This window comes from Poecile atricapillus, chromosome 1, assembly GCF_030490865.1.
Source record: "Poecile atricapillus isolate bPoeAtr1 chromosome 1, bPoeAtr1.hap1, whole genome shotgun sequence".
Classification (NCBI taxonomy): domain Eukaryota; kingdom Metazoa; phylum Chordata; class Aves; order Passeriformes; family Paridae; genus Poecile; species Poecile atricapillus.
The window spans coordinates 63,024,098-63,085,045 of record NC_081249.1 but is presented as its reverse complement, the minus strand read 5'-3'; the positions used below and the strand labels follow the sequence as shown (position 1 = coordinate 63,085,045).

The window sequence follows — 60,948 nt, the reverse complement described above, 5'->3', positions numbered from 1 at the left end:
GAGAGGCGAGCTGTGTTTGCAAGCGTGGGGTGCCTGTGAGGTTACACCGCTCCCTCCGGGGCGAGCCGGGACGCGGGGGCCGGACTCTTGCCGGGGAGCACGGTCCTGATGGGACTTTGGGACAGGGACGCCGTCAGCGTAGAAGCTGTCATATCGATGGCCCTGGACACTCCATTGTCCAGACTGAACAATATAAATCTTACTTTTTTTTTTTTTTTTTTTTTAAAAAAAAAAAAAAAAGGGTATAGACTTAAGTGGCGAGGACAAAATTTAAATTTCACACATCGTATGCTTTCCCCAGCGTTACAAGTGTAATGTTATAAGGTTAGCAACTTGTTGCAATATGCCATTGGGCTGGGGAAAAGCGTCTGTGGGGTTTACTCAGCCTGTGAAAATATTGAAGCAGTACTTACCCACTGCAAAGTCAATAAAACTGTGTCACACTAAAACCAACAAAAAGTGCTTTTACAAATTGATATTTGTCAAGAATTGTCTGCCGGAATGCAGCAGTGTAAAAATTACCACCAAAACACCAGCATCTACTTGCTGCAAAATTCAAGTAACCACGAATCCCTGTTTAATAGTACACACAGTTTTTAATGTGTTAATGCTTTGGGTTTCTTCAAAGCATATTACTTTTTGAAGTCTGGGTGTTTCTATTTGTGCAGAAAATAGACTGAGAAGCTTTGAGCTCCTACTGTTACAAAAGTTAAAAGGAAACAAAGTTGAGCTGCTAAGTCGGCAGTCTGGAATGAGTCAATAGTATCTCCTTTGTCCTGCTAGCTTTCTCTGCTGCGGTGTATCTTTGCTCTATTTCCTCTGCAAAAGCAAATGAGCGTTTCTACCCTCAGCATATTTAATAGACTTAATAGAACTCCTAGCTTCTAAATATTCTAAACTACCAGTAATATTACAATGTGTCTGCCTTTCCCAGCTGTATACAACAGTTATGATACCATCAATGACAGTATGCTCACTTCTTTAACCACAGAGATACTTCCACATTTTCCATAATCTATAATTAATAGAGCAAATTATTCTTGCTTTGTTGTAGTAAGCCTTCATAAGGGAACAAATATGCCTTTTTAAAGTACTCCATTATCTCTTGGGTTTTTGGTTGGTTTTGGGTTTTTTTGTTCTTAAGGAATAAAAAAAGAAAAAAAGAAAAAAGAAAAAAAAAGACTTGCTGGAGACATGAAGGAGATGTAAATAAGTCCCCTCTTCATTTACTTGGGGATTCCCTGGGAGTCTCAGAGGGCAAGGAGGTAACATAGCTGGCTTTTACAACAGGATGACAGGTCCTGACACAGGGTCACAGAGAATCTATGCTTGGCTAGCCCTGTGCTCCAGTTTTGTTTAGCTGGTAGCTAGTCCCTTGAGGGATCAATGTCAATTTAAGCATGCTAACTTCTACAAGCAATGGGCTGGCCAGTGACCGAGAGCTGTGACTGGCTCCTCCAAGGCTCCCTACTTCTGCTGCACTTGGAGCTCGAGTGCTGCCAGGCTGCTTCTGTGGCTCTGCAGCTTGTCACAGAGAGAATCAAAGTGGCAACGGTACAAAGCAAGCTCCAACACTGCCTGTTCTCTGAAAACCAAAGGTGGCTAGATGTATTAGGTGGATAGGAAAAGCAGTTTGGGTAGGGACATGGCTTCATGACTAAGGCACAGAAACTGGAGCCAACTCCCATCAACATGAGCTGAGTTTCTGTGTACCCCAACCCACTTTGCCCTTAAATTCTGGCCTTGAATTTGCATTAGTAGTTCCACAGATCTGTCACACTCCCAGAGATAATAAACAAATGTCAATTCAATATCCCACACATAAAAGTATTAGATATCAACCTACTTTCTCTTTTAAGATATGTATATCTTAAATCTATCAATCAGGGAACAAGGTGTATGTGTCTGTGTGTATATGCACACACACAAACATACCTCCTCACACTGATAGTCCTTTCCGGTTTAACTTTCAAAACCCATTGGAGATTAGAGTTGGGCTAGTAGAGTTCAAAGAAGAGTGAATTTGTATTAACTCACCAGTGTTGAAACTTGCATTTTAGCATGTAGAGTATGTAGTTTTTATTCAGTTTTATGTTACAGTATGAAGGCTTTTTAAGTCTGCAAGATCATAAATTTTTGTGTTTATAAAAATAAGGCTTGTTTGTTGTTAATTTATCTAACTCTGCTTTTCTTTTGATGTTTGAAGTACATAAAGAAGTAATTTAGCACGTGATTAGCTGAATGACCCTTCCTTTCCTTTTTTCACACTTGAAAAAGATTATCAGTTGACTACTGCTGTATTACTGTATATGTGACCAGTCTGTCTGTACTGTTTGATGTCTAATACTTTTTAATATCTTTTATTCTTCTTGTAGTCTTATTCTGTATATCAGATCCCAGGTCTTTTTTATTTTTTAAATGCAGCCCTATAATTCCTAATGATAACAAGCAGTTTTCTCTGATCACCATAAAGGCCTATGCTATGGATTTCTATAGCTTTCGTTTAAAACTCTAGACACATTTCCATCTTTTCATTTGTGGAGGGTGTTACTAACTTACATTTGGAAATTTCACTGATTCAGACAGCACAGTCTTCCTGGTTATGCCAGCAGGCAGTTCCAGTGTTTCAGCTTTTGCACAGTAGCACTTTAACAAGCAGCAGCCATGCATAACTAACAAGACTGCAAGTCCAGTTACTGCTTTTTAGAAGCCTCTACCCAGCTCTTATGTTGTCCAAAATGTCCATTTTATGTTGTTGCAGCCATATGACAGTACTACTAACAGCAGGAAAGTGCAGTAGTTATTTACAATGGATAAGATACAGGGTGAGAAAACAAAAGTTCTAAAAAATGGAGCCTGAGGCACAGGAAGAAAGAACAGCTCCAGCTATCCTTTTATAGTAACTGGTGTTTTATGGAAAGTGGTTAAGAAAGGAAAACTCTCTCTTCCTTCCAGCAGTTAGCCAGTGGTGGCATGGTACTTCTAACTGAAAACTGATAACATTCTTGGATAAACCCTTATGCAGGTTTCATTTCTAGTATCTGGAAACAAGCAGTATTGTTTTCCTCAGCTCCTTCTCTTGGACCTACTTTTAGATTCTGGGTCTTACCCTCTAACTATATTGATGGATATCTAATAGAACAGTTTTCAAGTTTGGCATTAATGTTTGATAAAAAAGTAACATATTCTTATGAATATTTTAAATTGCTGTAGTAGTTTTCATTAGAATTTTTTACATGTACAGTTAGCATTCTGAATACAACATATGAATGGATGATATTAGCTACTCAGGGCATCACTTCAAAACATGGACATAATGTCTACACAAGATACACCTAGCAAAGACCAAAAAAAGTGTTCTTAGCATGGATTACAGGTACAAATGAATACTTTGATGAATGGAAACTAGGAATGCAGTAGTTCACCAGATGAGAAATATGCCTTTAGACTCCACAAAGAAGTGAAAAATAAATACGCTGAAAACTAGGCAACACTAGCTGGAAAAACAGATTGTTGAGACCACTGTGCTTTTTAGGGACTCTTAGTATCCTCATTTCTGTCTGAATATTTTATTTGCATGAACATCCTTTTTTATAAAACAATAAATTTCACAAAGATTCCACTGTACAACAGTGTACTGATTGGCTGTCGCAACTACTGACTGAATATTAATTTCAGTAGTCTTTCTGAGTTAAATCTATAAACTCTTATACCTGGATAACTTTTAAAACCCTACACACAAGTGAAACTCTGAGCAAAACGATTTCCTGATTTACACATTGTCCATCCCTGTTTTTAAAGATTTGGTTAGTAATTTACATTAGTTTGTCAATTTTACTTTTATTAGTTAGATAAAGAAAAATTAGATGGTCTCTTTTGTTTTGAAGTCTATTTCATCTTGGTTTTATTGTATTAAGGAGAGCGATAAACACTCTTGGCTAAGTGGAAGGAGCTCCACATTAGTGCAATCACTTTGGTTTCATAACTCCTACAGATTTTTACCTCTTACAAGCAATGATTTACATACCATTGAGGGAAAATGAAAATGAGGGGGAAGCTCATTATGACACTGCAAAGTGTACTTAGCTTCTCCTAACACGGACTAGATTAAACCTGGCCTATGTCACAAGAAATGTGAAGAGTGGGAGCAAAGGGTCCTTTCTCATAATAGTCCTGCACAATTAATGCCCTCTTTGCTCAATAGGGAAAACCAGACCCAAAATAAGGAGGAGAAGGATATGGACTCCTATTCTTTCACCTTCACTCCCCACACCCACCCTCTGAGCTGTAAAGAAAGGATCAGGTTGCACTATTTTAAAAGCTGGTGCAGTACGCACACTTCCTCACTACATTGGCAAACACTGGGAGAAAATCTCTCTCAGAGCTCACTGCAGGAGTTTCTACTGCTTCATAACATCTTTTACTCAGGACTGTGATTTTTCAACAGAGCTGAGTCTTCAATAAAGTGATGAAAACTTCTCCCATAAACATACAATATTTTTAGGGACATATACAAATAACGGTATTACTGAAATAACTTACCTTTGACACATGGCTTTGAAAGCTTCACACTTGATGCAAATCATAAAAATCAAACTATCACAACAGCTCAGCACTACAGGCAAAGTAGACCTGTAAATAAATATAAAGAGAAGTTAAGCAACTTGCCATAATTTCCTGAATATGTTTAAATAAACAGGATTGATTTACACATTAAAGAATATAATTGCTCTGTCTTTCATCCTATCGTCTGAGCACAGATTTCTGGTTACTGTTCCTATAGAAACTTCAAGTTAAATCAAACTGCTGATGTTAAATCTATATCAGGGTGAAAGATGGATGGTGCTTTGTCCAAAGTTTGGAATGGAAGTCTAAACAAGGGCCATAATCCTTGACTCAGAATTTCACCAATGGCTTTTCCATTCTAAGATAGGGACAGTTAAAACTGTCCTGCATCTCACTGAATCTAAGAGATAAAATAATGGTTACAGGATGTGCCAATGCTACACATACCAGGGTTATACAAGTCTAAAATAATGTAAGATCTGAAATATTCTGTTTACCTGTACATTTGTCTTTATCAAAGTATAAAACTCACAGTTCCCTAGGCAAGGTGCCTAGTTAGCAATGCCTAACGGATGTCAAGAAGCTAATCCAACCATGAAGATCTCTCTTAAGAGGAGTTCCTATTCCATATCATATCTCAAAAGAAACCCAAAATTACAGTGATTGATATTCTCACCGGTCGTCCACTCTCTCCACATTAGATATGAAGACCTGACTGGGAAAGGGCACTAAAAGCCTCATATCTCACCCAGGGATCCTCCTGCAGGAACTGTGGAAGGAAGCCATAAACCACCTCCTGTTGGAACAGGGCAAGTTTCGCACTGGGAGAAAGAATCTGCACAAAGCACTGCATAAATGCTGGGCTGAGCCAGTGGCACTCAGAGGCTAGAAGAGCTGTATCAATCTGTCAAGTGGCCTAGCAGTGAGAAGGAATAAACCCTGTTTAGTCCTGCCTCAGCCACTATTACCTGAGCTCTGAGAGTTTTAAAGGAACAAAATCGCATTCCAGGCTTAAAAGAAGCTTGAGGGCTATAGATAAAAAGCTGTATACTACATCTAGGTACTACAGCTGTAGTTGTTAATAATACACAATTTCAACATACAGGCTGGGAGGTATTTCATTTGAAAGCAAGAATGAAAATAATAACAGGTTTCATTGTATGGCAACAAATTTACAAGTAATAGCAAAACTGTCTTTTTCTTATGCATAAGAGTCATCATTCTAGAGGGAGACCCTGCTGAAAATACACAAGAGGCACATGAAAATGGAAGAAAAGATAAGAAGCTTAATGAAAGATGCTGATCTGGATGACAGAAGTCTTCATCAAACAAGAAAGCAGTCTCCTACTTACTTTCTGATGCTGTGTAAATGAGTGAATCAAAGCCCACACATTCTCTTGCAAATCATGTCACAAGGATTCCACATCTCTATGCCCCTGAGGTCATGAGTGACCATGTACTGACCCCTGACAGACTCCTGCTGCCTTTCCTTTAATACACCTCCCTAACCACTTGAGCCCCTATGACATATACATTGCATGCTTCCTACCCTGCCTTTCTTTTACTTTAGCAATCTATAGCCCACAAAAATTTCCTATAATCTTGTGTGTTTCTCTACAACCTTTCTTGTACTGAGAAGTTTCTCAATACTTCAGCAGATGTATTAGGGAATAAGGAAAAACATAAAAAGATAAGATTATTTCAGGGAGAGACGCAGCAAGTTTTCAGAAAAAGGAATACTGTATTTTAAATAAAATAAGATTGTTTTCAACTGAAAGAGGCTCACACTTATATTACCAGTAAAACTTCTCCTGAAAGGGGAGGAAACAGTAACTAAAGACAGTAGTTCAAAAGGAAGTTCTGTTGCAGTACAGACCAAAAAAATTAACTCCTTTTTACCGAGTATAAAATATGTAATTAATGCTGAACTTCTGCATATGCCTTAAATACTGGGCTGTGAGAGTGGATTGCTCTTTAATGTGTCCAACAGGCTTAATGCTGAAACCCATACAGAGAAATAATTATGACAATAGCATTCACCAAACACAAGACCGAGATATTCTTTCATTGAAACTCCTCCAGCTCTAACAAAGAGCCAGCATTCAAAAAAAAACCAAAAAAAAAAAAACAAAAAAAAAAAACAACCCAGCATTCCAAAGACTACTGTAGATGTTTGCCATACTGGATATAGACTGATTCTTGAGTTAAAGACAGACATCTGCTAGCCAAAAGGAGTAACTCGAACAAAGAAGCGACTTTCAAACCTCTAGTTTGAACTTATCTATGTTTTCACACATCAGTAGGTTCAGTGGAGTTAGAAATATCCAGTATGTGTAATGAAAACAATCTCTATCAGCGGATACAGCATGAACATGATAACGTATGTTTTCCAAGCCTAGAGCAATTGTCAAGCAATTACTGTTTGTCAAGACAACACGCTTGATAGTCAGGGTCACCTAACCCCAGGTCATCTCCTTCTGCCTTACCGTGAGGCAGGTCTCAGTAACTCAGCTGCCCAGACTTCTTTAATTTGCTCTGAAGCCAAGTTGCAGATGCAGGTTTCCCTGGCTGTGCGCAGCCAGAGAGCCGAGGGAGGCGGTGGTGACAAGGGCTCAGCTCCCGCACCGCGATGGCTCAAACTGGCAACAGATGCTGGGGTTTTGTTCCGAGGGAAGGAGGGCCCGGCGGGTCAGAGGGGACTCCTGACAACTGGTTATTAACCACGGCTTTCTAAAGCACTTGCAAGGCCCATATTGTGTTTGTTTAGGACCCAGAACTACAAGTGCATGTTATCAGCAGACTGGGTGAATTGGTTTGTGTCTCTGAGTTCAATTACCAATTCTAGCTACCTTTTAAAACAAAAAATAGAATAGTCTTGTCTTACACAGTCTGTTTTGGTCCAGTTTTATATTTCCTTTTTTTTTTCCTTTCATTTTAGAGAATCTTATTCAATTAAATATATCCTCTTTATAAAATATTATTCTTTTTGCTATCTAGATTTCATGCCTGCACAGTTTCATTAAATCACCTATATAAGGAACTTCTTATTCTTAATTTTTGTACCTTATTATAGAAAATTTAATGGCTTCTCTTTACCATGACTTTGTCTTCCAATTATAACTTATTAAAAGTGTGTATGTAGATGGAGAATGAAATTAAATTAAAATGTAGCAAAAGAACCCTTAATTTTTTCATGGTTAAATTAAATAGCTATAACTGCACACAACATGTAAGAAAAAGACTTATCAGAACATGCTGTTTGAAAACTGATTTATTCAACAAGGATGAATCACTGCTAGTTGGTGAACTCAAGTGATTGTTTCAGACCTTCAAGACTGTAAAACTAGTACATCTTATAATTTTACAGATTCATGGACCTAATGAGAAAAAATGAAATTACCCGCTTTTTCATCTCCCAGTGGATTTTTCAATTTTGAACATACTAGTTGTTAATTTAAAGTAGATGAGTACATTAAGAGAGAAAAAGAAAAGCTATCAGAAGCTGGTTCCACATTCTGCATGTTATAATTCCAAATGCTCTGCCAGTGACTTACACCCCTTCAGTGGTTTGACTTTATCTAAAACTTTGGCATAAAAAATTGTTCGGCATGGTATTTTTATTGTGTTATTTTAAAATACTACAGTAAATTTAACCTTAATACTGGCTGCCCTAATTTCATAATTAATTTTAAATGGTCTTATTAAAAAATAAACTTTTAATTTAAAGACAGCATACATAGAGAACTCATTAAACACATTAATTGTCCCAGGAGGCCACACAAGTAACAGAAAATGTGATTTCCCGCCTTTCTCTCATAGCCATTTAGACTATAGTATGTTCAAACCGGCATGGGTCCCTATTGTGTCTGCTGGTGTACATACAAAGTTAAAGAGACAGAGCCCTGGCACAGAGGTTTGCCTTCATTTCCTCAATACCTGAGGCATTAGAAGTAAGAAGCCAAGCAGGATAGGCTTTTTCTTTAATGCACTGGCTGTTCAGGTGCAGATTTACCAGCAGGAGGAGGGAAACGGTGAAAGGATGCTATAAAGAGCTCCAGGTCATTCCTTGTTCCTCCGCCCAGTCTTCTCCTCTTCAAACTATAGCTGCACCTATGCCTATCTACTGAAAACTGGACAGACTTCAGGCTAACCAGGGAAATGAATGCAAGAATTCACCATCTTAATCTCTGCTAAAAATAAGAGACTTCCCATTAAATTTCCTTGTCCTTGCAAAGTGACTTAGAAGGATGAGCCTTCTGTCAGGACAATTTCCCAAGTTTAAAGGGAAAGGAAAGTTATTTCTGAGAATTTTCTATAGTTGTGATCCCGGCTTGCTGCATTTTGGAATATGACTTACAGATTTGGTATCATAGATCTGTGGATCTGATCTATTCACTTAAGACAGATCAGAATGAAATTCCTCTTCCTCCTAAATTACTGTGATGGAAACAACACCATCCCATGGATTTTCTATTATTTTTCTTGCTCTTTTCTTTGTCAGGCTCAAAGATTCCCTCTCTGTAATAAAGAGAATCTGAAAGCCAGTATAAGGAACAAGTCACTACTCAGAATTACAATGGTAGCAACAAGTTTCTAGAGAGAGAAAGATGAATAAAGTTTGATTTAATGAAGGGCAAGATTAGTGAGAAAAGAGGAGAGGTAGAGGCATTTCATTAACATATGATATAAAACCTTTGAAATACTACAGACTGGGAAGTTAGCAAAGTTGAAAGTGCAGTAAAAAGAATAAGAATGACTAAGGTTGACTCTAGTTGATTAAATTTAAAGAGAGGAAAGTCCTTAAGTATTTTGTTTCATTTTTGCAAAGACTGTGAGTAGGTCATGATTCATAAACAAACTTTGTTTTAAGAATGCTAGAGAGGTCAGATTGGTTCAGGCCAGGCTTGGCCCTTTTACCCATCTCCAACAGCTGACAAAAGCCAATTCTTATCCAAATACTCCCTCAGTGAACAGCAGGACCAGGACAAGCACATTTGATAATGCCCATGCACTCCAGCTTCCAACTTTGTTTTAGCTTGGAGGGTTTCCTGAACCTGATGTGGTTTGTCCAGTCAGTGACCTTCACTAGATCTCTCTTCCAGGGCCTTGTGCAGTCTCTCCCTTGATTGTTGCAAACTTCATTAATCTACACTGTCTTTAGTGAAGAAATGTTGTGAGTATAATACCCATGAACATATAAAGGAATATAATTTATTGTATTATTTACTTTGAACAGGCCTGTTGCTGTCCTCTGATGCACCTTTATTTTTCTTTATTTTGATAGAGAAGGTGAAAAGTTGATCCCTGTCCATCCTTTTTGTTTGTGAGTTTAAAACATTTATTGCTGTTTTGAAAACACAAATTTTGCTGTTTATTAGAGAGGTGCTGTAGTTACAGTCTCTGAAGAAGACTGCATTGCCCCAAGGCTGGAAATCTATTTCTTCTTAGCTCTGCCAATCAGCTACCAGTCTGCCTGCTATCTGTGGCAGATGCTGAAGTTGCTATTGCAAAGAAGTCCTTCCAAGTCCCGTGGAACTGGAAGCCTAGATGAGCACATTCTGAGAGAGCCATTCTTTTCCACTGTTAGGGAAGATGCATTAGAGGAAAAGATGCAGTCATGCATATTGTGCTCTTAAACCCTGCTGGTCTTTCTTCAAGCAGAATCTAAAAGAATCATAGGGAGTGGAAATAAAGAGGATAAAATTTGCCAATCCACAGAAATCAGCCCCGTTCCAAGAAAATTACTTGCTAATAACTAAAGCTCAAGGAATCAATGTAAACTTTATCTAAAATCTGAAGCAGAAAACTGGAGCTAAAGTAGTTCAAGACTCCTCTAAAGGAGGAGGACATTGTTTCTAGAGTAGACCTTAACTTGGGCAAAGTTAACAACATAATGAAAACCACTGAAGCTCATGAAGGTTTCCTATTGTTTCAGTAGGAGATTCTTAACTCATGCAGCATTCTTCCATTTTCCATCATTCCATTTTCCCTGCCATGTGTTTTACAAGACACACAAATATTTTTCAGGCAGACAGGAAAGCACAGTTTCCATTAATAAAAAATTATGCAGACAGGTAAGACAGGTCTCCAAAAGCCTTTCTTAAGTCTTACTACAAGTTACGGTGTATTATGTCACTGTGCAGAAGCAGCTATTGCAGAAAAATTTAGTTTTAGAGAAATTACATAAACTCCACTTAGTGTCAAAATTATTGAAGAGTCCTGTACTATTGAAGTAGAAGAGGCTAAGGGAGACTGACCATGCCAGGATACTCAAACAGAAAGTCTTTTCATTCAGGTTTGTGAATAACTCTAGTTAAAGTGACTCTGACACAAAATGATGTGTACTGTTGCTAAATAATTTCTGTCAGCAGATTTCACTTAGGCAACACCCCGTCTATCAGCTATAATCATACTGGGTTTGGCTGCAGGATCTGATTATTATTTCAGAAGTGTATGTTTGGCTAAGCAAGTTAAGAGAATGTACTAAAAGTTTTGTAAGACACAAAGAAAGATTTTTAAAAAGGCACACAAAGCCCATGTTATAAACAGGTTGTCAGGAGCTCGCAGCATCCCTCTAGCTAGGACACTTATTTGTATGTTATGAACAAGCACACATTTAGAAGTCTCCACTTGAAAAATGTGACTCTGGAAGACAGGTCAGTGCTACTGACTCCCTGCTATGATAGCTAGATACACTGAAGGTTAGAAAGGCTCTAGCCTCTAATGTTATCAGCTCTAAGACCAAATATTTCCTAGTTCTGACTGGTCAGCTTAGAGCTGTATGTCACATAAAAGATCCTGAGGATGGTCTTGCACCTCACTGACTTGTTAACAAAAACATATGATTAATTATCATGTTAACTATTGGCACTTGGTTGAGAAGTCCCTGAAAAACAAACCCAAATTTATTTATTGTTCAAGGCAGAGACTACTGACTGAAATATTTATATGGACAGCAGGCATCTCCTGAACATCACAAAGATTTTGAATGTGAGCAAACCCCTGTGTCTGAATAGATCTGTCTGTACCCCAGACCCTTGGTATTTCGAGGTACGAAGGTGACACTGTAATGAGTATCGTTCGTTCAAAGTTTAATGAGGACTCCTTTGTGTACCCCAGACACCTGATGCAGCAAGTGCCAGGTCATTGCAAGGCTTTCAGAATGTAGCTGAAGTACAAAATGTTTTGGGAGAGACTACAAATGCTGAGAGGTTTTTACTGATCTTGAAAGATGACCTAGAGGCTGATTTAATTGACCTGTTGCTGTCTACAATCTCTCCTCTGGGAAGTAAAAGGCTCTTGATAATATGATGTATAACAGTAAAACCACAACAAAATGTTTTAAATTGATGTTGTTTCTGTAAGTCTGAGAATTGTTGATGATATAGTTTTAGATCTGTGTGAACTGAATCGATCTGTTGTGGTACTACACCTCAATCCTTTATCTTGTGAAGCAGGCTGTGCTGATGGCTACTTTTTCTGGGAGGAGGTAGGGCGAACACCAAGTCAACAGAAAATTTCTGTTTGGTTCACAACACAGACTCAAGGGTAGCACTCTGTAATATAATCCAGAGCTCCTGTGAGGAATATAATGCCTTTTCTTTGCTGCATGGATCCCTATGTAAAAATAGACATCTTGCAGGCTGGTAGTTCAAAATCCCTGAGGATTAGTGATTGGTCAGGAGATTATGGATACTACTTCAATCTGAATTTGAAATAGCAAATGAAATTGTGGAGACAATGATAGTTGACAGTGAACTGCTAGCCCCCTCACCCTTCCTGTAGAGACAGAAGGCTCTGTCTGATTTGGAATGGTACGTTTGCTTCTGCAATCAGTTGTAGAAGGCTCCCTGTTTCTGGTGTTTATTGTTTCTAATAAGCTGGACAACTTGTTAGAGAATGAGAGAGAAAAGCCACGAGGCCAACAAGTCACTCAGCATTATGTTTGACACCATGCTGAAATACAAAGACAATCACTATTATTGGGGCTATAAATACATAAGGCACTTAACACAAAGACAGCCACTATCCAGGTCCCTGCAGAAAGTATGCAAGTAATAAAATTAGTCTTTTCAGGACCTGAACTTTAAAATACATGAACCAGAGACTTGCCATATTGCTGAGGAATATTTTATCCCTTCTACATGCATGGGCAGCAACCTGTAGTGAGTCACACTCCTCTTGCCTCCATCAGACTTCCCTGCCAATGCAAGTGGATCCTGCTAATGGATATGTCCCAGAAGATCAGAATCCCAGCTTTTAGGACACTGAACAAGAGACAATATTTTAAATCATAACTACTGCTTTACTTGTAGAATTTAGATATAAACTGATCTCTGTTTAAGGGAAATCTCCCCTCTCACCCTCCCTTCCCTGCTCTATGTTTCATCTCAGAAAGGGGAAAAGTTACTATGGGATATGTTGCTCTCCAAAGAATCACTTATCCATATACAAAGACCTATATCTAGTATGTTGACTCAAATTGTATTTTGCTAATGATCATTAGGGAACTTCATTTGTTGTATGAAATCAATTATACTATCACAATTAAAGTTAAGTAAATCACACAGTACATGTGCTGTATGATTTCCATTTCTGTGGTATGATGGAAATAATTAAATCATCCATGTTTTTATTCACGTGGTTATTTAATGCCCTGAGGTCAGTAGACATGAGGGTGCTTCAAGTATCTGCTGATACCATTTAATAGACCTTTTCATTCAAATAATCTGTCCTTGCACTCATGGGGCACATGCACACCAGCAATGGAACACATCTACACAACCACTCAAAGAAGCATCCAAGAGCATCCCAGAAAAGTTATTCACATTCTTTGTAAAAACTGGGCAATAAAAGTAATTGTCTGTGTTTTGGCCAACATAGATGGAAAACTGGGCTATGTAAATTAACACACACACAAACTGAATTAATAAAGTAACTACCTCTTTATGCTGTTGCTGTACCTCACAGTACTAGTCTGGAAAGCCCTAAACTGCATAGAAATGTAATTTCTAGTTCTCCAAATATATTTCTTAATTCTGACATTTTCTTATTTATTTCTCAAAACTGGCCAAAAAACATTAACACTCCTGAATATTAACACTTTCCAACCTATATCTTTCTGATTTACAGTTTGTACTCCTTCAATGAGTCCAACTGCAGTTATGTTAAATAAGGGGATTACATTACATTATTAAATCTGCTAAAACAGAATAACGCAGAATGACTGTACACCATGTTCTACCAATTCTACCTCCAATCATACATTCTTCTGCCAACTTAAAAAAATGTTACATCATTCCAGTTTCCTTGTATGTGGCTGTTTACCTCATTTAATCAAACAGCATATATTTTTTCTTCCCAACCATCCTTTAATTATTCTGGACATGCTTATTTAATCTGTAAGTAATATTTTCAAAATTATTAAATTATAATTTCATTAACACCTTTCAAAATGGGGGTTAGATCCATCTATATATTATTAACTGTATATGTTGCTGAGTACCATACTATTGAAAATATATACAGTCATTTTGCTGGGGATTGATTTCTGCAGTAGTTGTGCTGGGCCTCATGCAGGAAAACTAAATTTCTCATCCTAATAAATCTCCTCTGGTCACAGAAATACTTTCTTTAGTCAGCTTTTTCTCTTTTTTTAACTGTTCAATAAAATATTACATAGGAAAGCTAAAAAAATATTGTTTGCATTTGCAACTTCAAACTTAAAAGTGAATGTTGCATTACAAAAATTCTTAAATTAATATGCATGTTGAGAAGCAAGTTCTCACAAGTAAAACCAGACAACTGTAGGTTTCAATTGTAAGTAAAATGAGCTTTAGTATTTTTTCCTTAACTTGTTTAATTGATTAAGGCATCTTGCTATTTAAAACCATTATTCTCTCTTCAGGAAACACCTTGGATCAGAAATTACTTTTCTGACTTACATGAGAAGTCAAGTGACACAAGTTTCAGATGCCTTTTAAAAGCAGTATTCACTTCTATCCAGGAATTATATTTTCCTATCCATGTAAAAAACTGTAAGTTAAGCATTCTAAAGTTATTTGCTAGACATGTGACTCTAAAAACTCTACCTACACTGTTTTTCTTCTATATAAACTATATTAATATGAAGATGCAGTGTCATCTGAGTCATATTTTTGAATAATTCTATTCAAGCTGACAACAATCTTTCTTCAAACCCGCTTGTTATCATAAAGGTTTTAAGACTTTGGTGGTCTCTTTCTAAGTTAATTCTAAAATAGCATAAATAGCATAAGCAGATACCTCCTACTTCAAAAAGAAACAACAAAAAACACCAACCAACAAACCATAAACCAAAGCTAGGAAAATTTAAATGGTTCAGGTGCAGTATTAAACAAAAAAAGACATACTGGAAATCCTTTGGTTCCTTATCAAGATAACAAGATACAAAGAGCCACAAAAGTGAAGAGGTGTTACTTTTCTTTTTTCCTCTCTGAGGTGTTAACTGAGTGAAAGGTATTTGCTTCTCTGTACAATACTCACATTTTTAATACAGCTGCTTCTAATAATTGAAACTTTTCTAACCCAATTTGAGTGAATAAGGTAGAATAAAATGTCCATTTGCAAATGTTCACAGCCTTTCCTGTTGCAGACCCAAAACAAGAAAAACCACTGGAAGATGAACACTTTAATTTGAAAACTTTAATTACCATTTGATATAAGCACTTAAGTCCTCAAGTGTCTAACAGAGTACAACAGAGTAACAGTTAATAATACTTTTCTCATCATCCTTCAAGTTGAATTTCTAAGAGAGAACAGATATGCTAGCCAGTATTCTGAATAGACTGAATTCTGTCAGTATTCTGAATAGTCAAATGATCTTCATTCCTTCAATATTCTTGTTCTTATGTTACATATTTTATGCTCTAACAAAAGCATATACATGGATTATTCTCATTTTAATCAAGGCCATGGATGTCGGTAACATGAACCGTACATTTTCTGTATTGTTTTTGAGCACAGGAAAATGAAATAACTTGAGGTTTGGAGCAGAAATACAAGTGATACTTTCTAATATCACTAACTAATTTCACTTTAGGGTTCCATTATCACAGCATAGATACTAGGTTTCATTTTTATTACTAACAGACTTTATTTACCACTGTAAAAATAGCCTGTTAACCACAGAAAGTAAAATTCACCATCAAAGTTCTGGTTTTGTTTAGGAATCAGACTTTTTCAGATATTCTGTCAAGCAGTAAACCCTTGTTATCTATATGTGACTTAAAGGGAACTACATGTGTTTTGAATTCGGAATATTTCCCTGTAATACCTACAAAGCTATATATACCTGAAAAGCATGTGCTAGAGAGAATTAGAAGACAAGAAAAAAGGGCACTGGCAATGCTGAAGTCAGCTTGCTGACCAGAGAACCAAGCAGTGCAAGCGGAATAATAGCACTGCTTGCATGAATAGGTAACATGCTTTACCCTTATTGTCGATCTGTAAATAGAAATTATATATAAATAAACTTTAAAATTAAAGAAGTGAAAATTAAAATACACAAAGGCATGCAAAACTCAAGAATACATCTATTAGGAAAACAAAAAATAAACCTGCATTCATGCAGATTTATCATGTTTTCAGACTATACAATTTTACCTCCATAGTCCAAATTTATTTTTCAAGTTACAACTTAATGTTCTGGGTTATCTATGTGTGGAGCCAACAATTATGGAAGAAAATAGATGTAAGAGCATTATTATGACAGAAACATTTTTTCTAATCTGTTCTAAATTGTCAGTGAGGAAGATGCTGCAGCATCACCAGATGACTTGGTTCCAGTTTTTAACTGTCCTTGTACTTAAAAGGATTTTCCAAATATGTAGCCTTTTTGACTGTAAATTAAGAAAATTTTTTCTTTCCCTTCTGCAACTGCGTACAAAAGACCATTGGTGACCAAGTTCTTCACAATGATCTTCAGATGTCCTACTATTTTTCCCAGTCTTCTCTAGACTAAACAAATACAACTTTTTTGAAATATGCCTTACAAATCTTGTTTTCCAAAAACCTTTTTGCTTTTGTGTTCTCCTAGGGATTCCCCTTCACCTGAAAATTGAAATAATTTTCGGTTTTTAGACTTTATTTTAACACAGAGATCAAATAATTTTATTCACTGATTTTTATTCTGGACATTTGGCATGTATGTTCTTTGATTTTGCTTCATCTGTAAAACTAGGTAGTATCCATGTTACTTGAAATTTTATGGAACTGTAGAGCAGTAGGCCCCACAGACCCTTGAAACAAAATACACCTCTACATCTCTTTAGTAACTCTGGGAATCAGTAATGACAATTTTCTTTGAAAATTAAGTAAGTCACTTTTTCTTATTTTTTTCTTTTACTTCAAAAAAACTGATACACCAGGGATTTTATATATCTTCTTTGTTTTACATGTAATAGCTAAAACAAGAATCATAATATTCTTAATAAATAAGCAGACAGATGGATGGACAGACAGGCATAAATCCAGTTTTTCTTTGAGAATCAAGCATAAGAGAAAGGAAATTTGACTCAGCCCATGTCTCTGTCTATTGTCTCAAAATAGGAAATGTCTGCTGAAACAGTCAGAAGGATGTTGTTGGTTGAAGTACACTAGGAATCTCTTTTTGATGATTACACAACTACTAGTTTGTGGTAAAAATGTATCACATTTTACATTATTTTCAATGAGTTTTGCCATAATGAAGAAGAAATATTGTGGACCAAGAAAAGTAAACCAAAAGATTTAAGATAGTAACAGATCAATTCTGCAGCAACTATCTGTATTCACATTTATTCCCTTTAGAGAATCCAGTCTCTACGTTTTTTTAACCACAGGTAGTTTATCCCAGGAACCTTCAAATTATTTCCTTAGAAAGAAGGTGGCAGGGGGGAGGAGGGGGAGAAGAAGTGATAAACTGCAGAGCAGTTTATGACATTTAGCCCAGATTTTCCATTTCTTTGCTCTACTTCACTTGTGCAGACTATGCAACTATACCATAATCACATATGAAAGCTCTTCTCAGAAGTGGTTTCTACAGTTTGGTTTTGCTTTTTATTATTCATATAGCTTACTCATAGGGTACTTTCATAATGAATTTCTTAAATGTAGTAGTTGTTCTTTGTAATCTAGCTAATCTATCAATGAGCAAAATGTCCCTGATACCTAGGTGTGCTCTCAACAGGCTAAATGAGTAAGTAGGCTGAAGGACTCCTCGCAGCAGTACACTCCTGCTCAGAGCCACCCAATCTTGATCTCCAGAAAAGACTCTGCCCTTCAGCCAAACTTCTGAATGCAGTTATCTCCTCCTTCCCGTACTTCAGTTCAGCTTCCAGCAGCTCCTAAAAACTGTCCCCCCATTTCCTCAGGAAACATAGACAGGCAATCCTTTAACAAGTTATTAAGCAGGAGTGATGGGCATGGAGTGTAATCACAATGAAGAGAGAAGCAGTCTATGAACACTTATCTAGCATACCTGTCCTATCTGCCATAAGATTTTTCAGAATCTCTTTTTGCAGAAGTCTTGAAGCAATTCCTTTCCTCAAAACAGGAACTACCAGTTCTGGCAGTTCAGACATTAGGTTTAGCATATATAATGTACTCCAGAGAGAAGTGGATAATTTCAAGTATTTTGTTTGGCTGTTTCATGTAATTTTCTAAAACTATACTTAAGGGCATCACAGTATTATAATTTTATATCATTCACCTGCATTTCCAAAATACAAGGTCATTATGAGAAAGAAAACTTCTTTTTATTTAGCTAGGTGTGTAATATGTACAACACATTTGCTTTATGTTATTCTCTATGTGCATCTAATTCCAGTTTCTTACATTCTTAATTGATATTCTCTCCCTTCTTTTAAGGTAGTTTCTAGTATTGGCAAAACCATGATCCTACTGATGAAAAGCAATCCAAATATACAGATTCACACATTCATACCACAGAAGGGTTTTTTCGTAATGCAGTTCCCTACTGTGTTGCATATCCAGTCAATGGCAATATGGTAAAGCCAGAATAGCCGGTTTGTTCTCCTAGAAGAGCTGCCTGCACTTCTGCAGAACAGCTTCTCCAAATGCTAAACCTACAGGCAAATTTACGCTGAATCGTTGTTGTGATGGTCTGTTTTCTTACCAGTGTTCCATTAGGAACAACTTCATATTAAAAACTGTTTCCAAATCCCTGCTCCTAATCTTACTTCTCAAACTCTGGGCTATTTTCCTTTGATCTATAGCATCCTACAATTTGCCCAATTTCTTTCATTTATGTACTTTATATCCTCAGCACTCACCAGAGTAGCTGACCACTTTCAGAATCTGAAATTATTTCCTCTTTTTACCTCTAAGTGACTTAAAAGACCATGCTCAACTGGATGCTAATTGATCATGTTCCAGCATTGTCTGATGTGCCATATTGTCCTTTCCTTTTTTATTTTCTGTCTTTAGACTTAAGCTGTTAATCCCAGGTCACAAAGTAGTCTATGAAAGTAATTTCATTTTCCCCTTTTTGTGCAGTTTTTCCTGCACATAGTTTTCTACAACCTGTAATATTAGAAATTATCATGGAAATAACTGGCGACCTCACAGGTCAAAAAGTGACCTGGAACCTAATGGTAATTATATCACATACTGAACACCTGTCCAAGTAATACAGAGATTGAGCTCATTCCAAGACATAACTGCATATTGGGGGTTTTTGTTGAAAACCATATAAATATTCAGTAGAGCCCTTATCCCATCTTGTGCATGATGAGGTGACTATTTTACATTGAAGCATGCCCACTTCAGCATGAGGTCATTCTCAAAAGTCTCAGAATAAAACACCACAAGCATATTTCAGGCTTTTATCCTATAAGGTTGATGGGACCCAAACTGCACTTTAATAATGAACTAAATCTATTTACCTACATGGTCCCGTGCTGAGTTCTTTATTGTAACCTTGCTTATCTTGAAAAGAATATTCAGTCATCTATCTGGCTTTCAAGTTTCCATGTTAAAATACTTCCACATCAGGTAAGTACTGTTTTCCCTTCTGTTGTCCTCTGACTTTCTTAAATTGCCAGTTTTTCAGATTTTCTATCTTCCATTTTAATTGTCATATATCCAAAAGTAATACATTAATTGACGTTTCTAGTCAAGAAATAGTAGTCTGTAAGATTACTGGTTTTCATGCCATTGCCTTTTTTGATTAGAGCAAGCTAGTACAGTTGTAATTACTGCCAACTGGATGTAGTTCCTAAGGTTACATCTGTGTTACTGAGCTAAAGAGGGCTTAGGCACGTACTTGAGCTCTACCATGTGATAATCCACACCCTTTAACTCTTAGCCTGCTCTTTGGTGGCTAAGAGTTTATTGGCCGAGGCCAATAAGCACTCAGGTAAAATACTGCAGGATTTGAGGAGCAGCATGGGTTAGAGAATCTTCTAATAGGCAGTACAAATGAGGCTACCCTGGGCCAGGAGAGAAGGTGGGTTAGCCAGGCAAATGCGAGCTGTAGTTTGCTACTGGCTCTTGACTGGGTTGTGGTGCATTTTCATTTCTATGTGACCTAAGAAATCAAATGCAGCCAAAACCTGGTAAAGAGACACCTTCATATGATGCTAGTCCCAAACTTGATCAGAGGATGGGAGCTGTTGGTATGAGAGAAGGACAGATCAGCATTAGGCAGACTGTGACTTCCCGAGGGCAGGCAAATTCTCAGCCTGTGGGTAATAATGGATCTTGGCTGCCTTGTGCTACCTCCAGTGAGCAAAACAGGGGTACAGAATCTGGAACCCTTCGTATTTTCAGATCTTTTCTATATTTTTTTCTGTATTCTCAATTGCCACTTTTGTTTGCTGTTTCTTCAACTATCTTTTCAAATTAATTATGAGATTCGTAGACAGTGGTCCTAAGACTTTCTTTTATTCAGTATTATTCTATGGGGGAAAAAAAAAAAATTGAACTGCTCAAGGAACTTGAAAAAAATCTACTTTCTTGGTTTCCTTTAAGATTTTCACATACTTTCAGAATATATTAGCAAAATTATACTAATTAAGTGGATAATTAGGTTTTTTAGATAGCATCACATGGTCTGAGAGCTCTTTCTGTTCTTTCTTTGCATGATGGCAAGATTAAAATTCTCCTTTCCAGTTCCGTTTCCTTTTCTCCAACTTCATACTTCACTAAACATTTTTTTACAGTGGAATCTCTCTTATTCTATTGCAATGTTACTCTGAACCAGCTTTTTGCTATTACTCTTCAAACTCATTATTTTTCTGTCAATGATTTTCACAGTATGTTTACACTTTTTCTGGTCTTTTTATTAAACCAGAAGTATTGCATGGTCATAAAGTCTTAATTTTAGACCTAGTATCTCCTTTTTTTCCTGATCACTATCAGATCCAGTACTGCATTAACTCTCATTACTTCTTCCAGTTGTTTTAAGTACTATACAAAAATCTTGTAACCTATTTTGAAGCACCTCTTTCATGTAACTCAAATTCCTTTCTTACAGCTTGCCATACATTTCCATATATATATATCAATATATGTATACGTATAACATGAATATAATATGTATATATATATATGACAGTCATGGAGAGCCTCATAAACCTAGAGAAAGTCAAATGAACCAAACCTTCAATAAAATCTTCATGGATTTTGTTTCTTCCATTTTCATTTGTGAAATTACTTCTCTGTCTGCCAGCCATCTGATCTGCAGAATCTGCAAGCAGGGTGGTTGTTTTATAAATTATGTTTCCCTCACTTTTTATTCCTTATATAGCTACAGATAGTTTTATTCTATTTATGTCTTAGCCAGTCCTGTTTCTAATGCAATCAAAGAACAATTCTTGGAATTTGTAGTGGCATTGCATCTCTCAAGACCACCTGTACCAAAGCTATATTTATGAAGAGAAAGACCTCTTTTTCATTATTATTTCCTGCAGGACTTTATAGATTAAGTATGTTTTCACATCTCAATGTTGCAATTCACTCAACTTTATTCTTCTCTGGCAAATGTTTCCCTATGGTTACACTTATTCATTTGCTGAAATATCTTTCTTCTTTTGTTAGTATTTCCAGCTACGCTTTTCTTACTGTTCCTAATAGATTTAAAAATAAAGACATTTTAACTGATTTTCTAAACTGAGATTTTATCACTCAAAAATTGCAAATCAAAAATACACAAATTTGAGTGTAAAAATAATTTTATCATCAAACTGCAAGTCTGAATTTTAGATTAGTAGTACTATCAAAAAAGCAATAGTTTTGTAACTTAAGCTACACCAATACAGTACTCTCAAAACTAGTTTTCTAAAACTGTGCTAAGTCAGTTTGATGTACTTCCTTCTAACAATAATATGCCATTGTTAGAATTGTATTATTTTTCATGATGAGCAAAGCCTTAGCCCATAACAACTCTGCTGTAAAATGAATACAAGTATTAAGTTACAGATTATTTCAGGATCTGTATTGCCTTATACTGTTAATAGAAAAGACAAATCTTCAGCAGCCAGTAGTGACTTAACTGTATGCTGTCAATGTGCATCATTTGAGGATATACTGCAGAAAGCCCCATCAGGTTTTACATGGTTTTCAATATGATTTTGTTTTCTATGGATAATTTTCATATCGTTTTTCTTCATAAACATAGTCGCAGTTGATGCAACATAATTTGAGTAAAAAACTTACTGCTTCTACTGTTCAACACAAACTCCTCATTGGTGTAACTGTTTTAGAAATTCTGAATTTCCTCTGCTTTCTCATCATTGTCTGTAATGTCATCCTCATGCTCAGTACACACATCTGGAAAAGATAGCTTTGTTAATGGCCTCAAAATTATGCAAAGTCCTGCAGGTAACTACACTACTTAAAAACTTTTAGGCACCAGAAATTACATTCTCACTCACTCAATCGTTTTCTAGTATATTACTATTATTAGTGCCATTATTATTGCCAATTATTGTAGGTATCAGAAGAGGCTACAGAATAATATTTTACGCACATAAAGCAAAAGTTCTGAACATCACTGTTTATGTTTTATCACAGCATTCCTTTTACTGCAATCCAGATAATTTAGATTATCTAAAGAATATTTAGTATACCTAAGAAAATATGTAGGTATCTATCTCATAAAAAAACATTAACTATCATTAAGTATTTCTGCTACAGCTGAGCATGATTTTCAAAGATTCTGATTTTATACAACCTTTTACTTGTCTTTTTCAAAAAATTCAATCTTCTTATATTGCTATCAATACAAAGCACTCTTTCCAATAGCATTTTTCTTTATATGCAAACAAATCTGAAAACGTTTGCCATACCATTTATGAACACAGCATGGTTTCATTCAGATGCTCTTTTTAAGTTAGCATTCCTATATTGAACAAGTACCATAAGTCTTTATTTTTACAGGAATGTTCATCTCTGTCTATAGTTACTATTCCATTGATGTAGAAAGCAAGGTACTTTGATCCTCTGAAGGCACATGTATCATAAAAAAACCTAAAATGCTGTCATGAATTGTTAAGTTTCTTCTCTGCTTTACTGGAAGTCCTAAAATAACAGATCCATCCAGCATTTAGAAGTACATATATTCTTGAGTATATATGTTGATGCTCAAAGCAATATTCTAGGCAAATGGATGCAAACATATGAGAAAAAAGGGGTCAGTATTGGACCAAAAGAATTAGGAGAGAGACCAGTGTAGAAAGGAACCACAAACATAGGTTAACAAAAGGAACCAAAAAAAAGGGAGAAGACAGAACTCAAGAGAAGGAGAGATCTCTAACAGGTATAACCAAGAAAATATTACCAAAGGGAGAAAGAAAATAATTTGACCTTTTAATAATTACTGAACAGAAAAAGAAACTTCATCTTTTAGTAAGTCGGACTTTACCAGTACACAGCTTTGTAAGTCTACCCCACTTTTTGCAAGTGAGCCATGTAGGACTCATTTGTTAAAATAAAGACTAATGCTATATTTTATTAAACTTTTATGTCTTTAATATGGATTTTATACTCTTCACATTTCATTTTACATTTCTACAAACATCTTGAAGTTACAATTACATTGGGAAACCAATACATTTTATATGAAGGCAGAAGAACAATATTTTTTGACAACTCAAACCATAAAAAAATTCATGAGTGCCATATTCTTCTTTTTTCTATGTCTTCATTACAGTACTATCAGTCAAGAAGATACTGGTATCAGCATCAAAGGAAGGGTCAGAAATCTTCCACATCAGAAGTTAGGACAATACTTTCAACATGGAAAGCAGGATTGTCAGAGAGGTAGCAAGTGAAAAGCTTCAGAAAGTATGGCGGCTGCAAAAAGTCAGAAAAGAAAAAAAAAACACAAACAAGGAAAGATAAGATAACAAGATTGGAAAGGACAGGAAAAAACAATACACAGGAAATGGCAACAGCAACAATCGTGTTTATTCATACTAGAAACAGTACAAGAACACTGACAGAAAAGGTGAGGAATAAGGCAGCCATTCTTAAAGAGGTCTAAAGAAAATATCTACTATGGCATGAAATGCTCAGTTATTTCTCAGTGAAGGTGACAGGTCACTTCACTTTTATCTGGAATTAGTTCAGACCAGGATTCCTCTGAAGTCAGCAAACTAAAATGGGTACCTCCAGAGGGCGATTCATCCCATCCTAAGGTCTGAATCCTAGACTCAGAATCACATATTTGAAATGTAATTAATTTTGTGAAGTTCAGTAGGTATTTATGAAGCTAGCATCTTATCTTTGGAATGAATATTTATGGATAACATCTGGATTAAAATAATAAGTGATTCAGCATATTTTCAACTTCCTTTAATCTGAACAAAGAAAATGTACTAATGACTTTCATCTGCACAGAACATGAAATAGGTTTGTGCTGCATAATATTTTTTACTACTGAACAGTACTTGTGTGCACTACACTGAGCACAAAAATGAAGCCTGACCCAAATAGAAGGAAATTTGCCTTTCTGTTAGAACTAACTATGCACTACTAGGCTTTAAGTTTATCTGCTGTAAATAAAAATTTAAGATTAACATCAATAGGATTCTCTATTCCAAACTTTAAGAAACAATTCATTAAATATCATACTTAACTGATACTTAAAATGGCACAGCTGGTATTTCTGTAATTTGTTACTAAATACAGTAAATGCTGCTGTGGAAAAATGCTGAAATACATTGTCATGGTCATGGACACATTTTATAATGGTTATTTTAAACGAACTATAATTAAATAAAACAGTCATGGGTGAAGGGCTGCTTTTAAAGTTGGTATACAGCCCAATCTGTGCAGGAAAGTTCAGTGTGGAACTGGTCTGTGGAAACAACCTCTTCATATCACCTTCACCGGCTTGCCAGCCCAGAAGCAAATCCAAGACTGTGTGCTTACAGAACGGCAGTACCAAAGCATAAATAATCAGAGAAAGGGATGGAAAAGTGAGCTTTTCTCCTGGGCAGTGATCTGGGGGCTGGAAGACACCAAAGGACAAAAGTGCTCACCATTAGCACTTCCTTGTCAATGTGGAAAGTCTGAGAGACATAGTCCTGGGACTGGAGTGGTCTTCCAGTAATGACTATTTCAGAATACAGTCATCTTAATATTGCCTATTACATGAGGACAACACACAGTTGCCAGTTACAATGAAATTAAAAAGACATCTTTAAAATTTAAATAGACTTGGAATGGGAATTTGCACTGAACAATTTACATGATCTAAACCATTCTAGAACCATGCAACATGAAATAGTGTAACATCAATGCAAAACAACATAATGGCAAAGGCTTAACTATAAAATAGACCAAAAAGTCTCTTATTTAGAACTTCTAAAAGTTTTGTCTGCATTTAATTTCATTTTCCTTTTAGAATGAACATGAAGAATACAGTTATGTTAGTTTTTCTGTATTCCTATCTTTACTGGGTGCCTTTAAAAACTGTTGCCCAGTGACAGACATGGCACAGGAATGGGAACCCTATCACATAGCAATTTATAGCATAGTTCTTATGCTGACCTATCTCTATCAGCAGAAATTAATACACTACATTCCAAAAAGTAGATGTTACCATTCCAAAATTAATTGTGAACTGGCACCATAAGGCCTCTCCCTGCCCCACCCATTTTCACTCTCTGTCCCTTTTAGAGGGGATGTTACTCTGCCATACATCAGCTCAGGGCTCAGTTACACTGAAGTGTTGCTAAGGTGAACGGTTAAAATGTTTTATGCGTACCCCTGAGTGAAGGTATGAAAATGGGAGATCCTTATCTCTGTAGTTAAAAGGTTTTTTTCCATGGTAATTCATGAAGACCAGTTATAGTCACTGTATGAATATTTGTTAATTGCTCAGTTTAAAAAGTATGGGATTTCCCTAAACAGATACTCTTGCTATAATACTAAATATACTTATCATGCAGAAACTAAGCACATCCATGAACAAATTATGAAATGAAACTTTTTATTTACAATTTCCTAATTTATTTTATTCTATTACAGCTTATGGATGAAATCCACGCTGATGTCTAACCTGTAATGAGTGCCAATGTAAGTAATCCATTGTTCTACAGCTAAATTTGATTGTGAAGTGGTTGACTTTGCCTAGTCCTGCTGAGTAACAGTTAATGCAGTTTCTATTTTCAATTTCAGTACTATTACAATTAGGTTTTACACAGAAATTCTGACATTCTCAACTGTTATTGCATGCCTGCTTGTGCCTTTTCCCAAATGCTAGCGACTAGAATTAACAGAAATATGTATTTTAAAAATGGTTTTGATTTTTCCATGTCTAATCGTGGGTTTTTTAAGAGCTAACTTGGGAAGACAAACATTGGGGTAGTCATCATTTCAGCGGAATAATGAATTTTGTGGTTCAGGTTGGCCCAGAAAGTCAATTGCAAGCCTTCCTTAGAAGTGCTGGTGCTAAAATAAAAATGCACAGTGAGTAAAATACAGCTCAGAACAGCAGTTGGAAAGCTGAAGTCTCACTCTGTTTTCCATGCAAGCACAAAGCATAACATATCTGACCACTATATAAAAAATACTACTGGAAATACTCACCTGACTCCTCTCTTTCATCCTATTATTTCTCCTATGCTCATTAAGTTTTTTTATATCTTTCCTTCTGTAAAGGAGAATAATTTCCTTCTCCGCATTTCAGTTTCTTCCTTTGCTTTTTCCTACTCACCTGCACAGTTTCTGAAATTTCAGAATTTAAAAGAGCTACAGATCCAATCCTGGGGTTAAATACCAAGTTCTAAAAGCTTTAGCATGGCTGAAGATCAGTGACTTAAATTTTAATTGTTTTTGTTCTCTTATTTCCAGCAAAGATATAAAAACACTAGAATAAAGTTCAGCAATGAATCTATTTAGATAACTGTAACCTTAGAATGAGATCGCCATCCTGTAAAGAGCCATGCTCATACAGCAAAACATAATGATTTTTATAAATTTGAACTATACCATTATCTCTGATAACTTATTTTCATGTTTAGCTGCTATGAGAAGGGCATGTCCACTTCTCTCCTTTAGTAGCCATTCTAAATTCTGCACACAATGCTTCAACAAATGAAATTATTCATATCTTTGAATATTTTTAACCACCTTATATTTAGGAGATGAAAATAGTGAGAGCTAAGACTAGCATATTGTACACAAATATACGTATTTTCTATCCTGTAACAATTCATAAACAACATTTATTATCTGCATCCATGGCATACATTTTTAAACGCCAGGTCTTGCAAACATAAAATCCATCTGTATAGCATTTTTTAAAGTAGCTTAACAGCCATAATATCAAATGTTGCTTCACACATAGTATCAACATTTGATGTTTCATTGACACAGTAACAGGAAGCCAGCTGAGTGTAAGTTACTTTGTAGAAGATAGTGACAGAACTTCAAGGGTGCACTTCTCAGGAATCATGAACTCGGGCAGTCTTTAAAGATAAAATTACATATGACAAACAATAAAAGTAAAGCAAATTTTTAGGGACCGGTGTTGACTAACTAAAATAATGATCTTTATATCCAGTATAGAAATCTGACCAAGGGAGAAACACAATAGTTTCCTTTGAAAATAATGTACCCTCTTAGAAAAAAAAACCAAACCAACCAACACCCCAAAAGTATGCTTTTTTTTTACTATTGTTATGGTGATCTTGGTACATAATCTATTTGTATAGTCATGTGCTGACAGGATTATTCATTACTAAGTTCCAAACTTAAGCAGAAACCATGTATCTCATTAGCTAAGTTTAGTCACAGACATAAGTATGCAATCATAATCAATACTGAGAAGGAAAACTGTTAAATAAAAGCTTAAGACTTATGAAAATATCTGTTCCAAAAAAATCCCACTGCATTTAAAAAAATGCCTTTCATTTAAGGGGACATCCTATGACATTGATTTCAGTCTTTCTGCAGACTCTTTATTCTTCATTAACAGCTTTTTAGGGATCTGCAAAGTAATAATTAAGAAAAGCAATCCCGCTGTCCATAAACTTCAGTTTAGCACCAGTAGGTGCAATAATCCACTGGATTAATTTACTTTTAGAAAGATCATAGATCACAGGAAAATGCAAATCAAAGAGACCAGGCTTTAGAAATCCAAGACTTTTTATCCACTTTTTGAAAAGTAAGACAAACATTATCTAAAAGTCATAACTCATCATGTGGAAAAAACTCCATCATGTTCTTATGAGTGCTACAGGAAGGGGGAAAGGAATAAATGAAATAAAATCTACACTCAGCAGATTTCAAACAATGGGACCTGTCCCACTTGGAGAAGATGCCAAGTGTGCATTGTAAAGGAGAAGCATTACTACCGTGCAGCCAGCTTTTCACAGCATCTCATTTGAATCCTTTCGTATTCACTGGTGAAGCCAGGCAGCCAGCACTGTGTTCAGTCTGGGGCTCCCTCGCTACAAGAAGGACAAGGAGGTTCTGGAGCATCAGAGAAGGGCAACGGAGCTGGGGAAAGATCTGGATCTTGAGTCCTACAAGGAGCAGCTGAGGGAGCTGAGGTTGTTCAGCCTGGAGAAAAGGAGGCTCAGGGGGACTTTATCTCTTTCTACAGCTGTCTGAAAGGAGGGAGGGGCCAGGTGGGGGTCAGTCTCTTCTCCCAGGTAACCAGTCACAGAACAAAAGGAAATGGCCTCAAGTTGTTCCAGAGAAGGTTTAGATTGGATATTAGGAAACATTTCTTCACTGAGGGGGTCGTTAAGCACTAGAACAGGCTATCCAGGGCATTTAAAAGACACAGCACTAAAGGACACAGTTTAGTGGTGGACTTTTATTGATAGGTTCATAGTAACTTGATGATCTTAAGGGCCTTTTCCAATCTAAATTATTCTATTCCGTGATTTATTTGTCTGTCTGCATCTGCAGTGTAGAACTCCACAGACAGGAGGCTGAAGAAAGTATAGTGAGACAGAAGACAAGCTTTAGATGTAAAGGATTTATAGGACCATTTGTGCCTTTGCATGTAATTGCTCCTGGTGAAAGCAGGAAAGTAGGTTTTTCACTTAAAAGGGTCATGTGCAGAAGGGTCATAGAGAAGAAGATGAGGTTCCAGACGACAGGTAAAGGTGTAACTAGAACAAGTGTGGTGCGAGCTAGAGTCAGACAGAGAGCTGTAGCCATGTTCTCTAGTAAAAGTAATTTTCAACTGACCCAAGTGTATTCATTCAACTGTGATCTTTCCAACTCTTATTGAAACTCCTTCTCTGATACCTATCCCAAATTTTTCATTCATGTGTGTTTATCCTCAGACCTAACCATACACCCCATCACTGCTTCTATATCCATATGCCTTGCCTGGACTCATAAATCCCACTGTCTTGTCACTCACAGGTAAACTCAGGAAACCACCTTTTTCCACAGTGTAGCAGAAGTCACTCTCTCCTTCCTTAAAAGTTGCTTTCTGATACAAAGCAAAGATTCAATCTCATATTCAGCTTATTCAAAGCCTGACCAAAGACAACATCAGAATCATGTAAGCTAGCAATAGGTATTTAGCAAGATAATATAAAAACAAGCATAACTCCCTTCATTTCCACATTTGTATCAAAAGACATGAGTAAGAAAAATGGAACACAAAAAGGTTAAACAGAGCACCTGTTAACTTGCTTTACCCTTTAAAAAAACAACTGTCAGTATTTGTTTCTAGTATTTTGTTTAAATTTCATAAAACACATTATAGTGATTTTAGATCAGAAATATTATTATTTAAGATAAATATATTTGTATCACTTGAATACAGCTTATAGTCTGGTGTACCTCAAATTTGACAACACCACAATTCCTAACAAAAATGTGCTCAGAAGGTTGGAAAAGCAAACATCTCTACAAATTACCTATGGATGTGCTTGTATGGTACTCAGGACAATGAGAAGTAAACTATCAAGGGCAACTAAAAGCACTAATAATAAAAATATTTTATGATTCTGGAAAATTTTCAATACTAAGAAAAAAGTAATAAGAGACATGAAATGAGGACAAATAAACTTTTTACAATGTAAAATTATCATTCAGGAAAATAAATTTAAAGAAGTTGGTCAAATACAACTGGGATTTCTGAAAAGGTAACAAACAGGTAATAAGACATGTTAATAATTGTAAGGAATTTGTACGCCTGATAATAATGACAGAATGGAAAATCCTAAACTCTCTTTTTCTGGCAATGAGAAATCAGGTTTTAATTCAAAGAAGGATATATATTGTAATCTAGAGGAGCTGACAAGTTTATTTTTGTCAGATGAGGACCCAAGACTTGAAAAATCATACTTATCGGAAAACTAAATCTACTAGTAAGGAATATATATGAAAAGTAGGACTAGTGAAGAATTTTTTGAATACTCAAGGACAATGCAAGAACCCCATATTTCTGTTTCTGGGGAAGATGTGATGGGAACAGGAGGATGAATGCTGCCAGACTGCTCTTCCTGACTCCTTTCTGGGAGCTCTTGCTGTTGCTTCTTATGGAGAGGCACACAACTTACCTAAAACTGAGAAGGGAGTGCTCTCTACTTTTTCATACACTCCAGAACATTGGTTCCCACTTAGTTTTGAGAAACAGATCATTATCAGCTCTCAGCGATTTTCAAAAGCCACCACACACCCATCTGATAAAACTTTTAATTGGAAACACTATTTAAAGCACTGTTATGTTTTAGCCAAACACATGTTCAATTCACCCTAGCCTTGGAGTCCACCAGGGATTTGAAGACAACAGCTTGGAAACCATTCCAGCTGTTGCAAAGGTACAATGATATCTTCTACTCCATCCCTCCCTCCAGACCTTCTGGTTGCTGCATGAAACATTTCTGCTTCTTTATCTGATTTCCCCTGGGATTAATTTTAGGGGCTGTGAGTGCTTTTAGCTTCTGAATTAGCAGCAAACTGGCATTTGCCATTGCCCACAGGTTTGTGAACAATAGATGTAAAACAGATCTGTCCATCGATAATACTGCTACTGCTAGAAAAAGGAAAAAAAAATCTACAGATTTAAGAAAATGGGAACAGTACACACTTGATTCATGTTTTAAAATTTATCATCAATCAATGAGGACAACAAACTCCTATTTACAGATCCAGAATAATTTTAAGACACTAAAAGAAGCTGCTAAAAATCCATGCAAACACCAGTAAGGTGGCTTGAGAGGCCTGGCTTCTCACAGCAATAAGACATTACATATCACTTTAACAGTGATATCCCACTAGGTAGCAGGCAGAACCTCCAAGTCCAAAACATGTACTTTAAGCTCATTGGGGTTATGAAACTCTGAGAAATCAGGGAGAAAGAATCTTCTCTTCATTTTGCAGCCCCTGCTGTTAAAAAGAACAGCTACAAGTCCCTGCCTTCCTGAGTGGCAGGACTGGTCACAGCCTGCTGAGCTCACCGTTTATGGGCTGATGGCTTCTGTAATCCAACAGCCACTGCCTCTCTCTGATGATGGATTTGGCTGAACAGTGAGGTCAGCGATATCTGGCCACTGTGACAGCCATGGCTCCTGGATCACCACACGTCCTGCTGTGAGATCCTTCTGCAGCTCTCCAGGGTCAACATTAGGTCTGCCTCCAACTGTGAATATTTACCTTTTATCATCTGCAATCTTTACAATTGCACTTTTTCAGATTGTTTAGGAACAGGTGCCAGTACAGGAACAGCAAAGGTGCCAGTATAAACCTCTGTGAGGAGGCAGTGTTAAAACTGCCCATTAGCTGCTATACTGTTCTTTATCTTCTAACCCTTTACTAATCCACAAAGAATTTTAAGTGACTCCCTACTTTATTTTGTTAACAGTCTTCAGTTACAGAACTTTTTAAAAACTTTTGGGTCACTTTTTCCTGTGCATCTGAAAATGGCTCCTTCAAAAAACTAGCAAAGCTCTAAGACAAAGCTACCTATACAAAAGCCATGATGCTTGCTATTACACCTATCCATGTTCCTATTAACTGTATGTTTTATCATATCACTGGCATTTTGTCTGTCACTGTAGCCTGATTTTTTAGTCCATTAGTCCATGACCATCCCTAAAACCCTTTTTAAAAGTAGGGTCACATTTGTTACTTTCCATTCCTCCGTTATCAAGGCTAATTTAAGTACCGGATTAAGCAACACAGTTCATGGTTTGCTCACCAATTTAATTTCTGAATTTTTCTAGGACTACTGAATGAACAGTATGTTATTGGGCAATTTATTAATGTTTATGCACTCAATTTGTTTAAAAACTTTATATTGAGATAACAAATCTGAACTATTCCCTATAAAAAACAACTCCTATTTGGGGATGTCCCTAATCATTCTGTCATAAGCCTTGATGGTGCAATGAGTACAATTTCTTTCTGTAATGGCTTTGTCTTTCTCCTTAACCACAACTATCTATTAAACTCACCTCCTTGCTAGCAAAATTTACACTGGATAGGGCTTGGCTTTTAGAATTTTAGCCCATTGCCTTTCAAAATCTTTTTGTTCTACCTCATATTAGGTCTACACTGCCCAGAATTGTGCTCTTTTCTGCTTTGCTTGCTTGGATTTTGCTGTTTTAAAAACCTGAAATTATTTCTAGTAGCTTCTTTTACTGCTGAATTATGTTGGAAAAGTCTAATTTAATCAGGTTAGAATCAGAAAAAAAAGTCCTCATGTATTTTATTTTATTTTAATCCTTTTTTCTTCTACGAGTATGACAAACTTGAGTATGACCATCTCACTGCTGAATGGTTCTTGCATAGTCATTTGTTGTATGTTGATCTAGACTAAATCAAGGGCTGTCTCTCTCCTTCTGGATTCCCTATCTTGTTTGCTCAAAAATTAGTGCTCAATGATATCTAAATACACAGCCTATGCATGATGGCCTAATGAGGCTTAACGTTAAATTTATCTAGTCTATACATATATAACCAAGAACTGCTGCTATGATTTTGGGCTGTACAAACTCCCCAGTCTCCCACAGTATTTCACAGCAATTGCCTCCATCTCACCAGCTAGCCCAGAGCTCTTACTAAAGTTTTCCTATTCAGCCATAGAACCATATAGAGCTACATTTTGAGGTTTATTCTGATAAAATTAAACGATTGGACTATATTTTCTTTGGTACATACTACACCATTTGTCTGCACAATCCAATCTACCATGTCAGTAATCAGCCAGGCACTCTGTACAATCTAAACACTGACATTTCAGTGTGTCTTTAAAAGAAAGGCTTACATGCAGACCCACTTACAGAAAGAGGGTGACATACCTGGGGAACTCTCGATTGAATTCATCCTTACCACTTTTCTGAAGACTCATTACTTTGGCACAATGTAAGCAGAGCACTATGAGATAGGAAGATACCAAATAAAAAGTAGTAAAGGTTCCTTCCCAACAGACATCAAACGGCATTTGAAAAAAGAACTGATGAATGGCACAGTTGTGGTTATTCAAGATTTCTGTACCAAGAGATGCTGTGTCAGGAATGGAATACATGAAGGATGCTACAAAAGTGTAAGAGGTCCTTCTGCATACACTGCAGACCTTTGATATTTGCATTTACTTCCTTAGACAAGAAGGGAGAATCTGTTCTTACTGCTGGGGGGAAGAGAAGAGAGGGATGCTTTCAGAACACAATGCCAGTAGCTACGGACTTGTGCTTGACAGCTGAGAAGACCTCTGGGGCTATTTTTTCTGTTGGCTGCAACTCACTCCCCTCTGTGAGGCCTCTGGTTGGAGCACCTTCTTTGTGCATTAAATCATGACATAGCATTAGGCACAACAGAATCCAACAGCTACACTGCAGCATCCAGTGTATATTCATTATTATTTATCTGTACCACCAGGCATCTTCGAAGGCCTCACCGTGGGCCACTTTGTATTATGTTGAGTCATGAATAAACAAACAACAAAATATAGATATGCTTAAATTCCACATAAAGAGACAACAGAGGGATTATGGAAGAGTCCAAATGCAATGACACAATACTACTATGATATGCATTGACATTAATACACCTGCAATATAACTGTTGTCAAGCTGGATTGCTTAAAGCTTCACAGTACATAAAACTTTTAAGAAAAAGTTAGAGGGAAGATAGTGAACACTTCTGTTTATGAAGAAGTCAACGAATACATGAGAGGCAGCTGAGGAGAAAATATTCAGTGAGGTCTGAAAATTTAATGACCAAGTGATGGAAGTTGGCATCATATGTTGATCAAAACCAGAGTTAACTTCTTGATACTGAAGGAGAGGTATCAGGTAGAAGTAGTTCTGATGAGCATTGAAAATAAAGACAGCTTATCTTTATTGCTTTAAAATGAAGCAGAAAATTGAAAATAGCAAAGGAGTAGGTTTGGAAAATGGGATTACAGTAGAGCAGCTACTTTGACTAGCTAATGAGCAAAGCAAGGCTGCATTTTGTCAAGGCAAAGTAAAAGATTTTCTAATACAGACTTGATCCATGAAAAACCTGCTGACAAGGAAGAATTATCATCCTTTTAGGACTGGAAAAATATTCCCATAATGCAGGTTTACACTAGATTTGATGACAAAACAAATGACAGCATGATGGTATCATTCATAAAGGGTCCAGAGAGGTTTTGCGAGGGCATCCACCAAAATACAAAAAAAACTACTAACAAAAGACCAATAGTTGTAACTGTAAATAAAGAACTGAGGGCACTGCTGAAGAAATTTTTCATGCATTAAATCTGCTTAGGATTGGAAAAGAAGAGGTATATGAAGTGCAAAAAACACTGTTTTTCTTATAAATACTGTAAAATGAGAAAATTCTTTTGTGTCACATTTACTGCGAACTGGTTACAACTATCTATGTTACCATGTTTTGACTTTCAAGGGTTGAAGAGAAACAATGTCCGTGATGTTACAATGTGAGCAGTGCCTCATTCAACACAAATAAAGACATGCTACATTCAGGACAGTCACCATACAAGCAGAGTGCAAACAGCAATAGCGGGAAAGATCTCATAGACTTAAAACAACACGCTGAATGTTCAGGCACATTCCTTTGCTCTTCCTTCTCAGTGCACAGAAGGCAACTTACTCTGTTGCTGTAGTTTGGCATTTCAGCACTTGAGATATTCAATATTTTGTCCTGGTTTCAGTAATTTAATGCATCGCAGCATGAGTTAAACCAAAGAAACAATCAGATCAGGTACTCAACAAGCAGCAGTGAATGCTGAAAAGCTGGTTACAGCAGGACACAAACCAGAGTTCCTTCCCTTCCAAACATTTGTAGCAGCACTGCTGCAGGCAGACCAGAGCTATGCCCAAACATTATCTCCCTCAAAGTCCTGGGAAGTTGTGATCACAGGAAGGGGAAGCAGTCACACCCAGGTGATCTGCCTCTCAGTGGTAATGAGAGAAAAAATCAGATAGAGATGAAACATGCAAAGGATTCCTCATATCCAACTCACTGGCATTCCACTTTCCTTCCTTTTCTCCTCTGAAACTAGATCTGTTCTGAGGCACTTCTGATCTAAAGACAAAGCTAAAAGGCTGTGTTTAGGGGTATTTTTGCAATCACCTAAACTCCCTCTGCTTTTCTTTCTTTTACCCAACTTACTGCAATTAAAAATATATATGGCAAATAGGACTAAAAGGTGAAAACATCAAACATATAAGTATAAACATATTAAAAAGAAAAGACATTGATCAGGATTTTTTAGTGCAAAATGAAACATTCAGTGTTCTGAAACACTTCAGTTTCTGAAATGAAATCATGATTTCATGTCATATTGAAAAATCTCGATTTCATTTTATATTGCAAAAGTCTCAAAAGAATAAGTGTTCAGGTTTTTAAACGAGAACTCTGAAAATACCCATCCTGTAATAAACACAATAAAATTGTGGTTTGAGCACTGTTGAAGGTGATGCACTTCAAAATCATTAAGATTTGTGTGTGAACAAGAAATTATGGCTTCTGCTTAGCACTAATTTTATTAAGAAACCCACTGTCTTCTCTTCTTCATTCTAACTGTCATCTTGAATCCCCAATTCATAGTGTAATTCACAAGTAGTCGCTGAGTCTTCTTTAATGATTCGAAGTTCTTATACTCCTCTCCAGCAGAAGGAAACCAAACATTTCAAGAAAAACATTTACTGAAAGTTTTAAACTCAAGTCTAACATATATTCACTGCAATGAAAAATACCAGTAGCTATCCATTTAGTTCTCCTCTCAGGTATATTTTTCAAACGCATATTAAGGGTTTTGGTTTTGTTGGTTTTGTTTGTTGTTGGTTTTTGTCCTTTTTTTTAACTGGACTCTCTAGTCTACTTCTGATCTGAGTCTGATTACTTTTTTGTTCTTGCTCTTTCTTCAAATTACTTTAATTTCATGCTGCTCTTATGCCAAGCAATAAAAACAATCCTGTGCTCCTTAACCTTTACTCATCAATTATTATGTGTCCTTGCTTCATGAGGAAGAATCTCTAATTTTCCTTACACACAATTCCTCCAGAGTTTTACAGCCCCTTGATAATGATCCAGAAATTCAGTAACATTTCCAGTTCTTCCATTTTTTTTGATATTAAGACACAGCTGAAAACATCCTTGACTTTAAATACCAGAAAGGAAATACAACATCATAAAAAGGGCACAGAGTTTACAATGCCCCTTTTGTTATACAGGGAAAACACCTACATGTAGTTTTTCTCATTTGTATATAAAAATAGGAGTCAAAGCAATGACTGTACCCATAGCTACAGGAAAAGAACTTCCTCCTTAACCCAAGCATAGATATTAATAGCTATTTTTGGGTGAATCCACTGACATATGATATGGGTAATATGTGGTTCCTGCCTAAGACTATAGCTAAACAGCATGTATGATCAAATTCACTCATAATGCCAGCTCAGTTTAATTTAACCAAGGTACACTGACACAAATATAAGTGTATATTTATTAACATTTCAATATTCAACCCAGCAAGACAATTACATTAGTAAATCAGTTTGCAATATCTATACAAACATTAGTGGTATAAAGAGTTGTTACAGATCTGTAAGTTTCAGAAATTTATAGTCGAAACACAGAGCACATCAGAGACACACCATTCTGAAAATAAAGAAAACAAACAACTTAGGACTCCCTACCTAATTGCAGTAGGGAAGAACTTCAGGGTCCCATGGTGAATTACCTAAGAATAATAAAATCCTTAATGGGTATTCTGTATATATTTTCTGAAGAGAACTGAAGCAATTTGACATAAGTCAAACCTCTTAATTCACATTTTTATCACTATTAGTTTGCCAACATCAGTAAAGACTAACTATTGAAAAAGTCAATCATTTTGATGTACTTACAGCTGGATTTTCTCATCATGTGACCAACTATCCACAAAGCCTCAGTGCCATTAAGAAGTTTTGAGGAATATAGTATTTGGTACTGCCAAAAAAACATAATTAAAAGAATGCATGTAAATTATACTAATTTTCTAATTAGAAATGCTTTATGATTAATTCACATCTAAAGTACAAGTGGGGGAAAAGCAGAACTTACGTTATCCCAATAGGCAGGTTCCAGTACAATCAATGAGACAGTGACAGAATGCACAGTAAGGAGTCACAGTAGGGTCCTGATCTTGCAAATGAGCTTTCACAAAAAGAACCCTGCACTACTGCAGAATCTCCTGAATTTCAATAGGGCCCTACCCACACATAATCAATTACAGAGTCTGTCTATGTGGGAGTAACAACAGCGAGAACAGGACCTGTTCCTCCACACACCTGCAAAAACACCAAGATTAAAAAAAAAATAAAATTAGTAACATGCAGCAAAACCTACTGATAGCCTGTTTTATTACAGCATTTGGCACATAATAAAGGAGTTCCATACATCTTTAAGTTGCATATTTTTAATAGGAATTTTTAGCTCCTTCTTTAAAGAACATTGGTTTAAAATTGCTTATGAATTTTACATGTAGTGACAGGACATTATGGAAGCTTTTACTGCTATTATTTGAAATGTAATTTTTAATTATTATTTTCTAAAAATGAATTATCCTAGTTTCTTTGGTCTGTTGTGCAAATCACTTTTTAGTGCTTCAACCTTCTTAAAATCTGCCCCACTACATCCCTTTTAGGGACACAGCATAGGCCTGTGAATTTATTGAGGTTTTCATGACTGTCAAATTATCTGACCACATATAATAGCATCCATGACTAAAGTCTTCAAAAATACATAATGAAAAGCTGTTTAGAATTAGTAATTTTTAACCAAAAAGTGGAGCTTTTTAAAACAAAAAATCCTTATGAAAAACTTTGCTAAGTTTTAGGACTTTGTGAACACCATTTAAAACACAGGAAGCACACAACATAGTGTTAAAAAAGAATACACCATCACTGTGCTATTCACAAAAAACTTAACATCCATTATTTGACCTTACTCTTCTTATTAAAAACACATCTATGTTGGTCTTCAAAAGGAAAATATTATAAATTACAGTAGTTCTATATATTATAACTATTTAAAAGTCATAGGTTTCATCAAGTAATATTTAAGTGATGACTAGGCAAGACTACTGGTGATGAAGGTTTTAAGAACCGATAGATCCTAGAAACATACAAAAAAACGTTTCTTCATTCCTTTAATACAGATAGCTCTGCAGAAACAATGATACTTAAAAACAAATAAACAGAAAAGCTGAGACCAAATGAAATTATTTGAGAATCTGACAACCCAAAAGTTTCATAAAATAGAATGCAGTTTGTTTGAAGGTTGTTTTGGGTTTTTTTTTGTAATGACTAATTGTTTTCTTCTTGGCTTTGATTTTGTGAAAAAAATCCCCACAAAAATTAGCAGAAAATGGAAAAGAATATCACAAGTTTTTGTTCCTTGGTGCCAGGTTGACGGTTTTCAACTGGTAAACAAAATTTGACATTTCAAGACAGTTACCTTATGATACTGAACTGGAAGTGTTTCTTCTCATGCTACTTCTTTCAAATTTTACATTTCATATGCATGACTCTTAGGCTTCTGTTACTCTGAGAAATTCAACCATTTTTAAAGAATATGCTACAGCACTAAATTCTGTTCAAAGAGTGTTGTATCTTGACCCATGTCTAACATTACATGGAAAATTTAAGAATATCAGACATATGACAAGTTAGTGTGCCTACCTGAGCCTGTACAGTAGACAGCACTTCTGCCAAGAATAATCTGCCCATTTCTCACTGACTAAGATGAATAGGCAGACAAGACTTTTTGGTCACAATTTTGGTGACAAAATCATGCAGCTACCACATATCCTAAGTTGCAATGCACTGTGCTAACTTGATGAAGCCTGATCCTAATATTGTTTTCTCTCCCTGTATCTAACTCCACATCTTTCTTCACAAAGGAAGTTAATTGGAATACAATGCATATTTTCTGCACTGTTCCAAAAGAGTAGGTTGTAGTATGGGTCAGGGACACATAGCTGCAGTCTAAATTATAGTCAATTTCAGGAGAGAGCTGAAAACAGAGTTTTACAATTTTTGACAGCCTAAGGAATAGCTCAGAGAGAACATCCAAATAACAAAAAAATTAAATACTGAAGCTGTCTCAACAATTCCCTTCTCTGACATAGACAAGAAAAACGGGTTTTTTTTTTAATCCAGGTATAGAAGACACCATATCATGGAATGATTCACAAGTGTTTTGGGAGACTAGAAGGCCCTGGAAAAACCAAGGGTTTTCTTTTCATGACTAGCAGAAACAATGAAGTCTAGTTACCTACCTGCATGCTTATAGATGCCACCAACACACTTGTGCCAAAGCTAGCCTGGCTGTTTTCCCATTCCCTTCTAAACAAATTTCACTAAATTTAAGCTTCTGATGTTTAGGAGGAGGAGGCAGCTCACACTGTGGCCAGGTCTGAGCTACACGTGGTGTTGGTTGGCAGACCAACCAAGCATGCCGACCTGCAAGGCAACAGGTTGAACAGAACAGAAAATTTCTGAGACCATGCTGCAGCTTTTTCTACCCCGGGGGCACTAATTTGAGCCCCTTCTCTACTCACAGATGCTAAATTTCAGTCAAATTGCAGAAACTTGACTTTGTGACCTCTACCTCTTTATCAAATACAGCTGAAATTAAACAGTGGATTTGAAAGTTATTAGGAGATAACACGATCCTGTGTATCTTGTTTTGCTCAGAATCTAGGCATGAAAACACAGTACCATAATCACTGTGAAAATAATTATTTTTATGTCTCTTACTGTTTTCATTCAGGAGTTACACCACAAAGTCAGATACAACAGAACACAATTGTTACATAGTGATAACATAAATGAATCCTGAGAATGTAGAGACTGTTTCAATAAAACTGGCTTCATTTTGCAAGGTGAACAAGGCCCTGAATACAGGTTGTTTCATAAAGGTGAAAATTAAACAAAAATACCTTTTTTTTTTTACACTTACCATGACCATAACTGACTGCCCTTCATGTAGATCCCTGCTTCTCTTCCAACTCCATACTGTCTTTCCTAAGGCTTAAAAAAAGTTCAGTGATTCACAGTTCAATAAAACAGCCACATCAAATCTAATCAGTCTCTTCAGTATACCTGTACTTTTGTGGGTTTTTTGGCTGGGTTGGTTGCTTTTTGTTTTGTTTTTTTAGAATAAGCATAGTGATTTTTAAAGCATCACCTTAAAATCCTGGTCTTACTGCCTGGATCCCAATATCCCAAATTAGGGAATAGTTTTTAATAATATGTAAAACCCAGTTCCTTTTCTATAAATAGCATCCACAATGCTCTGTTTACCCTTTCCATTGATACAGCACTACATTTTTAACTTGTGTATTTCTCACTAAAAAGGCAAACTTGAAATCAGAAGGATTTATTTGTTGATGGATTTCAGGAACTGATGAAGGAAAGAAAGAAACTGGGAAAGTATAATGACCTCTCTAACTCCAGTAAAAAAGAAGAGAGACAAAGAATAATCAGTGTGGAAAAGTTAATAGAAAACTGGACATAAGAGGAAAGGTTAGCAGGACACAACAGGTGTAAGAGTCAGGGAAGTGAAAGTGATTCAACCAAAAGAGGATGGAACAAAAGAAACAAAGTTATAATCTAAGCCGGGTAATGAAAACAAGCTTTTCAAAACTGTTTTACACTGGCCTACTTCTTCTTCTGTCAAAGTAAAAGAATTACATCAATTCAAAAAATACCTTAAGAAAATCTTAAAACTATTTAACTTTAAGCATTTGGAGTAGCTAACTCTGCTCAGCTAAGCAACTAAAGAAGTGCTTAAATTTGGAAATTAATTTACATCCTATTTTTATCTTTCACTAGGTCTGTAGTATCAAAAACACATTCAAAACTGAGCCTCAGCTCCTTACCCTAATAAAACTCAGACTCACACTTTGGTGCTAGTTGGGATGCAGCCCAGTGGTTACCAGTTAGGCAAAGTCAAATACAAGATGCAAGGGACTAACGTGGATTTAGGCTCTTCTCTCCCATACTCATGCAAGTATTTTTATTTAAGTGCAGGATTAATTATTTGAGAAAGAGAATGCAGATAGTTAAATGCTCGGAGTTAATTCAAGAATCAGCTCTCTAAAAGAAAACTAAAGAAAAAATGGCGGAGAAAGAACAAAGAAACAGATTATTGAATCTGTATTAAAAATAAATTACCATTGGGTTACATCTCTATGCATTGTGCCTGAAAACCTCTGCTTCTTTCTGGTTTAAGTATTAAACCTTGTTTATAAAACACAAAGTGGTAAAGAACCCTGACAAAGATTAAATTAGTGGTTGATAACAGTGCTAAAGTAATTCTTAATACAAGGTGTAGGTCAGATGTTGGCATAAAGGGCTCAGCATCTCCTTTGGCTATTTAAACACATTTGTGCTTCCAAACCCAGTTTGGTAAACAGCTGAGACAGGTTTAATATCCCATATTCCAAGAGGATAAACTGTGGAAATCATAAGCCACTAATAGGGTTCTGTCCCCTTTACTCTACAATACAGTTACTACAGGAAAACAGAAATTGAGCCATTAGTTGAGATACCAAAAAAGGTCTGGGACATCACTCAGCATTCTCTGAAGTTTCAGTCACTGTGATCCATCTCCTGAATTCTGTCCACCATTATTTTAAACTGTCACCAATCTAAATTACCAGGAAGTAAACAACAACACTTAACAACCATATTGTTACACAAGCAAGCCCCTGCTACCAATATTCTATCCTTTATTTATAGCTTTAAAAGAAAGGAAACTCCTTGTTATTTAGATCTATGCTTAATAAATCGCTATATATAAAAATCATTACCCAGTGATTCTTATGAGTAGGATTAAAGACCTGATTAAGGCAGTGAAATAAAGAAGAAATAGTTCCTCTCAATTCAGTCACCTTTTCACAAAACGGCTAAACAAAATAATGTTTTGTTCTTCTCAGGAGAATTATGAGCACTACTAAAATTTTATAAATGTTGTGCAGCTCAGAGTTCAAAATTTCCCAGAAACTGGGAAACTAGAGAAGCAAATTAACATCTTGCATCAGTCTTAAAAGACACAAATTGTACAGCAAAAGAGCAAACAAACTAATACTAGCTAAAAGCACTTTCAGATCCCCCACTCGTGTGTTCATTTCAGTAGCATTTCATTTAGTTGCAGGCATACACATCTGCAAAATTTAAACTTCAGCCTTTCAAACAGTTTCATATATCCTGAACTTCACTCTTCTAAGTAGTGCTACTGATAAAACTATTCATGTGAACAGAGTTAAGCACATGCACAGGACTAAGGTTAAAGAAAGTAAAAAGAAATTAACTAATGAATTCAGTGTATCACTAATGATTATTTTTGAAGTTAAAGACAAAAAGGAATAAAGCAAAGCTTGAAAAATTAACAGCTGAAATATGGGGTGTGGAGGAGAAATTAGGTTATGGTCCCAGAAATTACCCTACAAAAATCTAACTTCAATACCTATAAAATAACAGAATCACTGCTAAACAGGAAAAAATAATAGAGCATCCATAACAGTCATGACAACCACACTCTTTTCTCACCATTTGATGAGTCTTCTTCAGTTCAAGGTTGAAGTTCATGGGTGCTGTGGAGAAGATCACTTGGCCACTGTTCTGCTGTAATTAATACATTAATAAAGAATGGGCTTCATTTTTCACAGATACCAAGCCAGATCTTTTTACAACCATTAAATCCACAAAAATAGTAAAACATTTATAGGTTACAGTTAGAGCATTTAAGCAAAACTTTACCACAGAACCTAAGTTTAATACCAAATCCTTTCTTAAATCCTCAGGGATATGTTTGTTATTATGAGTCAGGCCTATAGATATAAGATGCTAACAAAATATAGAAATCCAACCTTTCAATGACTACACCACTAGTCTTTATGCTATATTGAACATTTTAGTGGCTCAAAAAATCTAAATAGAAGGTTTGCTATTAAAAAATCCGGAGGTAAAAGGAAAAATAGCTAGTTTTATTTTTCATGTGGAAGTTCATAGGAAATCTAATAAAGTATATGCATATCCTTAGCCAGCACATACTTCATGCAGTCCTTATAGTCCACAGAAGCATCCTTAGATCAGATTTATTCTGGCAAATTCAAAACTCTCTTTCCATTGTACAGTAGCAAATGCTGTCCACTTCAGTCCTTTCTAGATTACAACCTCTATCATTACAAGAAGACTAAAATTGCAAAAGCAATGAATTCCAAATTCAGTATTTGTCAGGGTAAATTAAAGACTGAATGGCTACAGCAGAAAGCAAAACACACATAAAGGAGGATGCCCAACTACAGTTACTAGGTTATTAAACTGAAACTTTAAACTTCAAGTGATACGAAATGAACAGGGGAGGCCTGAAGGGAAGCTTAGACGAATCTATAACAAGGATCTAGAAGGCTGGATGAGCACTGGGGCAAGGCAGGGCTCAAATTGGAAAAATAAGTAGAAAAAAATTCAAACATCCACTAGCTGTATGTCCATATACAATACAAACACTGAATAGAAAAACAATATGTAGGTGTGGCAATTATTACAATCATGTGGGTATACCTTAGTACCCCCTAATTGGTCTAACTCACCTAGGAACTTTCCAGATGAAATAGAATAACATGCAAGAACCCAGGCAAGCCAAATAATCTAACTAAAAAGTTACACAGTAATGACACAATGCCAGTTTTCATTACAACAAATTCCTCTAATCCTCACAGTTGTAAAATAAATCTTAAAAACACATAGCAAGGTAATTTGTAAAGTAATGCATGCCTGAGCCAGAAGACAGCCTCCAGGTTTCTAACCATCCCTAGCTATGAGCTCCTTTGTCAGGATTTCAGAAAAACAGTGCCTTGCTTTGGTTTTGCCACCTCTCAACTGGATCTAAGCAATCCAGTATATCCAAGCACAAAGCCTGCTGCATATAGGAAACTCCAAGTACAGGAAACTGGGGGGATGCCATCTCAGCAATGTAGGTTATTATAAGCCCCTCTTTATACTGATTTTCTCTAGACTTCAAATTTACAAATTCAGGGTCTCAGGATTCTCCAGGGCACAAACCCAGGATTCCTAAAGAAGTGCCTTCTAAGTCTCTAGGCTGGATCCAGTTGTCAACAGTTTCTCTTGTCTGACATAAGAGGAGCTATGCAAGAAGTGGGGGAAAAAAGTCAAAAGTTCTACAGACAGAAGTTTCTCGGGGCTGGTGAAAGTCTAAGGAATGAAACTGCCAAAGACCTAATGGCCATCAGAAATCTAACTGCACCTTGCTTGAAGAACAAAACACATTACTTCAGCCTAACCTCACCAACATAAAGACATAACGTGTATGGAAGAAAAGACAGATACAATAAACTGAAAACATTAGATTGCACATGCTCCTTCCCTTGGCAACAAAAGAACAGATAATATGACAAATGCTGGTCACTTCACTTATTACTGTATGAGGAGATTCTCTGACAATTTAATGGCACTCTCAGAGAAGAACCTGTAGTGCAGGACAGGCACTATGAGGAGGTGTTCAGATAGCGCTGTAATGAGAACTGCATGAAGAAAGGAGTCAATTATAGAAACTGCAGCTTAACCTCATATCTGCTACCACAGCAGATAAGACATCCACCACTCTGATGAGTCCAACTTGTTTAGGATGGAAATTTGATCTAAAGGATTGACATTACTTTTGGTGAGGCTCAAAATCCCTTTCTTTCCTTCTGTCCTCAGCTGTGTTCCTGCTGTGACTTTTTGGCTTGGCTAGTCACTGAGGAAACACACTGATGATCCTCTCCCAGATGCTACAGCTAAAGAATGCAATAGCCACCTCCTCTTACATGGATTTTTACACTACAGCAATTGCCTTTCCCACTTGTTCTAATTCTCAGTTAAATATTTACCTATTCTGATCTACAAATTATTAAAATTGTGCATTATTTAAGAGATATGGATAGAAGGTGTAAACTAAGACTATTACATTAAGCTTAAGCTTTATGCAGTCCTAAGTAATTCTGAGAATAATGATTGTGCAGTGTCACTATTAGCTTTGTAAGTCCAAAACACAAGAGCATAATAACGAAGAGAGCTGTTCAGTGTGCTTGCACATAATAATATACATTTCAGTCTGCACAGAACTGCGGCCTATGTGCATTAAGAATGGAACCTGAGAGCAAGTACTAGATATTAGGGGATGTAAAATTTTCACTTTCATTAAAAACCTTTGTGTAATCTTAGGAATGATATCCTAAAGGACAGTAGTGTCCTACTCATATTAGAGAATACCATGTATCATGGAAACAGTGTATCACAGAATATTGACATACTATTTTCTACACCTTATTTTTATATTAGAGTTGGAAAAATGGGTGAAAAATAATAACTAGAATTATTTTAGGGCAAAACTAGACATAATCTAAGTACAGAGAAGTGATATTAGCAACACCATAATTTTATATTTTTCTTTACTGTTTTCACTGCTATTTCTACTGTAAAGTTGTCTTTTCACAGGCACATAACCTTCAGAAAAAAAAAATTAGAAAATATGTACTATAATTATTTTCAGTTGAAAGGTACACTTCATGAAAATTTTGCTCAGAGGAATTTTAATAAAAGAAGAGCAAAAAAAGTAAATATACTGCAAAACATTTATATTTCCTCCTTTTAATAGAATGGCTTTACAATCTGAAGTTTTGTCATCTGGCTCATTTTCACTGAATACCTGGCTTAAAAAAATTAGGAATCAGTTTCTTTAGCAGCACCAAACTTCAATTCAGAGGAAAATAACATAAAGGCATAATATTAGCTATGCGATTACTTACATGTTGCATCGCACTACTTTTTTACTTAAGGAGCTCCAGAATTACATACTCTCTGAGCCGCAGTAGTTTTTGTAGCCATGATGGTCTAAGCTCTTTGAGCCTAAAAGCTTGGTGCTTTGTACTGTGGCAGTGGTTTAAAAAAAAAAAAAAAAAAAAAACCAAAAAAAAAAAAAACCGCGAGAGAAATTACCTCTCCCTTTCAAAAGTTGCTCTGCTTATATTTTGTCAGTGCAGCTCTAGCAGGGAACAGTGGAATCATGAAAAGCATTAGGCCCTGAGCCTGCTAGCGCTCGTCTGCCAGCAGTCCAACCGAGTTCAAGAGGACTTGCTCACAGACGTGAAGATTTTGAAAGTCAGTGGGAACAGAGCTCCCAGACTCCCATTATGTACTTTTGAAAAATCTTCCCCTAAGTCATAAGAACAACAGTTTGCAGGTCTGAGGCCCCCGCTTTCCTTTCTCTTTCTAAAATGTGCATCAGATTAGGAGAAAAACCCGAAAGGCTGAAGGCAGAAAGCCCGAGGAGCGGCTGGCAGGGATGCGCTGGGTCTCGCCGCCGAGGCAGGGTCCGCGGAGCTCCCAGGGAAGGACCCTTTATGAGGCACAAGTCAAGTGCAGGCAGCGAGTGGCTCGGGCGGCACTGTAGCCTGCCTTCCCCCCGCGGCTTTCGGCAGCTCGCTAACCTCCATCTCGGCTTCCCCATCCCTGAAACGCGGGTGGGAGCACTAACCCGGCCATCAGGTACCTTACGATCAGTCACAGCTTGGGGCGGAGGGGAGGATGCGGCGTGAAAATGAAAGTTCGCCTTCTCTCCGAGCGCTCTGCGCGCAGTCGAGGCGGGAGCGCTGCCCGAGTTGAACCTCGCTCCGTCAAGTTCCTCCGAGAGGGCTTTTTGCCTTTTTCTTTCTCTTTTTTTTTTTTTTTTTTTTTTTGGTGTGGGTTTTTTTTTTTTCTGTTGGTTTGGGTTTTTGGGGGGATTTTTGTTTGGTTTGTCTGTTGGGTTGGTTTTTTTTTTTTTTTTTCAATGACCAGTGTAGCGCGCTCCGGGCCCGCTCTGCCCCGCTCTGAGCCCACACAGCCCCGCTCCGGCGCTCGGGGGCTGCTCGCAAGCCCGGCCGGGGGGCGGCCGGGGGGGGCCCCGGGGCGCTGCCGCCCGGAGCCGGTGCGGCGGCAGGAGGGGGATGGGGAGCGGCGGCTGCCAGTCGGGATCGGGATCGGGCCCGCGCGCTGCGGGCAAGCGCCGAGCGCTCCTAACCCTCCTCTGGCTGCGGCGGGGTGCGCGGCCGTGGGGGGGGACAAGGGGGGTCAGGCTGCAACCTGAGCGCAGCGGGAGCCGCGGGGGTCCTTGGCGGCGCGGGGGGGCGCGGGGGGGAGGCGCTGTTCATATTTTCCTCAGGTCCTCTTGGCGCACATCCCCCTCCCCCAGCCGGGCTTCCTTTCCCTACCTTCCCAAAATCCGCTGTCGTGCTCCCCTATCCACCCCCCTCCCTTCCACCGGCGCCTTTACCTTGACAAGTTCGCGGGGCCAGCGGAGGTCTCGCTCCCCCTCTCTCTCTCTCTCTCTCTCTCTCTCTCTCTCTCTCTCTCTCTCTCTCGCTCCCTCTCTCCCACACACATCTCTAACGCGCCACCTCTCCCCCGCGGGCCCGGGCTCCGGGTGACATTTCCCTCTCTCTCTCTCTCCCTCCCTCCTTCCCTCTCTTCCCCCCCCACCCCCCCCTTTCCCCATTAGCGGCGGTTGGGTCGGGAGCGCGCGGGGAGAGCGGGGAGGGCGTGGAGCGCGCGCGCGCGCGCGGGCGGCGGGAGCGGGGGGGTGGGGGGGAGGGGCGGCATTGACAGCGAGCGCCGTGTCCGTGCGGCGCTGCCGCCTCAGCCCCCGCGCGCCCCCCCCTGTTCCCGGCATGCCCCGGGGCGGCGGGGCTGGCGCTAACGAATTTGAATGAAGAGCCCTCCGCTCTTTCGGCGCCATTTTCGAGTGATGCCCGATCGCATCGCTGCTGCCGCCGCCGCGGGGGAGGCGCGGGGGCCGCCCGCCCTCCCGCCCCGCGAAACTCACCTCCCTTCCCCTCCGCTACCCCGCTTCCACCCTCACCGTCGCGCCTCGGAGCGGGTGCCGCCGCTGCCGCCGCCGGCACAGGCGGTAAGAGCCGGAGGGAGCGGGCGCGGCTGGGGCAGAGGGAGCTGGGCGGGCGAGCGGGGGAAGAGCGTCTTTGGAAAACGGGGGCAACCTGCACCCCGCCGCCGGGAAAAGTCACCTCGGGAGCCTAGCGGGCGGGAGGCTCCGGGAGGCGGCGGCAGGTCCTGGGCTGATCTGTCACTCGCTTCCCTCAGCCCCAGCGGTCGGGAGCGGCCGTCTCCTCCGGCAGGTAACCCCGCTTGCTCGCCCGGGGCGGCACTGTGCCCGGGCGGGGATCCCGGGAGCGCCGCTTACACCCGGCCCGGGGAGAGTGGCGCGGAGGCGGGCGAGGGAGCGGGCAGGAGCCGCGGGACAGCCGGAGCTCCAGAGGGTCCTGGTGCCCCGCACTCCCGGGACATGACAAGACAGGCTTCCCCTCATCTCTCCTCCACTCCCTACCACCCCCGCCCCCCCCCCCCCCCCCCAGCGGATCCCTCCCTCCCGCCTTCTTCCCCCCCGCTCTCCGCCGTGGAAATTTCGGGGCAGCGCCCGGGACACGGAGGCTCTTGCTTCCCGGCTCTGCAGCAGCAGCAGCCAGGATGACTTCCACACTTACATGCACATCTCCCTTTCTCGCCCGCCGCCCCCAATCCCCCCCCCCCCCACTCCGCCTCCTCCTTCCTCTCTCCCCGTGTTTTCGTAAGCTGGATTAATGCCCCTTCGCTCTTTCTCTTCCCTTTCCTTTCTCCCCCCGCACCCCCCCACCCAAAAAAAAAAAAAAAAAATAGAGGACAACCTTCGGGTTTTTTTTCTCCGTTTGTTTCCTCTCCATGTTAGCAGATTAACTTCTCCGTTTAAGCGCTTTCTCCACCTCCCACTCAATCGCTTAATTTCCCGTGTCGCGATACGGAGCCGCCTTTTGCAGGAACCCGGGTGACGATCGTGCTGCCACATGCTGTCACATTTATCATCTCTGCCCCTTTGGGTATTAACGAATGACCAAAGTGCTCTTCATCCCCTACTGCACAGAGCTATTTTTTTCCCCCTCGTAGCGTTTAAACGCGAGTTTCCTTCCTGGACTGGAGGGGGGGGAAACATAATCCGAGACCATTTGAATCGTGCCAGCTATTTGTAGGTGTTTTTCCTCTCCTCCCACACACCCCAAAACCGAGTAAATACCCTCCCCATAGATAGCCCAGCCTAATACTGTGATCGGAGCTGGCCATTCACCTCCTCTTCTCCGCCTACAAAATTCTGTCTCTGTCACCCGGGTCGCTATTTGTCATTGGCTTAGCTATTTTTTGGTGGTTGTTTCTATGTCATTTCTCGGTGGCCAGCAGCTCTCGGTCTCTCGTAGCTGTATGAACGCGATCGTGGTTATTGTGATAGGCTCCGAGATCTCTCGCAGCCTGAGCGCTGGGCGATTCCCCCTCCGCGCACACACACACACACACACACACACACACACACACACACACATACACACACACATACACACACATAATATGTGACACGGTGCCTTTTTCTCCACGACGCCGTTTAACCCTCTCGGGGCCGGCTCTGGCGTGGGCGCTCGCGTTTCGGAGTTGCGCACACAGGCTCACAAGGCATCTTTTTGTGGCGGGAGCGCCGGCGGGGACAGCACCGTACGGCGGAGCAGGGAGGGAGGTCGGGCGCTGCCAGGCCAGCGGGCTCCTTCCCAGCCACAATTTCTAAGCGTTACTTTTTATTCCTCTTCCTACTTCCCTCTTCACTTTCGTCCGCCCGACCTGTTTTTATTTTTTTTTTGTTTGCTTGTTTGTTTTTTTCTACCATTATTATTTTAATTTTTATATTTTTTTCGGGAGGCAGGAAGGCGTATGGATATTTTCCCCCGTGCCGTGTGAGCGGCGGGCGCCCGGGGCTGCCGTCGAGCTGGCGGGCGCGCAGGATGCGCAGCGAATGCAGCATCGGGCCCCCGTTAAGGCGCCCGTTCAGCGGAGGCTGGACCGGCTGCTGCCCCCCCTGGTTGCCTGCGGGGACGCGGGGCTGGGAGGTTGGACCGGGTCACAGCCTTTCCCCGCTCCTCTTCCTCCCCCCGTCCTCCCGCTGCCCCCCCGCGCATCCCTCCGCGGCGTTCAAAGCCAGAAGCGGCCGCCTTGCACTTAGCGTCCCGGCCACCGAAAATAACGAGTTAACCGAGGGACGTAGGAGGGACGTAGAGAAGAGTTGGGGTGCAGAAGTGCTGTACAAAAGATTTCTGTGTACATGGCTGAGAGCGTGTAGTCTTAAAGTGAAATGCAAAACTTAGCGTTTCCAGCATGGCAACTGGATTGTGATTCAAGGTATTTTTTGTGTAATGCAGAAATCCAACAGCTCAAGGAGTTTTTTCTGTCTCGAATCCCTAGTTTCTCTGGATTCCTTTAATCCAGTTCATAAATTACACTTTTTCAGTTATTTTTTTCCTGGGAATAGCTGCTTAGTTTGTCTCTGAAATTCATAACCTTTGTGCCCTGATAGAAAATTCCACTTAATCCTTGAAATTGAGATACTAGTAAGATCCTTTTGAGATTTAGCACTCATTTCTTTAGCTCTGCATCATTACTTTCAGAGTGTTTTCAGAAACGTTTGTAACACTCAGTATGGGAATGTGCACAAAGCTGTTTCAACTGTAGCTGTGTATACTTTGAAATATCAGGATTTGAAGAGATTTACACTACTCTGCTGTGGAAGTGCACTCACAAATACTGACTTTCACTTTCAATGAAATAACTGTCCTGACTCATAGCTAATTTACAAAAAAACCCTATAATTCAGTATTGTACAGGTGCGTGTGTGTTTTTCCCCGCTATTCGATAGTCATGTTCAGTAGCATGCAATTTTTACCTATTTTTCATTTTATTTAAAATATGTGCTTAGCACATATTTGACTACATGAAACAACTGTTCTTTAAAGCTTTCTTATTTCTCAGCTGCACTGTTCTCATATTTTACAATTACATAAAGGTGGGTGTGGCTAAAATGAAAGCAGTAAGCAATCCAATATGAATATATAGTGTATTTTAAGTAACTTTTCCTTTCTTATATTTGATGTACTCCTTGTTTTGAGATATTTAGGGGGAAAAACCATGTAGCTTAAATAGACCCTTGTAGAGCTGCTTGCATGTTTTACCTCAGTTAAAATGTCAAACATTAACTGGGATTACTTGGCCCTGGAAAAGTTACATTTGGAGGAAATATCAATTGAACTTAAATATCTAAATGTATATATTTTACCAATCAGTGAAAGCTAAAGTTCTATGCTTAATTAAACCTCGCTCAGGTATAGCACGTAGCATAGTGTGTGTATTTTTTTTAATGTTTTTTAAAATTTTTTCCTTTGTTTCTATTGAGTCTAATCCTTTATCTTAATTCTTAGGAAAAACATCCAAATAAGCTTCATTTGGTTGGAGCTTGTTTTTTTTTTTTTTTTTCTTTTCCTCCTCTAAATTTATACTGTAAGTTTCCAAGTGGTACCTTCTCATTTTATAAATATATACTCTGTGTGTGTATATATATATATATGTGTGTGTGTGTGTGTATATGTGCTTGAAGTAACTCTTGAGAATTTTTCATTTTCAGAAATTACAGGAATTTGAAAGTGATGACTGTGTATCTGTGTGACTTTATAATGTGTTAGGCTAGTACTTCATAGGAAGATTATTGTAGTAACATTTTAAGGGCAGACTACATATACGATATCAACGTATCATGGGGTTCTTTTTCTGTTTAGTTTGTTGTTTGGGGTTTTTTTACCCTTAGCTTCTGGAATTCTGGACCTATTACTATTCCATCCAAAATGCAATGTCATGGATGGAAAAATAAATTGGAATCTTTAATGCCTTAATTATTTTTATGGCTAGTAAGTCAGATGCTGCAGTGAAGTACAACTGGAACTGCATACAAACTACCTGGCTCTGTATACCCTGCCTGTGAACACAGTGTGAAGGTGCACATCTCACCCATCCTAAGTGTCAGAAGCCATCCTAACAGGTGTATCCCTGCTTTTCTGATACACTTTAACACATGGAAAAGCACGGGAGCTTTCTTTACAGGAAAAGTAGCCATATATCAGCTAGCGGTCCATTTATAGGACCTTACTGGGCTTTATTTGCTCTGGGGAGCAATTAACTGCTGAATATGTAAGGAAGAACCAAGAAACTTATCACTCTATTCTACAAATATGCTGCAGGTATTCTGCTTTGTACATGCAGTCATTCACCCACACCCAAAGGCCCAGTGCAAGTGATTTGGGTAATTCACATTCATTACAAACTGTCAAGGGTAGAGCGCATCTTGGACTAGTTTTGACTGTCTGTGAAAGAAATAGGGAATGAAATTGTAGGCTTTTGTGTAGAAACAAAAATATTTTTATCAGAAAGTTTTTAAAACTAAAAATAACCTCATGTACACCAATAAGTGTTCTCCGCAGATTTTTTTTTCACTTATTATCATAAGTTCTAAACACTTAATATCTAATATTGGAACCTGATCTCAAAAAATGGTTTTCTATTATAAGTAATATTTGGAAAATTTTGTTTTAGCAGCCTGCCCAAATTGGTTTTGAACTTAGTCCCCTGTGACTCTTCTCACAGCCATCTATTTTTTTTAATAGAACTAGTAATGTATTTTAAAGATAGAAAAAAACTCGATATGCCCCTCAAATAGAAAGTGGATATCAGACAGAATAGAGAGGTATAGCCACAGATTTCCAGTAACCTCTTTTAGTAAGTGAAAATGTTGCTTTGCAAATTTTAATTTTTTTTTTGGTGCATTATTGGCAGGAGTTATGTTGAATTTTTAGGTTACTGATGTATTAATATAAAAGTTGGATTTCAAAAGGAATCTCTTTATGGGAGAGTGTCTTCATTGTGGATACTGGACAATTTCAGAAATATTCAGGGTAAGCTAGGTATAAAAATTTCTGCCCATAAGGATGCGAGGCAGTGTCTGTATTGATTTTTAACTTTTTTAACCCTTTCCTGTAAGTTTTTAAAACACTTATTCTAATAATGAAACTTTGGGATACAGTTGATATTACCGCAATTTAGGAACATTTCTGATCTTAGCTTTGAATGCTGTGTGAGAAGTTCAGAAGATTTGTATGAGTGTTAGAGGAGGGAGCACAACATGAGCTCTAATCCAGCTAACATTTAAAGTTGGTCAATTTTCTATTGTACTATTTGCATGTAATAATATTTTTAGTGTATCATTAAAAGCAAAAAAAAAATGTTCTCTTTACAGAGAATACTAAATTTTTAAACTTAATCTAATTCTTAACACTTTTCCATGGCTCAATAATGAACAGTTGCTAGTGTATAAGGATGACATCACACACACATATTTATAACCATATGCACACAACAGTAGCAAATGTAAATAATGTACATTCAGCTTTTATTTTGTTAAAGGTTTCCCAAGATGCCTTCTAAAACTGAAGGCAATATTGTTATATTGCTCAAAACTGAAAGATAGGAGTGACTTTTGGTGATCGTTATTAATGTCTAAAGGAAACCACTGTTAGAAATAGGACCCTCCCCCCCGTGACTATTTAGTTTGTTTTCAGACACTGCAGTGAGTGTATCTGCATTAAATAGATTATTAATAAACTTTTTAACATTGAATCTGGTTACAACTAATTATTTTATTTATCGTGAACTGAAATTCACTTGAAGATTTGGTCTGAGAAAAAGATAATTACACATCGTATAGGGCTTAGGCATGTATTTTCATTTTAAATAGCTTTATGTAAGTCCAGTTTCAGTATAATCTTCAAGTATGTTAAATCTCAATATAAGCACAGAGGGAAACCACAGCTTCGGTGGATTTGGTTTAAGAACAAAAACTTTTTTTAAAAAAGGTGAAATAGATGATGTGTGTGTGGAATACATGAAAATACAAACTCCTTTTTTTTTTGGTAAAGCAGGGTGTTTATTATAAGTCCATAGCTGTGAGGGGGTAGTAGTATTTTCTGGAATACTCTTAAAGAATAAAGAAAAAATTTATGGAAGTATTTGTAAGCAGATGACCTGATCTAGGCATCAGCTACTCATTTATAAGCCATAGGATGTGTCTTGTTATGGTGTCTACAATGAAAAAGTTCAAATAAAGTCAAAACAGATTTAAGATTTTGGCTGTTTGAATGCAATATTTCCTCCAGTAGCTATTTGGCTATAGTTACTGCATCTGCCAAGTTATACTTTGTTCTTACCTGATCAGGGCAGCTAATTGATTTTTTTTTTAATTTTTTTAAATTTTTTTTTAAATTTTTTTAAAATTTTTTTTTCTTAAGTCTTAAAATTTTATTTCATGTCTCAGAATGTATTATATAACTGTAACTTTTTCCATTAATATAATTAAAGATAATATTTGTAGGCTGAGTTTTAATAAGGGTAATAATGGTACTGCCTTGAAGAGCAAAAAAAAAAAAAGATTCAAACTCCTTAAAGGGAAACACTAGAATTTAAATACTTAACAGTCAGCATATTTTAGGAAATATGACAGTAGTAATCACATATCCATTAAGTAGTTTACTTACTAAGAAAACTTACCTGTTTGCTTGTTTGAGGGTGGAGGGAGGGATTGGTAGTGGGTAGGAAGGGAGAACAACACCCCTTATTCCTATTTCTTTTTTCTTTTCATTTTTTTCCCCTCCTCCTTCTTCCTCTTACTTTCATCTTAAAATGCTGCGGGAAGAATGAAAGCAGAAACATGCTAATCTGATTTGTTTCAGGAGGCTTCTGATAATAAAGAGGCATATCACAGGTGTTCCTAATCAAGTCAGTTTGGTTTTAAAAAAAAAGTATTTTAAAAATTAGGATTTCCTGTAACATAGACAATGCGAGGGTCAAGCTGATGACCTACATCTATGTTTGGGGATCAACCATGAAACTGTGGGTGTTGGAAATATGTTATAATACATGACATTTTTATTGCAGGTTTTGACCTTTCAATAGAGAGCTGATTTTGGAGAACGGCTTACTCCTGTGATTGAAAAACTCTCTGGAAGGTTGATGGAGCATGAGCATGGTATATATTATATTAACGTTTCTCTTATTACATATGTTCTTTATTTTAAAAAATGTACACAGTAGTATAACTTATTCAGATTATTCAAAATAGGCCAGTTCTGATGGGATTGTTCAAGAGTTTATTATATGTTAAAATACTTCTTCTTTACACTCCTCCTGTAAAATTATAAAACACTAAGTAAAAGTATTAACATAGGCTGTGCTCAGATGGAAATGAAGTGGCCGAAAATATGTATAAAAAGCTGAGTTTGCAACAGCCTTGATCCATTTGAGCTATAGAAATTCTCCATATAGTATTGTTCTCATATTCCTTTCTTGGGAATTGCTCCAACTGAAATGTTGCTAATCCAAAAACAAAGTATGGATGATATAAAAAAATTATTGAAAAATAACTTTATTTTTTTTTGTTGGGAGGGTGTGTTAAAGAATAGAATAGAGAGTTAGCTGAGTGTATTTCCACATAGTGTGTTAAATTTGGTTTTAAAGGCATTAATGAACTAGCTATCTGACAAGAAAAGAGGCAGAAAACAGGAAAAAAATCAGGTCTTCAGAGCCTGCCATCTGTACCAGAATAGTCAGAAATTTTATTTTTTTATATTATTAGTTGGCAAACAGATATTATATAGCAAAACACTGAACAATTAAGAGGAATTAATATGGACTGTGCTACACTCATATTGCAAGTCCTGCTTTGCACTGAAAGTACTCATTTGGCTGAAACTGAGAAATCCATTCATAGTATCATAAACTATCTACTCATATACGAATAGTCTTAACTAACCATTTACCCAGACAATTGAAATTAAAATAGTAACTGGTCTTGGATTGAGTGAATTTGTTTAAATACTAAATGGAGTAGTAAAATCTGTAAGGCTTTATCTTCAGCAGAATATATTACAGTACAACAAATTTTATGAACATGTTGTGACTTTAGCAATTCCAACTTTCAGCTGGAATTCAGTTTTTATCCTTAATCAAATCTGTCTGTCTTCAAGAGCACTATTTTTTTGTAGGAAGTAATTGTACCATAAAATCAGAGAAGTTTTAAAAACCCAAAATTTCAGTTTATCCCTGTAACTCCAAGTTTCTACCAAGCAAATCCAGTGAGGTGTAAATTTCATATTTCCTCATTGTTGTAACTAATGGCTGGTAGAACTGAAGAATTACTGGAATTTACCAGTAATACACCTCCTGTTACAGAAATATTTGAGGCATATGGGTTCTGAATATAATTTTCTCTAGAAGGTCTTAACTACCCTAAAATCATAGTATTGTATGAAAAATATCAGTCAAGTAAGAAAACTTTGAATACAGAAAGTGTAGGAAGTAAACCTTAACTTTGTATAAGCTTTGAAGTTTGTGAGTAGATAATTCTTTCAGTTTTAATCCTTTCTTTATATGATTAAACACATAGTGAAAGTACTTCTATTAATGCTGTGACCGTGTTTGGGTGACATGCTTAATATGCTCCCAAATAAATAAATATTTCGGTCTGTTCAGAAACTGCTTTGGAGGTACTACATTGTTGTTGTTTCTTGCTTCTTTTTTTTCTTTTTTTTTTCTTTTTTTTTTTCCTTTCCCTTTCACTTTTTTTTTTTGCTTTTTTTTCTACTAGCTTTCTTAGGAAAATAAGGATTTTAGAATTTCACTGAACAGTTAGAGTTTGTACTTTTTTTTTTCCTGTACAAAAGCAGTTACATTCTCGTTAATGAAAATCAGGATTATATTGCAAGGCAAAGGTATCTAAGGCTCCCTTGTGAGATATTTAAAAGGTGAAAGTTTGATGGAGTGTTCCTTGGTCTGACACAGGTTCAGAGCATTTCTCATAGAATCTCATTCAGCAAAAAAGGTGGTTTCTGGTTCACAACTGTGAATCAAAGGGATTTTACATTTAGGGCCTAATCCTACAAACTTTAATATACACAAGTAGTTCTAATGACTCACAACCATGAATAAGGATTTGCAGAATGGTATTCTCATTAGATGCACACTTTCTTTCCTTTTACAAATTTAGTATGTATTAAAGTATTTAGAATTTTTAAGACAAGTCTAAATGTTTTTTTAGAAAGTGAAAAGAGTTTTGCAGTAATGTAATAATTGAGTCTTACCCAGTTACAATCTTTAGTATCTTTTAAGAATGCTGCAGTTGTCTTTTATTATTAGAGTCCACGTAAGGTGTTGATTTGCTCTAGAGCATTTTTGTGCTGAATTTTGTTCTATATTAATTTTTCTTTTCTAGAGCTGTTTTATACTGGGTAGTTAACAAGAATGTTTCTTGACCCAAAGAGTAGGTGAAACTTGCAAGAGAGCTAGTGGGGTGCATTGGTTTTATTTTCCTACTCTTAGTCTCTCCTGTTGTAGTTCTTATTTAGCAGAAGAACCACTGGAAGTTCAGCCTGAATTAAGGGCCTGCAGTACTTGCCCCTTAAAAATTGCTGGTGTGGCTATTGCAAGCTGTGTGCTTGACTTTGTAAACTGTTTTGCAATATCTAATTGCAATGAGGTTCAAAAGATAAAAATGTGCAGACTTTTTTTCTGAAGTGCTTCAGATGTGGAACTTTTCATGGCCATTTCTACTGTTCCTACTGCAGGTATAACACTTGAGGCTCTACAAGTCTTGTTAACTAAATCATAATTTGAAAGCTGACAATTCATGCTTATTGCTCATCTAAAAGGAACTGTTGCTGATTACTTTTAATATTTGATTATGATTTCTTTAAGGACCTCTCTTGCTTTACAAGGGCAACTGAAATAATTTTCCTGAAAGAGATCTGTAGCTCTAAATGCAACCCATTCCTAGTTACTATAATGCATGTAAAATCAACCATTGTTTGATATCTTAGGCATGGCTATTTTAAGTTTTAACTCTGAAACAACTGAATTTTCTGGATTTTGTTAGTTTAAACTAAATCCAGCCCTACATTATTTTAAAGTGGAGTCTTGAATACTACTAGATTTAAATAGACATTAATTTTTATTATTACTTCAGACATTCAATGAAACATGTATATTGGAAGGATTTAAGACTGGCATACTTGCACATCATTTTTCCTAGTCTGTTGATAAAATGGTCTTACTAGGCAATAGGAAAAGAAAAGCAACTGGCATGCAAATTTTTTAGGAAAAATAATTAAAATATGCTAACTGGGATATCCAAGTGCTTATTCTTCTCAATCAAATACAAATATATCTAAATAGGATATTGCCCCATTTATTATTGTTATTTTGTTTTAATTTCAACAGAAGTCTAAGGAAGAATTTATGTAGACCCATACATCAAAGGTTTCAGTGGGAGAATGAGAAATATAACCAAAGTTGTTCAGTGTTCATAGAGTGTATTGATGGCTTGTTAATATATCTTGGTTTAGACTGCTGTTTGCACACTAAAAACAGGGCATGTATGAAGATGCAGTTGCTAATAGAGTAGTGTGTTTGAATAAAACATTGTTTTTATCTTTGTTAATTTTGAATTTCTTTCAATCACATGGATATTCATGGTAATTATTTCTTCTGAATTTGTTTGGGGCAGGACTACTTTTTTTTTTTTTTCAGAAAACAAGGGGGTTTTTTATTCTGAATTTTTAGACAAGTAGTATAAGAGAATTAGTTATTTTTATTGAAATACGTTATCAATATAATCTAGTCAATGCAAGATATCAGCAATATCTGGTTTTAATTTGTGAGGTACTTAAAAAATCTTAGTAATGTGCAAATACCTCTGAAGTATTTACACCTTTTCTTTAACCCACTAAATTTTAAGAGCTTGGTTTTTTTACTTCCTGTAAATATCCTATGGGTTTTTTTGTTTTGTGGATGATTTGGTTTGTTTTGATTTGTTGGTGCAGTTTTTTTAAGCCTTCGGTCAAAGGTTTTTTGTGATTTTATGCTTCTGCTTCCAACAGTTGACATGAAGAACAAATTAATTTTTTTTTTAATTTTTTTTTTAATTGCCCTTTCTCCCCACAGAAGGAAATGGATTTTAGTATTCATATGGAAGTTAACTTAGACGTTTATAAAGTATTTTAATTATGAATATGATTATGATCTCCCCAAACTTAATTTCCTACTTCAAAATAGATATAACATTATATAAGTCACTTCTAGGTTTAAAAGGACTTCCAGTGGATCTCATAAATGAAAACATTTGCTTCATAATTTCTGTATTCTTTAGGAGCAAAATTTTCTCTTGGTAGAATGGTGAGATACTGTGGTCTTAAAAATGTTATCACTTTATTTGGAAAATACCTTGCTTTCTCTTGTTGCAAGTTAGTCCATATTTTAGTCAAGCTCAAAAATTAGACAAAGATGTTCCATCTGTTGTGAAACATTGCAATGTCTCTTATAAGAAAGTCCTTCTCTAAATGAAAATACATTGAAAAATTTATTGTGGAACAGAGTTAGTTCCCTTTTGATACTGTAATACTTACTGTCAGCATTTTCCACAGGCAAAAAGAACTCCTGATCAAAAAGAATGATTATGTACTGGTTACCCTGTCCCTATGCTCCCTAAAACCAAAAGATTTTTTCCAGGTTCTCAGGAGAAGGGAAAATGCTGCTTTTAATGCCAAGCACAGGAGTTATAAAAGCAGCACTCAAATCTTTACTTTTCTTCATCTGTGTTAACACCTAATTCTAATTTTATTTTTCAGCTCTCAGTCAGAGTAATGGATTGTAGCTCTGTATGACCAGAGTATTTTTTTAAACAAAGGGTCATACGCTCACCTTTAATTCTGTGTATGTGGAAATCCATAGCTGTATGACATGCAAGTGTTACTAATATGTTCTCCATACTTCTTTAAGTCCCAGATTCATTACCTCTCTAAATAATTTGAGATCAGATAAAACATGGTTTGAAATAAAATCAGAGGAAAATGCTTGCCTTCTCTTCCTAGTATTACCAGGTTTAAAATCTGGATCTTCATGGTGCCTGCTTTGCATCTGGGTTTAGGGTGTAACAAGGAGACTCTTGAATTAGCAGTGAGAGAATAATTTCTTCCAGGGTATTGGTACTGCTAAACTGTGCTCTGTTGACATCAGCAACTCCTCTGTTTTTTTTGATGTTTTGGTCCCACTATAATGACAGTGAATTTGGCTATTGACAGTGAATATTGAATATTTGCTTCAGAAATTGATATTTTTGTGCAACTGCATATGAAACTCACTGAAATGTAAAATACAATGTTCATAAGTTCTCTCATAAACTTGTTATCCTTGATTTTTTTTTTTTTTGTTGCATTTAGGTGTATAGACTTTTTATATTTTTGGTGTATAATTCTTAGATTGTCAGCCTCCCAGCCTTCTGACCTGAGAACAAGTTTGAAACAGTGTTCAAATTTTTTGTTTAATTTTTTTAGCTTAATATAACTTCAGCTGCTGACCCACTTTCTGTTATTAAAAACCTGAATAGGATTTGTCGTTGAGGTAGGAATTAATGAAGGCTAACACT

General features: G+C 37.3%; 1 long non-coding RNA gene across 4 annotated transcripts; it reads right to left on the bottom strand.

The window, feature by feature from the left end:
* Nucleotides 1–246: 246 nt before the first annotated feature.
* On the bottom strand, nt 247–48,016 carry LOC131586705 (uncharacterized). Of its 4 annotated transcripts, XR_009279218.1 has the most exons (9): nt 47,845–48,016; nt 46,340–46,460; nt 43,080–43,154; nt 40,486–40,556; nt 37,585–37,811; nt 37,389–37,470; nt 37,172–37,222; nt 33,624–33,802; nt 23,560–23,901 (listed from the first exon to the last, which is right to left on the bottom strand). It is a non-coding gene; the product is annotated as an uncharacterized LOC131586705 (long non-coding RNA). The 4 variants fall into 4 exon arrangements; XR_009279216.1 differs by lacking the exons at nt 23,560–23,901; nt 33,624–33,802 and adding an exon at nt 247–4,632 and having other exon boundaries at nt 37,179–37,222; XR_009279211.1 differs by lacking the exon at nt 33,624–33,802 and having other exon boundaries at nt 37,179–37,222.
* Between the last annotated feature and the right edge of the window lie 12,932 nt (nt 48,017–60,948).